The sequence below is a fragment of the Salvelinus sp. IW2-2015 genome, linkage group LG10 (genome assembly GCF_002910315.2).
Source record: "Salvelinus sp. IW2-2015 linkage group LG10, ASM291031v2, whole genome shotgun sequence".
Lineage (NCBI taxonomy): Eukaryota > Metazoa > Chordata > Actinopteri > Salmoniformes > Salmonidae > Salvelinus > Salvelinus sp. IW2-2015.
This window is the reverse complement of record NC_036850.1, coordinates 2867888-2939976: the sequence shown is the minus strand read 5'-3', so window position 1 is coordinate 2939976 and position 72089 is coordinate 2867888. Positions and strand designations below refer to the sequence as shown.

The following is a 72089-nucleotide window of genomic DNA, read 5'->3' as shown; positions in this document are numbered from 1 at the left end:
GAACAGCACACTCCGGTAAGACAAGCGGGGCTGGTCTGTGCATATTTGTAAACAACAGTTGGTGCACGAAATCTAAGGATGTCTCTAGATTTTGCTCGCCTGAAGTAGAGTAAATGTGATAAATTGCAGGCCACACTACTTGCCTAGAGAGTTTTCAGCTATACTTTTCGTGGCTGTTTATTTACCACCACAGACAGATGCTGGCACTAAGACCGCACTCAGTCAGCTGTATAAGGAAATAAGCAAACAGGAAACCACTCACTCAGAGGCGGCGCTCCTAGTGGCCGGAGACTTTAATACAGGGAAACTTAAATCAGTTCTACCAAATTTCTATCAACATGTTAAATGTGCAAGCAGAGGGAAAAAAATTCTAGATCACCTGTACTCCACACAGAGAGATGCATACAAAGCTCTCCCTCGCCCTCCATTTAGTAAATCCGACCACAACTCTATCCTCCTGATTCCTGCTTACAAGCAAAAATTAAAGCAGAAAGCACCAGTGACTCGGTCTATAAAAAAGTGGTCAGATGAAGCAGATGCTAAACTACAGGACTGTTTTGCTATCACAGACTGGAACATGTTCCGGGATTCTTCCGATGGCATTGAGGAGTACACCACATCAGCCACTGGCTTTATCAATAAGTGCATCGAGGACGTCGTCCCCACAGTGACTGTATGTGCATACCCCAACCAGAAGCCATGGATTACAGGCAACATTCGCACTGAGCAAAAGGGTAGAGCTGSCGCTATCAAGGTGCAGGACTCTAACCCGGAAGCTTACAAGAAATCCTGCTATGCCCTGCGATGAACCATCAAACAGGCAAAGCATATATACAGGGCTAAGATTGAATCATACTACACCGGCTCCGACGCTCATCTTATGTGGCATGGCTTGCAAACTATTACAGACTACAAAGGGAAGCACAGCTGCGAGCTGCCCAGTGACACGAGCCTACCAGACGAGCTAAATAGCTTCTATGCTCGCTTCGAGGCAAGCAACACTGAGGCATGCATGAGCGCATCAGCTGTTCCGGACGACTGTGTGATCACGCTCTCCGTAGCCAACGTGAGTAAGACCTTTAAACAGGTCAACATACGCAAGGCTGCGGGGCCAGACGGATTACCAGGACACGTACTCTGAGCATGCGCTGGCCAACTGGCAGGTGTCTTCACTGACATTTTCAACATGTCCCTGATTGAGTCTGTAATACCAACATGTTTCAAGCAGACCACCATTGTCCCTGTGCCCAAGAACACAAAGGCAACCTGCCTAAATGACTACAGACCCATAGCACTCACTCACGCCATAGCACGTAGCCATGAAGTGCTTTGAAAGGTTGGTAATGGCTCACATCAACACCATTGTCCAGGAAACCCTAGGAAACCCTAAACCCTAGACCCACTCCAATTTTCTAGGGAGTTTTTCCTAGCCACCGTGCTTCTACACCTGCATTGCTTGCTGTTTGGGATTTTAGGCTGGGTTTCTGTACAGCACTTCGAGATATTAGCTGATGTACGAAGGGCTATATAAAATAAACTTGATTGATTGATTGATTGAATTTGCTTACCGCCCAAACAGATCCACAGATGATGCAATCTCTATTGCACTCCACACTGCCCTTTCCCACCTTGACAAAAGGAACACTATGTGAGAATGCTATTCATTGACTACAGCTCAGCGTTCAACACCATAGTACCCTAAAAGCTCATCACTAAGCTAAGGATCCTGGGACTAAACACCTCCCTCTGCAACTGGATCCTGGACTTCCTGACGGGCCACCCCCAGGTGGTGAGGGTAGGTATCAACACATCTGCCATGCTGATCCTCAACACTGGAACTCCACAGGGGTGCGTGCTCAGTTCCCTCCTGTACTCCCTGTTCACCCACGACTGCATGGCCAGGCATGACTCCAACACCATCATTAAGTTTGCAGACGACACAAGTAGTAGGCCTGATCACCGACAACGACGAGACAGCCTATAGGGTGGAGGTCAGAGACCTGGCCGTGTGGTGCCAGAATAACAATCTATCCCTCAACGTAACCAAGACTAAGGAGATGATTGTGGACTACAGGGAAAGGAGGACCGAGTACACCCCCATTCTCATCGACGGGGCTGTAGTGGAGCAGGTTGAGAGCTTCAAGTTCCTTGGTGTCCACATCAACAACAAACTAGAATTGTCCAAACACACCTATTCCCCCTCAGGAAACTAAAAAGATTTGGCATGGGTCCTRAGATCCTCAAAAGGTTCTACAGCTGCAACATCGAGAGCATCCTGACTGGTTGCATCACTGCCTGGTACAGCAATTGCTCGGCCTCTGACCGCAAGGCACCACAGAGGGTAGTGCGTACGGCCCAGTACATCACTGGGGCTAAGCTGCCTGCCATCCAGGACCTCTACACCAGGCGGTGTCAGAAGAAGGCCCTAAAAATTGTTAAAGACCCCAGCCACCCCAGTCATAGACTGTTCTCTCTACTACCGCATGGCAAGAGGTACCGGAGTGCCAAGTCTAGAACCAAAAGGCTTCTCAACAGTTTTTACCCCCAAGCCATAAGACTCCTGAACAGGTAATCAAATGGCTACCTGGACTATTTGCATTGTGTGCCTCCCCCCAAACCCTCTTTTTACGCTGCTGCTACTCTCTGTTTATTATATATGCATAGTCACTTTAACTATACATTCATGTACATACTACCTCATTTGGGCCGACAAGACAGTGCTCCCGCACATTGGCTAAACGGGCTATCTGCATTGTTTCCCGCCACCCACCACCCGCCAACCCCTCTTTTATGCTACTGCTACTCTCTGTATATGCATAGTCACTTTAATCATATCTATGTACATATCATATCATATATCATATCTATGTACATACTACCTCAATCAGCCTGACTAACCGGTGTCTGTATGTAGCCTCGCCACTGTATATAGCCTGTCTTTTTACTGTTGTTTTATTTCTTTACTTACCTATTGTTCACCTAACACCTTTTTTGCACTATTGGTTAGAGCCTGTAAGTAAGCATTTCACTGTAAGGTCTACACCTGTTGTATTCGGTGCACGTGACAAACTTTGATTTGATTTGAACTGACGGTGCCCCCGATATGGTGGGGAAACATAAAGGTTTCGCAAAGCTGATTGAAGATAAGATTGGCCACCCCATGGTTAAATGTCACTATCATTTGCCAAGAGAATCTGTGTTCCAAGACCAAGCCAGACAACTTCGAGGAGAGCGACTTGGATCTGTCGGTTTCAGTGGATGGGTATCGATGACTTTGAAATGCAGCTGATCACCTCCATTATCCACGGTTGGGAGAGCCTGTCAGTGAAATTTGACAGTCTGAAGAAGGTTGCATGTGCAATGCTTCAGCATTTGGATCCACATATCTATGTGAACAGATCTTTTCACACATGAAGTCAATCCTGAGCCTCTCACGCAGCCGGTTGACAACAGACCACTCGGAGGCCTGTGAGCAGCTCAGTGTCCAAATATAGCCCAGATATTACGCGGCTCAGCAATGGAAAGCAGGGACACGGATCTCACTAAATCGGTAAGATGTGATTTTCAATACAAAATTATATAACCTTGTAATGTTCATGCCAGTACATTTCAGCAAGTACTAATGTGAACGTGTGTGTGTATATTTCTGTGTTGCAGGGGATTTGGAATAAGACCGAGGAGACAGGAGACGGAGATTCTCAGCAGCAGATACGGAGATATGGAATGGATAATTAAATAAGACTTTTTTTCTTACATTTAGTTATGTTTAGGGCTGTTGGTAGACCTAACAGTCGTCTCAGTCGTTTTTATTTTATTGAACCTTGTATTTTTCAATAAATAGTGTTATTTTTTGAATCACATGTTTAATCTATGTTCATGTTTGCATTAGATTGCTATAACAATACCTCCAGGACATAGATTTCCATTAGTTACATAACTTGACCTTCATCATATTATGTCATTCTTCCTTGTGGGAGAATCAATTAAGCTTACCTTAAATCCTTTACATTATCAGAGTACATTTTTTAAAGTAATACTATAGATTTGTGCAAGTTRCAAAGGGATCAGTCTCTTCATTTAAAAAATGAAACAATATTGACACCCAGTGGCTGTTGTTGAAAACAACCATCCAAAATGGAACATCTCTGTACTGTAGGCTACTTATTTGCTATTGTATTTGCCCTTGGCCTCTTTGGAAATGGATAGGACCCTTCATCTCAATTTCCGCCTAAAATTACATATTCAAATCTAACTGCCTGTAGCTAAGGACCTGAGGAGGACATGCATATTCTTGATACTATTTGAAAGGAAACACTTTGAAGTTTGTGGAGATGTGAAATTAATGTAGGAGAATATATAGATCTGGTAAAAGATAAACAAAAAAACATGGGGTTTCTATTTGAATTTTTCCATCATCTTTGAAATGCAAAAGGTCATACATTGAGATAGGAAGCTGGGGATAGATGTTGTTCACAACAGGGCAACAGTGTGTGTGCAAAGTTTCAGACTGATACATCCAAGAATGAGAGAGCTACATAATATTTAGTATGAAGTCACCCAGGTGTCCTTCACGATTTGCCCAAATGTACCCAAGTGGCTTCCAAGTGGCCGAATTGGTCAATTGATACATTTTCAAGAATATAACTATAGAGAACATATAAAAATGTTTACACACTCCCGGGAATGTCAGACATGATGGATCATCAGCTTCCCTTCATAAATGGTACTAATAGGAGCCCCGATCCAATGCTTCCCAACACAGAAGTGAACTATTTAAGATAAGGGCCAAGTTAGTGTAACAGTACTCTTCTTGCGTTGTGTACAATCAATCCTCGACACGAACTCCAAAGTGTAGCACCAGTCATGGAGATTTATTCAGATAGGAATAGCACAAAATTGCACGTCATGCAATGCACGGCTCACCATCCAACTCTGCACTCACGCACGCTGGTTTGGTGCTTGTTCACTGGGCCATGTAGTTACCAAAATAATACAATTACAATATACAATATAATATCTTTAACAATGTACCTGATAGGAACAGCACAAAATTGCACGTCATGCAATGCACGGCTCACCATTCAACTCTGCACTCACGCACTGTACAAAATATATGAACCCCCCCCCCACCAGACACAGTAAGTTGCTAGCTAGTACTGGCGGGAATTCTTTACAACCAAAATGCACAACCAATATTCTCCAAAAAACACTGCATCTTATGTGTGATGTTCGAATAAACATTTACAAACACATTTATATAAATTGTACACTTAAATCATCACTTGGGAGTATAAAAATCACTTTTGATGTACAGTGCTTTGCAACCAACAACTTACCGCTGGTTTGGTGCTTGTTCACTGGGACGATTCTAACTGAAACATCCTCCCTCGTAAGCAAGCTACGCAAACCAGCCAATAAGATGCCATGTTGAGTAGGTGACGGCAAGACAAAACTAAAACCAAAAACCCATTGGCTTAACAATAAAGTGGCAAGGGGAATCACCAATATAACCCTGTTACATTAGCAGCCAACATTTATCTAATTTCATAAGTGCACACACCACAAACAAAGTGAAGAAAAAAAATATTTACACACTATTTACAATTAGAGTTGATGCCAAGTCCCATAGCAAATCAAATCAAATGTATTTATATAGCCTTCTTACATCAGCTGATATCTCAAAGTGCTGTATAGAAACCCTGTTGATGGGAGATTTCTTGTGGCACGGAGTACATCAACGCCTCCCTGCTGTGCTCTTTTGGCCCTGAGGCACATTCAGGTCTGCAGTTATGCATTTTGGCCGGAATGGGGTGGGTGCGGATCCAGAGAAAGCAGCAGGGGTCAGACTCGAGGAACCAGTTCCTACGTGCGAATGAGTGGGGGATGGAGGACTTGAATGTGGTCTCGGGAGTTGGCTCCCAGAGGTCATCTGAGTGTCTACCACTATTGAAGATTTTTTTTAAATTGTTAGAATTCAAGTTAACTATTACTTGTTTTATTTAACCTTTATTTTAGCAGGGGGTGAGTCTTGCATCAATACCTTTACGAATGAACCATCCATCAACACATCAAATACACGACACATATCTATAAGCATATATATTATATAGAGTATGGGGAACACAATCACTATAATGAAATATGTGGACCAATAGGCAATAAGACACTCAAAACCACAGCATGTCATAGCCAACATAACATACACATAGGCTATGCTAATCAAATAAAAATATCTCAAATTAATATGCAACCATTTAAACAACTGCATTAGCATGAGAAGCAAAAACGTATTTTACTTACTGATCTTTAAGTGAATAGTTTCCTTCTTCTACGCTGGAATCAAAACTGTGCTCACTCAGAGTACTCATCCATTCGCTCTGTGTCACTCTCCCAGTCATTTTCTGCAATAATCTCATCCAAATTAAGTATACTTTCACTTCAATTTAGCTTTTCCACTCATGTTTTACTTTTTGGGTTTTGAGAAAAGTTTGTAGAAGAGAACGAACCGCTGCGTAACGTAAACTACCGTTTGTCCCGTTTTCTTTCCCCTTGAGAATGAACACGGTTGATCACAGCCATCCTTTCGCTCTTACATCTGGTGTACATGCATTTGGAAGGCAGTAAAACCCATGTGCGTATCATGTTTGTAGATTTCTCCTCGGCATTTAACACAATCAATTCATTTGTACTTGCGGACAGACTGAGAGGAGATTTGATGCTTATCACATGGGTCACCAACTTCCTAACTGATAGGTCTCAGCAGGTACAAGTTGGCAACACACTCTCTGAGGTGTGCACTACTTCAGTTGGAACCCCACAAGGTTCTTTCACCAGTACTATACATACTGTATACAGACAGCTGCCGGAGCCGGTTCCCAGGGCGCGAACTGATCAAATATGCTGACGATACTACTTTGGTCAGTCTTCTCGAAGGGGATGAGACGGAGCACGGACCAGCTCTAAATGATTTTACTGTCTGGTGTGAGTCATCCCATCTCATTTTAAATACATCAAAAACATAGGACATGGCGATTGACTTTGGAAGGAACACTACCATGCACACACCATCACTGATAAAAGGTGAGCCCATTGAAATAGTGGAGGAGTACAAATACCTTGGGCTAGTCATTGACAACAAGCTGTCCTGGGATCAGTGTACTGACGCTATTTTTAAGAAAGGCCAACAGAGACTGTATTGGTTCATGGTTCTCTTTTATAAATCATTAATTGAGAGCATTCTGTCCTACTGCTTGACCTGCTGGTTTGGGAATATCAAGGTTGCACAGAAAAATAGGTTGGGCAAGAAAGTCAGGCCTTGCGGAAAAATCCTTGGGCAGCAACAGCAAGAGCTGTCGTCTCTCTACCTGGGCAGAGCCCTCCACAAGGCAAATAAAATAGTGGTTGACTCTTCCCATCCACTCCACCCTGAATTCCAACTCCTGCCCTCTGKACGCAGGTACAGACTACCTAAGGTTAAAAAAAAATAATAGGGCCACGTACTCTTATTCCGAATGCAATTTTGCAACTTAACAAATGTTGGACTAATTGCACTTAGCACTTACATTATGAAATTGCACTTACCCTGCCTATTTGTTTGTAAATATCCTTTGCTATTTGTTTTGCATTTTTATATCAAATCAAATCAAATCGTATTTGTCACATACACATGGTTAGCAGATGTTAATGCGAGTGTAGCGAAATGCTTGTGCTTCTAGTTCCGACAATGCAGTAATAACCAACGAGTAATCTAACCTAACAATTCCACAACTACTACCTTATACACACACAAGTGTAAAGGGATAAAGAATATGTACATAAAGATATATGAATGAGTGATAGTACAGAACGGCATAGGCAAGATGCAGTAGATGGTATAGAGTACAGTATATACATATGAGATGAGTAATGTAGAGTGGCATAGTTTCAGTGGCATAGTTTAAAGTGGCTAGTGATACATGTATTACATAAGGATGGCAAGATGCAGTAGATGATATAGWGTACAGTATATACATATACATATGAGATGAGTAATGTAGGGTATGTAAACATTATATTAAGTGGCATTGTTTAAAGTGGCTAGTGATACATTTTTACATACATTTCCATCAATTCCCATTATTAAAGTTGCTGGAGTTGAGTCAGTATGTTGGCAGCAGCCACTAAATGATACTGGTGGCTGTTTAACAGTCTGATGGCCTTGAGATAGAAGCTGTTTTTCAGTCTCTCGGTCCCTGCTTTGATGCACCTGTACTGACCTCGCCTTCTGGATGATAGCGGGGTGAACAGGCAGTGGCTCGGGTGGTTGTTGTCCTTGATGATCTTTATGACCTTCCTGTGACATCAGGTGGTGTAGGTGTCCTGGAGGGCAGGTAGTTTGCCCCCGGTGATGCRTTGTGCAGACCTCACTACCCTCTGGAGAGCCTTACGGTTGTGGGCGGAGCAGTATATGTTATCTGTTTTATAACTGCTGCAAGATGAATTGCCTCTTCTGAATCAGCTCTAGCTTGATGGCTGTTTGCTGACGAAGGGCGTTCACATACTACTGTAAAGCCCAGCTCATTGGCTATGTAGCTAGTAATGTTTCAAAGTGATAGGTGGTCATTGGACCAAGGCGCTGTCAATCAAGTGAACACCGCTCGTCTCATTGGTGTGTAATGATGGCTGACCTTCATGGGCTAATTGATGTGTAATGTAGCCAATAAGTCATGTAGAATGATGAAACAAGTTTAGTTGCCTTCTAGAGTGTCTGAGGATTCCACAGAACCTGAAAGTTTTTCCGATTAGATTTCATAAATGGTTTTGACATTCATGAATGTAAGTACAGAGGTGAATGTATCAAACCAGTTGCCTTGACGAGTGTTTTGTTGTTGTGCACTATCCTCAAACAGTAGCATGGTATTAACTACTGTAAATTGGACACTGCAGTTAGATTAACAATCATTTAAGCTTTCTGGCGATATAAGACATGTCTATGGCTGTTGTTTACAACGCATTCTGGTAAAATATCTCATATTGAGCAACAACTGTCCCAGTAGAGTTAAGGCACCTTTGGCAGTGATTACAGCTGAGAGTCTTTCTAGGTAAGTAGGGGGATATCAACCATTCATGTGGATCAGCTGGAGGAGTAGGTTTCTTCCTAGGTTTTGGCCTTTCTAGGGAGTTTTTCCTAGCCACCGTGCTTCTACGCCTGCATTGCTTGCTGTTTGGGGTTTTATGCTGGGTTTCTGTACAGCACTTTGAGATATCAGCTGATGTAAGAAGGGCTATATAAATAAATTAGATTTTGATTTGATTTGTCCATGATATGAGAGACGTTAGCCAACATAGCTAACGGTGTTAGCTTTAGCCAAGTTCTTCTTCGCAAATTGATGAGCTAACACTAGCTATTTAACACTTCTAGAATATTGTAATATATTGTTAATTACTAGCTGGCTAGATAATGCACGTTTAATTCGCTTTCTTGCTGTATTTAAATGTCCAGTAGCCAACTGTCTGTGACATTGGCACAAGAACACGTTAATGGTTACAAAAGTATCCATTAGTCACAAGACAAGGGTTTAGCTGTCCTAAAGTTAAGTACATTACCAAGAAGAAATCCTAAAACATTATTTTCAAGAATCCCATTTCTTCTTAACTTTTTTCTTAGGAAGAAACATAGGAAAACAATTAAGAACATTTCCAATAACTTTATTGAGGAATAGCAACTTTGCTTAACTTTCTTCATAAGACTATAACTAAGAAGGTTTTTTGAATCTGGGCAACATTTGTCCATTGTTCTTTTCAGAATTCTTCAAGCTATGCCAAATTGGTTGTTGATCATTGCTAGGCAACCATTTCAGGTCTTGCCATAGATTTTCAAGTACATTTAAGTCAAAACTGTAACTCGGCCATTCAGGAACATTCACTGTCTTCTTGTTATTAAGCAACTCCAGTGTAGATTTGGCCTTGTATTTTAGGTTATTGTCCCACTGAAAGGTGAATTCATCTCGCAGTGTCTGGTGGAAAGCAGACTGAACCTGTGCTTCTCGGATTTTGCCTGTGCTTAACTCCATTCCGTTTATTTTTTATCCTGAAAAACTCCCAAGTCCTTAACGATTAGAAGCATACCCATAAGATGATGCAGCCACCATTATGTTTGAAAATATGGAGAGTGGTACTCAGTAATGTGTTGTATTGGATTTGCTTCAAACATAACACTTTGTATTCAGGAAAAAATATGTAATGCTTTGCCCAATTTTCTGCAGTATTACTTTAGTGCTGTTACGGCTGTCGTCTTCCTCCTCCTCCTCGGACGAGGAGAGGAGAGAAGGATCGGTGGACCAATACGCAGCGAGGTAATTAGACATAAATGATATTTATTGAAACACGAAGACGAAATACGAAAACACTTGGAAATTACAAAATAACAAACACGACGTAGACAGACCTGAACATGGAACTTACATAACTACACGCAGAACTCACGAACAGGAACAGACTACATCAAACGAACGAACAGCCAAGACAGTCCCGTGTGGTGCACATACACAGACACGAAAGACACAGGAGACAATCACCCACAAACAAACATTGAGAACAACCTACCTTAATATGACTCTCAGAGGAAATGCCAAACACCTGCCTCTAATTGAGAGCCATACCAGGCAACCCTTTAACCCAACATAGAAACACAACACATAGAAATGCCCACCCCGCTCACGCCCTGACCAATAAACACATACAAAACAAGAGAAAACAGGTCAGGAACGTGACATAACCCCCCCCTTAAGGTGCGAACGCCGGGCGCACCAGCACAAAGTCTAGGGGAGGGTCTGGGTGGGCATCTGACCACGGTGGTGGCTCAGGCTCAGGACGCTGTCCCCACACCACCATAGTCACTCCCCGCTTCTGTATCCCCCTCCCAATGACCACCCTCCAACTAACCCACCTAAATGAAGGGGCAGCACCGGGATAAGGCCAGCACCGGGATAAGGGCAGCACCGGGATAAGGGCAGCTCCGGTAAGGGCGGCAGCTCCGGGTGAGGGACTCTGGCAGGTCCTGGCTGAGGGACTCTGGCAGGTCCTGGCTGAGGGACTCTGGCAGGTCCTGGCTGAGGGACTCTGGCAGTCCTGGCTGAGGACTCTGCAGGTCCTGCTGAGGGACTCTGGAGTCCTGGCTGAGGGACTCTGGCAGGTCCTGGCGTGAGGGACTCTGGCAGGTCCTGGGCTGAGGACTCTGGCAGGTCCTGGCTGGACGGCTCTGGCAGGTCCTGGCTGGACGGCTCTGGGAGGTCCTGGCTGGACGGCTCTGGCAGGTCCTGGCTGGACGGCTCTGGCTGGTCCTGGCTGGACGGCTCTGGCTGGTCCTGGCTGGACGGCTCTGGCAGGTCCTGGCTGGACGGCTCTGGCAGGTCCTGGCTGGACGGCTCTGGCAGGTCCTGGCTGGACGGCTCTGGCTGGTCCTGGCTGGACGACGGCTCAGTCCAGATGAGCAGTTCATGCGGCGTTGGGCAGACTGGCAGTTCAGGCGCCGCTGGGCAGACGGGCAGTTCAGGCGCCGCTGGGCAGACGGGCAGTTCAGGCGCCGCTGGGCAGACGGGCACACCTGTAGGGAGGAGACGGAGAGACAGCCTGGTGCGTGGTATAGGCACTGGCTGCGCTGGAGAGGAGGAAAGCTCTGACAGCGCTGGACAGGTGGGAGCAGCTGGAGAGAGAACCCGGAGAGACAGCCTGGTGCGGGGGGCTGCCACCGGTGGACTGGTACTTGGAGGTGGCACCGGGTATACCGGACCGTGAAGGAGGACACGTGCTCTTGAGCACCAAGCCTCCCCAACCTTACCAGGTTGAATGGTCCCTGACTTGTTGGGGCTGGGGGGGAGGGAACCCCAGCCCCAACAAGGGCGTATTCAGTGCAGTGTGATGTTCCCAATGTCGCAGGTAGAAGTGTAGTATGTAGAGCTCAAATGACCCTCACAGTTCTACATGACAAACACATACCTAATCTATGCAACACATTTCTCTCTGAACATTCTGTAACGTTGCACCCTTTTGAACAGCCTCCAGTATAGGTGCCTATAATCTTGGCGACCCAGAACCGAAAATCTCACTGGGGGAAGAGGTAATGAGATACAAGTTGAGCGCCAGTGCTGTAACCTCTTTGGTGGCTCCAGTTAGCGGTTGGAGGACTTTGAACGATCACGTCTCCTCCAATGTGTTTTGAGGAGGAGCCGAGGAGGGGAATTGTGGAATAAAGGAAATACAATCTGGATTCACTACATCTGTGCCCCAGTGATTTCTCTAGAAGGCTGATGACTCAAACTCCCAGGTTGGCTAATATGCATAGTACCACCTTTAGCATCTAACTGGAGCTTCTGCAGTAGACTACTTACAGTGGCAAGAAAAAGTATGTGAACCCTTTGGAATTACCTGGATTTCTGCATACATTGGTCATAAAATGTTATCTTCATCGAAGTCACAACAATAGGAAAACACATTGCGCTTAAACTAATAACACACTAATTGTATTTTTCTTGTCTATATTGAATACATCATTAAACAGAGATCTCAGAAGACCTAAGATTAAGATTTGTATCCAGCTGTGCTCACGATAAATCCAAATTTAAAGAACGGGCTCTCATTTCGCTTGTCACACTGCCGCCATTCTCAGAGTAATGTCATCCCTCTCTGTGCCTCAAGGTGAATGATTGGGAGGGTAGTGAGTGTGCAATCACAGTGAAATGATATCACTTTAGTGTCAGAACACCAGATGGTCCATTTCAAAATGTCACTTATACAGGCCAATTTCTACGGCACGTCCCACAGACGTCAACTCAACGTCTTTTCCACGTTGGTTCAACGTTATTTCATTGAAATTACGTGGAAACAACGTTGATTCAACCAGTGTGTGCCTAGTGGAGTGTACTTTCAAAGAGGCACAGGTTCTATTTTATTTCTTGTTGGTAAAAAGACGTCAAACTTTTTGGAAGTGCTGTTATGTCAGGGTCAAAGGGAATGGCTTTCACTATGTTAAAAAAAAGAATATTCATGATATTGCATCACTGTAAACCTACAACCATGAGTTAGCGTTTCAAACATGTTAGAGTTATTTTGCTATATTCACTCCAACTATTTATATAAATATATTACAGCTTTAAAATGTTGCAAAGGTAAGCGTTAACTCATTCGGTTAAAGATTATTTAGTACTTAGAATTTGCTTTTTACAGTATTGTCTATGTCTAGCCATTGGTTTTTCAAACCTATTAGGATATGCAAATCTAGTAGGATATGGAGACTGGGGTAAATTGAGCCAAAAGGGTAAGTTAACACATCCTGAAATATATGTAGATATCTTTGTTAGAAAGAATACTATATTTCCCTTGACAGTGATGCTGAATGTAAAAAATGTCTCAACTTACCCTACTCTCCCCTAAAGGACATCACGCTGCTTGCTTATAGTACCACTTCCTCCCGATTCGACACATACTTGGCTCGAACCCAGGACATCTGCTTCACAAACACACATGACCATCCTCCCTCAAGCGTCTAACAGACGCTAGCTATTGAGAGGCGCAAACATGAACAAAATTTCCATCCGCTATACATATACGATTTCATCTGTGTTCATGCATCTCTGTGTGGCCATATAGCCTAATCCTTCAGAGTGAATCCACACTGGGGTTTCCTTTATTTGCCGTTGATTGCACTGGGACCCTAGTTGATCAAAAGTGTGGGAATGGCCCGCGCACAGCTGTGTCTACAAAGTCTGATCTGTTGAACGAGGAACTAAAATCCTCTTCGCTCAACCCAATGTTCAGAAATGAGAAAGAGCCCCTGTCCAAGACACTTATGTAGGATTAAGGGGAAAGCCTTTCTTTAGTGGGTAAATTAAGACTATTCAATGTATTCATTTACCAATAAAATAAATTACTTAAAGTTAATCACAAGGGACATTGATTTTGATTACTTTTTAAAAGTGACCTAGGCCACCAACTCTTTTTAAAATATTTTACATAGGCTGTTTATACAGACAGTCCAATTCTGATCACTTTTTCAGATCAGCTGTGAAAAATATCTGGATTTGATTGGTCAAAAGACAAATTAGTGAACAAAAATAAATCTGTATTGGGCCGCCAATGTGTAAACGCAGCCCCCATAGGCCTAGTTCACTTTTTTCTTAATTAGGAATTGTCGGGTTCACCTTGGGGTCATGATAGGAGCTATACCAAATATTTGATGTATTATAATAATTGATTATGCTTATGTTGTATTAATAGAAGGGGAGGGGTTATAAGACCCCTCCCTCTTTACATTTATAGGGTCCTAGACTACAGATTGACAATATATATATTCATTATAAAGGTTTAATATTGTTCCAGTCTTTTCTAATCTCTGCCTCTTATAAAGAAACTGTCTGAGAAATGTGTGACTGTGAGACAAAACTCTGCAGGGGAGTGTAAGAGATAAGAGACTAGTCAGACATTCCACTATAAATCAACTTGGGAAGTGGACATTTACTGCTGAGCTTTTAGTTAACACTAAAACTCTTGTTTATATAGCTGTGTAGGCATGGTTTTGGTCTCATGAGTAGAAGGTAATGATGTAGGCAGTGACATCACTAAGATATATGGCTGTAGGAATAATAAAACAACTCGGACCCTTTTCTATTTTGCAGAACTTACTCGGAAACATGCGTGCTATGTTCTTGTTGTCAACTTCTGTCTGCAATTGCATTAATAAAAGTTTTGAATGATTTAATTAAAGATATTGTCTGAATGGTAATTTCACCAATGAGCCAATGATTGACAAGGAACAAGGAACGAACCCCAACAGGATTCATCTATGATGAATGACATCACCCGTTAGCACATTGCTTCAACTGCAACTCATCTCCAAACGTTTGCTCAGCTAAAATGGGAAGGTGTTCCATGGAGGGCCTAGTGTCTGCTGGTTTTTGTTTTTTCCTTTCAGTTAAGACCTAGACAACCAGGTGTGGGGAGTTCCTTACTAATTAGTGACCTGACTTCATCAATCAAGTACAAGGGTGGAGCGAAAACCCACAGACACTCGGCCCTTCGTGGAATGAGTTTGACAGCTGTGCCTTAGTGGAATACAACAGGGTGCTCTTTAGTATGCCTCAATCTTCCGGTATCTAGATGGGCGTAATATGGCGCCGTGGTCGTTGAATTCCCTCGAGACTCCCGGCTCTTCCAGTTATCAACATGCTTTCACACCGCAAGCCTGATAAACTATGAGATACTGACAATGATGCCCTACAAACGATCTTGAATATTGGCTGAAGTATTGCAACATTTACCTGGTGTTAACTCTGCAGATAGCACTACTGGGTGATTTGAAAAGTCAGTCAATCGATCAATAATAACAATAATGTTTCTTTAATTTACAATCTGTAGAAACTATGAGAATAGAAAGGTTCAGAACTTTTGTGAAACATGGGACCATGGGATCTCAAGACATAAGTCAGGAAGCTTTAACTTCCTGACTGATGTCTTGAGATGTTGCTTCAATACATCTACATAATTTTCCTTCCTTTTTGTTTCATCAGACCAGAGGACATTTCTCCAAAAAGTACAATCTTTGTCACCATGTGCAGTTGCAAACCGTAGTCTGGCTTTTTTATGGCGGTTTTGGAGCAGTGGTTTCTTCCTTGCTGAGCGGCCTTTCAGGTTGTCGATATAGGACTCGTTTTTTTTGTACTGGTTTCCTCCAGCATCAACACAAGGTCCTTTGCTGTTGTTCTGGGATTGATTTGCACTTTTCGCACCAAAGTACGTTAATCTCTAGGAGACAGAACGCGTCTCCTTCTTGAGAGGTATGACGGCTGCGTGGTCCCATGGTGTTAATACTTGCATACTAACGTTTGTACAGATGAACGTGGTACCTTCAGGCGTTTGGAAATTGCTCCCAAGGATGAACCAGACTTGTGGTCTACAATTTTTTTTCTGAGGTCTTGGCTGATTTTTTATTTTCCTATGATGTCAAGCAAAGAGGCACTGAGTTTGAAGGTAGGCCTTGAAATACATCCACAGGTACACCTCCAATTGACTCGAATTATGTCAATTAGCCTATCAGTAGCTTCTAGAGCCATGACATTTTCTGGAATTTTCCAAGCTGTTTAAAGGCACAGTTTACATACACTAAGTCAACTTCTGACCCACTGGAATTGTGATAGTGAATTACAAATGAAATAATCTGTCTGTAAACAATTGTTGGAAAAATTACTTGTGTCATGCACAAAGTAGATGTCCTTAACCGACATGCTAAAACTATAGTTTGTTAACAAGAAATTTGTGGAGTGGTTGAAATTAATGACTCCAACCTAAGTGTATGTAAACTTCCGACTTCAACTGTATATTTACACACACAACCAGTCAAAAGTTTGGACACACCTACTCATTCAAGGGTTTTTCTTTATTTTTGCTATTTTCTACATTGTATTATAATAGTGAAGACATCAAAACTATGAAATAGCACAAACGGAATCATGTAGTAAACTACATTTTTTCAAACTACTCAAAATATATTTTATAGTTTGAGATTCTTCAAATAGCCACCCTTTCYTTGATGAGAGCTTTGTACAATTTTGGCATTCTCCCAACCAGCTTCATGAGGTGGTCATCTGAAATGCATTTAAATTAACAGGTGCGCCTTGTTAAAAGTTAATTTGTTACCTTATTTACTTAAGTATTCAGACCCTTTCTTATGAGACTCGAAATTGAGCACAGGTGCATCCTGTTTTCCAAACTTTCAAAGTTCTTTACATTTTCCGGATTGACTGCCCATGTCTTAAAGTAATGAAGGACTGTAGTTTCTCTCTGCTTATTTGAGCTGTTGCCATAATATGGACTTGGTATGTTACCAAATAGGGCTATCTTCTGTATACTACCCCTACCTTGTCAAAACTGATTCGCTCAAACGCATTAAGGAAATATATTTTTTTATTGTAAATGTGCTTAAAATGTATATACCAGTTTTAGCTTTGTCGTTATGGGGTGTGTAGATTGATGAATAAGGCTGTATCGTAACAAAATGTGGAAAAAGGGAACGTCAGAATACTTTGAATGCACTGTACCTACATGTACGCTACATCAGTGATGGAAACGTTCTTGTGGGTTGTCTGCACAAAGTAGTAAACCACACTATCACTCATAAGCAATTTGTAAGTATGCCCAGAACATCGCCCTGGGAACTAGGAGCATACAATATCTCAGTTTCAAGTTAAGAAGCCTGGTGTTGTATCAGTCAGTCACATACAGGAATCAACCATGCTTATATGACTTGTGTAGCAGTATAAAAGGACTGAAAGTGAACCTCCCCTTTGGAGTTTCATCTGGCTTGTATTTAATTTGAAAAAATCTCCRCAAGTTAATAAAGACTGCTTCATTTACTTTGAGTCCTTAGTTGTGAATTGCCACAACAGGTCACAAGACGTAGGCCTCCTTATTTTCCCTATAATTTAAGTAAACAGCCAGATGTAGCTTTCTCCTATAGAGCTACATTTTTATGGAATGGTCTGCCTAGCCACATGAGACGTAGACTCGATCTCGACCATTAAGTCTTTACTGAAGACTCATCTCCTCAGTCGGTCGGTCCTATGATAGAGCAGTCTGGCCCAGGSGTGCGAAGGCGAACGGCAAGGGACCGGAGTGATGAACCGCCCTTGCCGTCTGACTGGCCGGCTCCCCTCTCTCCACTGGGATTCTCTGCCTCAACCGTATTATGGGGGCTGAGTCACTGGCTAACTAGTATTCTTCCATGACGAACCTAGGAACGCATCATTTAAGTGACGGACGTGATCTTCCTGTCCAGTTTTGCACCCCTTCAAGCTCGTGCGGTGGAGATCTTTGTGGGCTACATTCCGACTTGTCTCAGGTTGGTCTGTTGCTATCACTCTAGTGGAGGGGGGGGCTGTGCTTTGGCAAAGTAGGTGGGGTAATATCCTTCCTGGTTGGCTCTGTCCGAGGGTATTGTCAAACGGGGCCAGAGTCCCCATCACCCGTTTTCGACCTGCTCTTGATTTGGATACGAGTTTGATGAAAATCAGACAGTGTGAATGTTAAACTAAATCAAGGAAGCGTCATTAAGTTTACTCTAAGTAAACTAGCAACCAAAACAGCATTCTACACATTTGCCTAATTAACAAAAAGTACCCTTTGACCACCGTCCCTACATTTATACAGCCACAATTTAAACCACCCATTTACACACCTAAATCGAGCAGAGATCACATCTATTTTCTCCAGTCCCCCCTCCAGCTATAATTAAAAGGCAGTGGACACTGACTGCCAAGCCCCACCCCCCAAAAAACTCCTTTTGTGCAATGATTCAAGGACACCAAAAACAGACTCAGAAAATAAAACAAAGGTTCAGTTGGAGACTTTACAGAAGAACATTTAATACCAAGAAACCTGGGGGAGGGGTGGGTAGCTCAGGAAAGAGGGACTCAAACACTACTGTTCATACTGATTTACATTGAGTGGGGACATGACCCATTAGTCAGGATCACATCCCAAATGGCACCCTATATAGTTAAATACTTAGAACAAGGGCGCATAGCGAGTTACTTTTACCAGAGTCCTATGCAGGAAATATGCAGCCCATGTCTGGCAACAAGCCCACCTTTTCTCTGATACAAGCAGTGCGGACAATGGTCCCATACACATGGTTTACACCCAGAACCACAGATCAAGTGGAGAAAGGCGGCGATTGGGGGAGAAGCATGGCGCTTGAGCCTCGTACAGCTTCAAAATATGGGGCTTTCAGGTTGGTAGTGGGGTGGGTATTTAACACCGCCTCCATAGTGGAGGTCCCTGGTTGAGGCACAATGGTGGCTTCGCTCACCGCCATACACCAACCACTGCCTGCCCATTTTTTTTTTGTAAAACCATCTTGTTCTGATAATAAAATCAAAGGATAAAAATAAATGAAAGTACATATAAATCTTTCAGGTCCATTTGTTTGTAGTTCATTTAGTTTCCTTCGCTTGTCACTCCTCCTCGCTCTCGTTCCCCGGTTCTATGTCGGAATCGCCATTCACTTTTGATTCCATCCTCATGCCTTCCTCCGCCTCGTCTTCCATAGTCTCATCCTCCTCCCAGTTCTGCAGACCAGAAACGCAGAATACAGTGAGATGCTTCACTCTTCATCATACGTCAACCTTCCAATAAACGCAATGGTCAGTGAGAATGTGATGGTTCAAGAGCAAAAGCGCACTTTACAATACCTCATTGTATAATCTGTATTGTATTCCTTTCCACCCAAACACAGCACTAGTCCTATGGACCCATAGGGGTGCAAATTCTATATTGTTTTTTTTATCAACTGTTCCCAACTTAATCAAAGGCTTGGTGGAGAGTTGACTCGAGTGTGTTAGCGCTAGGGTAAAAAAAGAGAAACATGCACCCATTTGGGTCCACAGAACAAGGATTGGGAAACCCCTTCATATTTACTTGATAAAGCATTTAACAATCCATCTGTATTCCATCCCACCCACAGCCCCTGTGTGTCATCTTAACCACCTACATCAGAATCCTCATCTGGAAGACCTTCGTCACCTGAAGCATTGTCTTCGTCAGAGGACTCTAAAAGTGGAGAAGACAAAACAAAGCTGTCAGTCAAAGCCACAGTCCAGACACTTTACAGAACCACTACACAGCTTTATTATATTGAACAAAAATATTAACATTTTCAAAGAAATTACTGAGTTACAGTTCAAAAGAAAAGCAGTCAAAATAAAAAAAACATTAGGCCCTAATCTATGGATCTCATGACTGGGCAGGGGTGCAGCCATGGGTGGGCATAAGCCCACCCACTTGGCAGCCAGGCCTAACCAATCAGAATGAGCTTTAAAAGTGGCCTTTAATTGTGCACAGCACAAAGTACACCGGTGTAATGTTCATGCTGTTTAATCAGCTTCTTGATTTGCCACACCTGTCAGGTGGAACAATTATCTTGGCAAAGGAGAAATGCTCACTAACAGGATGTAAACAAATTTGTGCACAAAATATGAGAAATAAACTTTGTGCTTATGGAAAACTGCTGGGATTTTTCTTTGCTCATAAAACATGGGACCACTTTACATGTTGCATTTCAATTTGTCAGTGTATATTAAATAGTCAGAACAGAGGAGACCGCCAAAGACCGAGAACACATACTGAAAGGGGGAAAATAAGAGTTACGTGAGGAGAATAAACTGTTGAACAAAGCCCTGTACTGAAGTGCACACATCCAATCTCGAATGCTGTTGGGGAAACATCCTTATTTGCATTTGAATTATTTGAATGAAAAAAGAAAAAAAATGCAGCTGTGACACTGGGGTCTTGACTGACTGCTTGATGTAATTCGTAGCGAAAGCAAATGCATACAGGAAGTCAGCTATATTGTGTAGAGTAGCAGTATTTATTTACACAGTTATCACCATTCATGGTAAAGAGAAATACAGAGGGGGGACGGTGTGTGTGGCGGCGAAGTTCAGGGTTTGTTTGGCAGCTAAGCAGAGCATTGTGTTTGAATACAAAACTGATTTATTATTTTCACTTCTACATAACCACAATTGGAGGTGCAGCTGCAAATACTGAACCCTCTGGAGAATACACTTCAACAGAAGGGCTACCGTGAGGCTGTAATCCTTTAGGGCGTCTCCAAAGTCATTCTGCATGATCAGATTTAGAATTTGATACGATTTTGATAGTCTGAGGTACATAAGGACCGTGTTTCATGTCTGAGGTACATGTGACCTCAAAAATATAAAAAGCACAGGAACGTCCACACAGGAACGTCCATACTGCATTAGGGCTGTCCAGACAAAATCTTGGTTTACCGAACCGTAATCTGTTATTTTGAAAGTGTATATTTTTTCAATATATATATCAGTATATATAAATCAACTACATGCGTCGAGCTTGTCTGATGCTTTAAGCTTACGGTTTGATGAAAAAAGACTAATGCCTCAAGAGGGCACCAGAGGTCTAGATAAACAGAAAATGTAAAAAAATAAAAATAAAGTAAACTTGATTGACTAATCTATTATTTATATATATATATAAATTTTATCGCTTTTCTGACCAAGCTAATAAAAGGCTAACTGTTCTAGCATTGACTGATCCACTCACAAACGCTTGGATTGCTTTCGCTGTAAAGCATATTTTCTAAATCTGACACGATAGGTGGATTAACAACAACCTAAGCTGTGTTTTGGTATATTTCACTTGTGATTCCATGATTCTAAATATTTTTAGGATTATTTTTGAATTTGGCGCTCTGCAATTCAGTGGTTGTTTAGGAAAATGATCCCGGTAACGGGATCCGTAGCGCCAAGAAGTTTTAAGAGACCCCGTAGCAATGACCGGAGAAAGTGAATTTTCAGACAGGAGAAAGTGAATTTTCTAATTAAGGTCACTGCTCGGGCTCCGAATGAGCTATCGGTCCGAAACTCGGGGTGACCTCAGCTAGGCCTGCAAATGTCAGAACTGGACCCGCAKCTAGAATGTAACTACGTGTTTTACGTTRGGGTTTAAACAGAAGGCGCTGTGAATTTTGGGCCTGCTCTGAAATGTGATACTTGACTTCTAAAAGAATTGGACAAAGTGGTTTTGATGTCAGTATGTGTCAGTTGTGTCCGAATGATATCTTATTGACTGATGGACGCTGGCAGTTTAATATATTGACATTTTCAATTTCCAATATAAAATGTACAGTGTCCATTTCCAATGTATTTAAATGAGGGATTTACCATCACCAAATGGACAGGCTGAAAATCAGCACCAACGAGCGATGAGAGGACCCACTATCACTACTCGGCCATCCTTAGTTCAATGAGCCAGTCAATTTTTCATTTCTGCAGTATATTAGAGCATGTCCAATTTGTGTTGGTAATTGCACATTTCCAATGTACTTAATGAGGGATTTTCCATCACCAAATGGACCGGCTGGAATCAACACAGTGATTGGACAGTGTCCAAGTACACATATGCTATATTGTCAGTGTGAACATGCTCTTCTGCAAGTTGACTGTGTCCATTGCATATCCATTAGGACAACCAATTATAAATTAGACATGCTGAATCAACATCTGGAAATTCTTACTTCCTATGATCAAACATGAAATAGACCTAGGTTGATTGAGGGCTTAACATAGTGAGATGATTTGGTCAGTATATGCGCCAGATGGACATGGTTCACCGACTTACCCAGAAAGACTCACAGCAGAAGCCAAAAGGTGCTTCGACAAACTACTGACTTGGGGGTGTGAATACTTACAGAAATGTCATAATTTCCATATTTCAATTAATACATTTGCAAAAATCCTGAAAACAGGCTCCCTTAATCATTATGGGGTATTTCCGTGTGCAGATAGTTGAGAAAATGATCAATTTTGAAGGCTAACAAAATGCGAATTAAGTCTTGGGGTATGAAAACTTTTTAAAGGCACTATTTATCATATACAAATTAGCTATGACATACATAGCCGTGTGCCTCAAAGTGACATGCTGTCTTTTATGAAATTCTAAACTTTACTATTGTAGATCGAGAACCTGAAGAATAAAAATAAAATCTATTGTAAGGCCCGTTCAGCAGGTATAGCCAAATGAGTTGAGTCTGGTAGCTTACTTTAATTCCGGTAAAACATCATTTAACAGCGCACAGCTCTCAATAACATAGGTTGTCTTTCACCAAAATATAGGAATATCACAAATCATTTAGCATTGGAATGCAAAATTACTTGTAGTTCTATGAGTTACATGCAGTTCCACACTGAAAGAGKACACAGTTTTCACAAAATAGGTATTTCTGGAGGATGCATCAGTTCTCACAAATTAGGTATTTCTGAAGGTAGAAAGGTGTAATACGAACAAAACACCTGTGATCCGGACACTCATAACGTTTGAGTCGGTTGGTGTTCCGTGAAACGATGCACTCGCATCTTAACCCTTTCATGCGTGAGTTCCAAATATCTCTAACGGTCGCCCCAGCGTGAGTTTTTTTATGCACGTGATATTAGAAAGTTCTCTCCATTCCAGAATGTGTTTGTTATGTAACAGTACATTTCATCMGCGCTGCGCTCAAACAAAAGCACGCAGCCTGTTKTTATTTGTCAATTTTATATTATTTTCTAACAAGTTTTTTATTTTCTAATAACAGTTTGAAATGAGGTGTGTTCCGCCTCATTCATTCACATAAAAGTAGTCATTTTTACTTTTGCGGACCAATTCATTTTTTTGACATTTCTGACCCGGACAAAATTCCCCAAACACTTCTCAATTGTTTGTGCAGGACATTTACTCATCTGCCGTCCTGCAKACACGTGTTCATATTATTCCACCTGTCGCCTGCATCGAAATCAACGTTGTTTTCGTTACCAATAATACCTTTGGAAATGTGTGCGTTTCTATCAAAGTGCCTTATTACGTTATAATAGTTTCTGCATGTCGTGTTATGTCGTTTCTACTGTAGCATCATGTTGTGTATATTCCTTATAACCGCGGACACGCGATGTAACGTTACTCATTTCATAACATTTATGGTGTTATACTCAATGCTTAGGTAGCTAGCTACATTCTCCTATTAGCTCTGGAAAACAATGCTAATTGCGTCAGGGAAGTATTAGCATGTGTTGTATTTTGAAGCTACCCTGGCCTTATGACTCCCAAGTGGCACAGCGTCTCAGTGCTAGAGGCGTCACTCCAGACACCCATCTTCAAATCAAGACTGCGTTTCTATCAAAGTGCGTGCCTAATTACGTTATTGTGTCATACCGTTTCTACTATAGCTCACTGTGTGAATGGAGCATAATATATTTGTATATATTCCTTATAACCGCGGACACGCGAGGTAACGTTACTCATGTTACTCAACTTTTATGGTGTTATATTCAATCGTGCTTATGTAGCTAGTTACATTATTCTATTAGTTCTGTAAAACAATGCTAAATGCGTCAGAAGTATTGGCATGTTGTATTTTGACGCTACCCTGGAAAAATTGAAAAATATCTTATACCACTTGGTCGTTTTCTGAGTGCATTCCACAAAGCTGTTTATCATCCACTGCCCCCATTTTGAGGTAATAGTCAAGCACGCAGTCTGGTTTCATGTTTCTCTGTCTGGTTTGTTTCTCTCTCCCGTCAGGTGGTCCACCTTCCCTGTGGCCGACATGGTTGCTGTATGGACAGTGGAGAGGACATGGACGTCTCGTTTGTCATGCCACTTTACTGCCAGCTGTTAACATTTCTTATTTTGTAAAACGGGTCATTTAGGATGGTAGTAGCGTTGATGAAATGCAGTCATAGCAGCAGAACTAGAAAGCAGTCTTTACTGTCACCAGGAATGTATACATTTCACTAATTGTGGTTGTCCCCCACTCCTGGCTCTCTCTTATCCTGTAGCTCCAAGGCATAGCGATTGGTCTCTACTATGTCTCCCACCAGCTCCTCTGTCAGAAACAACTTGAAGCACTCTGCCTCAGTTGGAATGGCAAGGGGCGTTGCACTCCAGACTGGGACTCATCACAAGCAAACACAGGGCCAGGAGGGGTGAAACAGCAGGGCCAGGAGGGGTGTAAATGACTGGTGGCCTTCCAGCTACACCACGAACTCTGTACTTCATCCCTGTTGTAATGCCTCCATAACCACCAGCATCTTCAAAGGGAACTGGGACTTTGTCAGTGGACAAGGGAAATTCAGATTCAGGGTTTCTCAATGGCTACAAGGTTGGAGGCACGCTCTCACTGTCACTGTCAGAATCTGATTCCTGACTTTCATACTCAGACTCATTGTCAGAATTTTAAAAATCTCCAGAATTTCCACATTTGTTTGTTGTCTCCTTTTGAAAGACATTGCTAATGCTTCAGCTCATCTCACTAGCTACATACATAAACAACAACACTGAATGGTTTAGAGTGAGAGGGTACGTGGTTGACTGCCGGCACGCGCCACTTGTATCAATAAATCACTATCAGAAAATGTTTTGTGGCGCAATTATTTGTGTATTTACGGTTTTATTCACATGTTTTCAAATCTAGGTGACAAATCATGCATTCCGATTCTTGCACAGATTGTAATGGGCACATATGGTGTGTAAAAATACTTTTTTGAAGGTTGTACTGATTATGATGAGCTAAGCTAATTCCAGCTGTGTAGTCATGTTTGTTGACATTCAATGCATTCTGGGTTCACGTAATCGTCTGTTTGACCAAAGATGTTATAACAAAATGAGGTGAGTAAGAGTTCACCTCGTTTTGAGGACTTCCGGAAATGAATGGTGGGATGTGAATGACGGTAGACGACACACCCCTTCACATGCGTACTATAAACAGACCAAACTCATCTCGTCTTCTCTTATTATCTTCGGTTTCTGCGAGGAAAAAAATGCATGGCTGCGCGCTGAAAACTAATCGTCGGATTACTTTCGATTTCTAAAAAGTGCTTTACCTAATTATTTCGATCAATGGTTGTCACCCGTGATGTGATTAATTATACATAGTAATTGCTATTAGCTAATTCATATTGTAGTTTATGTCAGCCGAGAGTTGAAAATATGACTGCTGTGTTGGGTCAATCTTTCCTCAGCGCTAGGACAAATGTAGCCTACATTTTTCCGGTTAGGATGATTGTGTTATGCTATATATTCTTCTGTGAATATCTGAACATTGAATCCAAAAATAAACTGCTCACATTCTGGACATAACTTTGTAAGGACTGTGTTTGTGTAAATAGTTTCTGAAAAAGTGTGGCCAGCTCAAACGCTGATTGTTGCGTCATTCGAAACTGGCCGTTCTAAACGAGCGTTCTAAATGAGTGTTCTAATCACACGGGTGTGATCGTACGCTTCAGGGACCACTGTAGAACGATCACACCCGTGTGATGGTACGTGTGAAAGGGTTAAACATTTGAAATCGGGAACTGATGCTTGTGTTAATCTTTACATCCCACAACAATATTATATTCACTTCTGTTACGTAGAACACCATCAATATGGAATCTTGTCAACATTAATTCAGCTTTGATACAACAAGCACCATTCGCCAGAGTAGCCTGTTCACTGAGTAGAGCAGAGTGTGCGTAAAGGAGAGAAACCACTACCTGTGCAGAAGATTAGGGACCTTCAGCTGTCGGGCAGAAGGGACCAGAAAAATCTGAACGCATTCGGCAGCCACTCAGTTAAAAAAATAAGCCTGCTTTCCAGACAAGAAACGCAAATATGAACATCCCCTACGACTGATTGCCCTGATAATCTAGAAAACGGCAACCTGTTGCAGCCACCCCCTCCAGGGTTTTCCTCACTGGCTCCACACTCCATTCCCAACACGCAGCAACAGGATTCAGAGCACAATTTGGAACAACCTCACTTTTCAACAAGCGCCACAGCCACCTTATCAACCCTACTTATGAACCCAAACCATACCATTGGCAGGAGTAATGGATCGCAGCACGTCTAATTAGGTCATGAAAATACATCCCATGCGGTTCAATAAACCATTTTATACAGCGCTATAATTAGAGACAGTGTCGAGTGTTCACTGAAAAGAATTGTGGGGGGCTTTGACTTGAACGCCAGTCAGTCACCCAGTATCAGGAGTAATCGTAGTTTGGTGTGCCCTGCTGTGTATTAGCAAGTCTGACTAAGGATATGCAAATGTCCTGGAATGCAAATCCTAACCAGCAATTTGAGTAGAGAATGAGCTAGGAATAACGATGCATCATGGTACTGTAAAAGAGACATCTTATTCAGATGAGATCCTATGCGTATATCTAATACAATGTCTCTACCATTGGTGTCAATCCATTACCGTAAACCTTCCATTAATAGCCGCAGCATTTATTTGCTTAAAACACTGGAAACAGGTGGTTAGAGACGGGCTTCTATTTGAGCCAGCATCTTTCCCTTAATGCATATGTCGTTTGCTTAATTGTAGCATTTTAATACAATGCACTGTTATCATTTACAAATCCTTACCTTGTTTCTTTCGTCTTAGTAAGAATCTATAAAAATATACTCTGAATTTTCTAGTTCTTACTTTTGCCACGAGAAGGAGTCTGTTCTCCCGAAGTTTACTGTTTGCCAGTTAGCTAGTAGTTCTTAGCTGTTCGCAGCCAATGGCTAGCAGTTTTACTAGCGATAAAAACAGACGATTGGCATAAATTGTTTGTCATTACTAAATTATTTAATGTAAACAAGTCATGGTAATTAATCGTAACCATGCAAACACATTTAGACCGGGCGTTTATTTGTTGAAATGTGTGCCGTTGCCCAGCTATTAAAAAAAAGGGACAGGCAGCCATTTGAGATTCTGCATTAAATATAAGTTTAAGGGTATATTAGTTGTGAGASAAATCTAATTGGACTAGAGCTCCTACAGATAAATGGTGCATTAATTTCTTCATTTGCACTAACATTAAATTGCTCTCCTGCGCTTTCAAATCAGTGTCAATTGAGTGAAGGATATAAAGGGAACACCACTTAAAAGAACTGAAATACACAGAGTGATAGTGAATGTATGGAGGGAAAAAGAAACAGAAAGTGGGCAGTGTGGCCATTACCCTCTTCATAGACAAGCTTGGCCGTGTGGTCCACGTCTTTGACTTCGTTGCCGCTGTCGCTTGTCGCCACCTGGTGGAGGGGAAAAAATTATTTAAAGGCAGCGGTTGCCACAAGTGGGGAAACACCTAGCAGCAACAGCGGCTCAGCCACAAACTGGTAGGCCACAAGTTCACCAGAACGGGACCGACGAGTACTTATGCGCGTAAAAATCTGTCCTCGGTTGCAACAATCACTACTTAGTAACAAACTGCCTCGAAGCAACGTAAGCACAAAAACGGTTCTTCGGGAGCTTCGTGAAATGGGTTTCATGGCTGAGCAGCCACACACAAGCCAGGAACACAATATACTAGACAGTTCTGTGCTTCCAACTTTGTAGCAAAAGTTTGGGGAAGGCCCTTTTTGGTTTCAGCATGACAACGCCCTCGTGCACAAAGCAAGGTCCATACATACATCGGTCGACGAGATCGGTGTGCCATTAGCCATGACCTCGACCCCATTCGAACACCTTTTGGAGAAATTGGAAGGCCAGCTGCGAACCAAGCCTAATCAGCCCACATCAGTACCCGACCTCACTAATGCGTGTGGCTTAATGGAAGCAGGTCCCCACAACAATGTCCAAACGGTGCATTCAGACCTCTTGACTTTCTACACATTTTGTTACATTACTGCATTGTAATAAAATTGATTCAATTGTTTTTTTCACCTCAATTCACACACAATACCCCATAAAAGCTAAAACAGGGTTTCAGAAATGTTTACAAATGTAGTAACTGAAATAGTTACATAAGTAGTCAGACCCTTTACTCAGTACTTTGTTGAAGCGCCATTGGCAGTGATTACAGCCTTGCGTCTTCTTGGGTATGACACTACAAACTCGGCACACCTGTATTTGGGGAGTTTATCCCATTTTTCTCTGCAGACCCTCTCAAGCTCGGTCTGGTTGGATGGGGAGCATTGCTGCACAGCTATTTGCAGGTCTTCCCAGATGTTTGATCGGGTCCAAGTCCAGGACACTGAGACTTCTCCGAAATGTGTGCTTAGGGTCGTTGTCCTGTTGGAAGATGAACCACCACGCTTCACMGTAGGGATGGTGCCAGGTTTCCTTCAGACGTGACGCTTGGCATTCATGCGAGTTCAATCTTGGTTTCATCAGACCAGAGAATCGTGTTTCTCATGGTCAGAGTCCTTTAGGTGCCAACCGGCAAACTCAGAGCAGGCTGTCGTGTGCTTTTTACTGAGTGGCTTCAGTCTGGCTACTACCATAAAGGACTGAATGTAGGAGTGCTGCAGAGATGTCGTCCTTCTGGAACGTTCTACCATCTCCACCTTTCCAAATCATGTCCAATCGATATGTACCACAGGTCGACTCCAATCAAGTTACTTAAACTTAATTGATGATCAATGGAAACTGGATGCACCTGAGCTCAATTTTGAGACTCCGAGCATATAAAATGTTCTTAGTCACATACACATGGTTAGTAGATGTTAATGCGAGTCTAGCGAAAGCTTGTGCTTCTAGTTCAGACAATGCAGTAATATCTAACAAGTAATCTAACAAATTCACAACCACTACCTAATACACAGAAATGTACAGGATGAATAAGAATATGTACATATAAATATATGGATGAGCAACGGCCGTGCGGCATAGGCAAGTAGATGGTATAGAGCAGCATATGCATATGGGATGAGAAATGTAGGATATGTAAACATTATTAAAGTGCCGTTTTTTAAAGTGACTAGTGATACCTTTATTTAAGTGGCCAGAGATTTGAGTCTGTTAGTGATGGCTGTTTAACAGTCTGATGGCCTAAAAGCAGTTTGTCTCTCGGTCCCAGCTTTGATGCACCTGTACTGACCATGCCTTCTGGATGATAGCGGGGTGAACAGGCAGTGGTTCGGGTGGTTGTTGTCCTTGATGATCCTTTAGGCCTTCCTGTGACATTGGGTGCTGTAGGTGTCCTGGAGGGCAGGTAGTTTGCCCCGGTGATGCATTGTGCAGACCGCACCACCCTCTGGAGAGCCTTGCGGTTGAGGGTGGTGCAGTTGCCGTACCAGGCGGTGATACAGCCCGACAGGATGCTCTTGATTGTGCATCTGTAAAAGTTTGTGAGTGCTTTTGGTGACAAGCCGAATTTCTTCAGCCTCCTGAGGTTGAAGAGGCACTGTTGCGCCTTCTTCACCACACTTTCTGTGCGACCATTTCAGTTTGTCAGTGATGTGTACGGCGAGGAACTTAAAACTTTCCACCTTCTCCACTGCTGTCTCGTCGATGTGGATAGGGGGGTGCTCCCTCTGCGTTTTCCTGAAGTCCACGATAATGTCCTTTGTTGTGTTGACGTTGAGTGAGGTTATTTTCCTGACARCACTCCGAGGTCCCTCACCTTCTCTGTAGGCTGTCTCGTCGTTCGTAATCAAGCCTACCACTGTAGTGTCGCCAAATGATTTGAGTTGGAAGCGTGCATGGCCACGCAGTCATGGGTGAACAGGGAGTACAGGGGAGGGCTGAGAACGCACCCTTGTGGTGCTCGTGTTGAGGATCAGCAGGGTGGATATGTTTCCTACCTTCACCACCTGGGGGCGGACSGTCAGAAAGCTCAGTTGCACAAGGCGGGTTTGAGACCCAGGGTCTTCATGACGACAGAAGTGAGTACAATGGGGTGATAATAATTTAGTTCAGTTACCTTAGCTTTCTTGGTAACAGGAACAATGGTGGCCATCTTGAAGCATGTGGGGACAACAGATTGATTGAATATGTCCGTAAACACACTAGCCAGCTGGTCTGCGCGTGCTCTGAGGACGCGGCTGRGGATGCCGTCTGTGCTGGCAGCCCTGCGAGGGTTAACACGTTTAAATGTTTTACTCACGTTGGCCACGTAGAAGCAGAGCCCAGTGGGCTTTGTCAGTGGCACTGTATTGTCCTCAAAGCGAGCAAAGAAGTTGTTTAAATATGTCTGGGAGCAAGACGATGTTGGCAACGGAGCTGGTTTTCTTTTTGTAATCCGTGATTGACTGTAGACCCCGCCACAAAATGGAGTCATGGTCAGATTTGCCGAAGGAAGGGCAGGGGGAGGGCTTTGTATGCATCGCGGAAGTTCAAGTAGCAATGATCCAGAATCCTAGCAGCCCGTGTCACGCATTCGATATGCTGATGGAAATTAGGATGTCTCGTTCTCAGGTTAGCTTTGTTAAAATCCCCGGCTGCAATAAATGCAGTTTCAGGAAACGGTTTCCAGTTTACATACAGTCCAGTGAAGTTCTTTCAGAAAATGTTTTATGGGTACATAATCACAAAAGGCCAAATATTGACATTGCCCAATCCTACTGGCACACCAGATCTGTCCAACAAACTTCAAAAAATATATATATTAAAAAAAAAAAATTCTGAGAACCAGGGTTTATAGGGACAAAAGGCACAAACACAGGGAAAGGCTCTCTTTTCACTGTTGCTGTACTATCAATATCGTGGCCATCAAAGGGTCAGTCACTTTTGATACAGGGTAGTAGTCGCTTCACTGTCTAATCATCCATCTCAAACAGTTTCACCAAACCTCTACTCGAATATCCCCAACCAGTTCCACTTATTTGGGTTATTCCAGCATTAACCCACCTGAATGAACTGGTCAATCAATCACAGCCCTTGAATAAGTGGGCCTAGTTTCAGAACCCATCTGTATGTAGAGTAATGGGAATGGCACTGAATCAAATAATACATTTGTGAAAGATTAACTATTTTGCTACAACTGCTGAGACGTACCTGTGTCATGAGCAGATAGAGCTTGCCGTGCAGCTTGGACAGCTTGTGGAACATCTTGACTCTACTCTCAATCATGTGGTACAGCACTCCCAGCTGAAACACCAGGTCTGGCAACTGGTACAGAGGATTGAAACACACATATATCAGTATTTATGAAAGCATTATTCCTTGGATTTGTTTAAATGAAGATTAAATGTTGGCCCGGTCATTCTGTCAATAACAATCTGAGTATAACTAATTTCTCAAGAGCAAGGAATTCAAAACTCAACTCCGATGATTTGAGGGCTACTGGTTATTWTTTTTTAAATGTAACCTTTAACTAGACAAGTCAGTTAAGAACAAATTCTTCTTTACATTGACGGCCTACCGGGGAACAGTGGGTTACCTGCCTTGTTCAAGGGCAGAAAGACAGATTTGTACCTTGTCAGCTCAGGTATTTGATCCAGCAACCTTTCTGTTACTGGCCCGACACTGTAACCACTAGGCTACCTGCAGAGTAACAGTATTGCTGCTATTCATTCTGCTGGTCAAGCCATGTTTTAGACCTGAAGCTTGAAGGCGCTACACAAAGACACCCATAGTTAAACTCACAGAGGCTAAGTAGGAGGTGTGCTGCATGAGAACAGCCTTGAGCCATTGCACCATCAGCACTGCCCTGTAGTGCAAAAGGGAAGAGGAGAGGAGTTAAGGGTGCAGTTTAGGCAACAAGATCAGGGGATTTAGAAATGACTGCCAATTGATTTGACTAAAACGGCCCAAAAGGTAATATTGATGTTAAGCTAAAGACACTGAACAAAATGGGTATTACAGATTAATTCCTGACTCAAAAAAATACATTTTTCAGCACAAAATTGATACTCAATTTTTGCATCAATGTAGAGAAATATTAAAATTCATCATGTGAATGCTGATATTGAAATCGGACCATATCTGATTCGAAGGTGTTCACTTACATGCATGGATGCCCTTGCATTCTCTTGGTGATCTCCTCCACCAATGGCAAGAAGGCAGGGAGGGGTAACCGTGCAACTGTTTTCTTTATCAAGTTGTCCTTCCGGGTCTGAAAAATTTTCTGTGGGGCGGAGGAGAGACCAATGTCAGAAGAGACAGACACCAATAGTTAAGTGCTATTAAGAATGTAAATTCTAAATTGATGTCAATTACAATAAGGAGTCAGAGATGTCTTGGATCTTACTGTCCAATAAACTATTAAGATTTAAGGAATTGTTTTAAGGTCAAACAAAGGATCATGTTACTTGATAATGAATTTTAAAACATACATACAATACACTTGATTAAAAAAAATGTATTTGTCCTTACTGCCAAAAGCATTGAGTAACAGATTCACTACATGGAACAGACAAAACATCACCCCCCCMAAAAAAAATCTAGCCAATATCTGAGAGATAAGGTCAGGACACATTGGAATTGGACATGTATTTTACCACTTATTTTGGTCACTAAACAGTCTCCATATACTGTATACTCCCATTAATGTTTGACTGGTACCGGGGGGCCTTCATACCAGTCTTGTGGGAGTCCTAGAGTGGTCTGTAATACCCAACCCCTCCGGTCTCAGCTTCGTCTTTATGCTGCATTAATTTGGGCGTCGGGGTGCTAGGGTCAGTCTGTTATATCTGGAGTATTTCTCCTGTCTTATCCAGTGTGAATTTAAGTATGCTCTCTAAATCTTTTTCTGAGGACCTAGGACTATGCCTCAGGACAACCTGGCCTGATGACTCCTTGCTGTCCGGGGTCCACCTAGCCGTGCTGCTGCTCCAGTTTCAACTGTTCTGCCTGCGGCTATGGAACCCTGACCTGTTCACCGGACGTGCTACATGTCCCAGACCTGCTGTTTTCAACAGAGACAGTAGAAGCGGTAGAGATACTCTCAATGATCGACTATGAAAAACCAACACATTTACTCCTGAGGTGCTGACCTGTTGCACCCACTCCACTGATTATTATTAGACCCTGCTGGTCATCTATGAACATCTTGGCCATGTTCTGTTATAATCTCCACCAGGCACAGCCAGAAAAGGACTGGCCACCCCTCAAGGTTTACCCTTTCTAGGGAGTTTTACCTAGACACCGTGCTTCTACACCTGCATTTCTTGCTGTTTGGGGTTATAGGCTGAGTTTCTGTACAGCCCTTTGACATCAGCTGATGTAAGAACGGCTTTATAAATAAATTTATAAAGGCCAAAAGTTTAAAACACTCATTCAAGGGTTCTTTAATTTTACTATTTTCTACATCCGTTCGGAAGCTACAGACTCAGATCATTAGCTTAAACTGACAGATTTGTATGGGATTATTGTATTATGCTAATTAGACTTCCACATGGGTGCAGACAAACCAAAAGAGAACTTATGGCAGTGTGTATAGCTAGTGACTTACGGTAGCCCATATACAGTTGAAGTCGGAAGTTTACATACACTTAGGTTGGAGTCATTAAAACTTTCAACAATTCCACAAATTTCTAGTTAACAAACTATAGTTTTGGCAAGTCGGTTAGAACATCTACTTGTGCATGGCGCAAGTCATTTTTCCAACGATTTTTTCACTTATAATTCCCTGTATCACAATTCCAGTGCGTCAGAAGTTTACATACACTAAGTTGACTGTGCCTTTAAACAGCTTGGAAAATCCCAGAAAATGTCATCATGGCTTAGAAGCTTCTGATAGGCTAATTGACATCATTTGAGTCAATTGTACCTGTGGATGTATTTCAAGGCCTACCTTCAAACTCAGTGCCTCTTAGCTTGACATCGAGGGAAAATCAAAAGAAATCAGCCAAAACTTCAGAAACAAAATTGTAGACCTCCACAAGTCTGATTGATCCTTAGGGAGCAATTTCCAAATTCCTGAAGGTAACACGTTCATCTGTACAAACAATAGTAAAAAAGTATAAATACCATGGGACCACGCAGCCGTCATACCCTTCAGGAAAAGAGTGTTCTGTCTCCTAGAACTTATTGGTGCGAAAAGTACAAATCAATCCCAGAACAGCAAAAACATTGTGAAGACGGAGGAAACGGGTATAAAAAAATCTTTATCCATAGTAAAACGAGTCCTATATCGACATAACCTGAAAGGCCGCTCAGCAAGGAAGAAGCCACTGCTCCAAAACCGCCATAAAAAAGCCAGACTACGGTTTGCAACTGCACATGGGACAAAGATTGTACTTTTTGGAGAAATGTCCTCTGGTCTGATGAAACAAAAATAGAACTGTTTGACCATAATGATCACCGTTATGTTAGGAGAAAAAAGGGGAGGCTTGCAAGCTGAAGAACACTATCCCAATCGTGAAGCACGTGGGTGCAGCATCATGTTGTGGTGGTGCTTTGCTGCAGGAGGGACTGGTGCACGTCACAAAATAGATGGCATCAAGAGGAGGAAAATCTGGTGGATATACTGAAGCAACATCTCAAGACATCAGTCAGGAAGTTAAAGCTTGGTCGCAAATAGGTCTTCCAAATGAACAATGATCCCAAGCATACTTCCAAAGTTGTGGCAAAATGGCTTAAGGACAACAAAGTCAAGGTATTGGAGTGGCCATCACCAAGTCCTGACCTCAATCCTACAGAAAATTGTGGGATGAACTGAAAAAGCGTGTGCGAGCAAGGCCTACAAACCTGACTCAGCTCTGTCAGGAGGAATGGGCCAAAATTCACCCAGCTTATTGTGGGAAGCTTGTGGAAGGCTACCGGAAATGTTGACCCAAGTTAAATAATTTAAAGGCAATGCTACCAAATACTAATTGAGTGTACGTAAACTTCTGACCAACTGGGAATGTGATGAAATAAATAAAAGCTGAAATAAGTCACTACTATTATTCTGACAATTCACATTAAAATAAAGTAGTGATCCTAACTGACCTGTTACTAAGATTAAAAGTCAGGAATTGGAAAAACTGAGTTGAAATGTATTTGCGCTAAGGTGTATGTAAACTTCCGACTTCAACTGTATACACAAAAAAAAGGGTACACTCACATTGAGGATGTTGGCGTCCTTGCTCTCCAGGCCCTGCACCAGCAGCACCGCATAGTTGTCCGTCTGCAGAGAAGGGGCCCCCTTGACACCCTTCTCAGGTGACATCTTAATCTTGCCCAGTCGCTCCTCTATTGACATCTGAAGAAAAGGATGAGTGGCAGTGAGAGTAAACGTAGTTAAATGAGGGTGGCAACACGGCAGCAGTCTGCAGCTAACAGATATGAGGGAAGAGCAATATAGTATTGTTTTTGCTGTGCTACAATGTATTCAGTCATCCATTGACTGGGTAAGTCACAGGACAGTGTTCACCCTTAAGCGAGTGAACAGACACTTTCGCATGGTGACTGATTGCATTTACTACTGACAGAGTGACAATTCTACCATGCCTGATGAAACAAACAGGTCCTCAGTAGTGCAGTTGGTAGAGCATGGTGCTTGCAACGCCAGTATAGCTGGTTAAATTGACGGGATCACCCGTGCGTAAAATGTACGTACGCATTACTAAGTCCCTTTGGATAAAAAAATAGAAAGTCTTAAGGAATATATTAGGGATGCAACTACTCACCGGTCGCCAATTCAAATGATTAAATATACACAAACCAATCGAAATGTAGAATGCGGTGGTCAGAAAAATAGATTCATAATGCATCTGTTGACAGCCATTGTGCTACAAGTAAAATTTTGCCTGCCAAACAACCACAGGGAATATCAGTAGCCCAGCTTCGCACACTGCCTAACAACGTAGGATGCCTGTTCCTGAGCTTACACATCTGCGGGGCACATTCCGCATTCAAATGCTAAAATGGCTTGAATGACATCCTAAGTTATTGTTTACTAGGTTATTGTTGTCTATGCGCTGTTTAAAAAAGGTATTTTACCATAAGCTACCTTACACAACTCCTCTGGTTATAGACAGTGTTTGAAGGTAGACTCACACCACAGTTTGAGGAGTTTTGAAGTTGGCCGCTAGTGGGAACTTGCACATGATTGTTAATAAATCAATTTATTCTAAACCAAAGTTATGACATAATAATTTGGTTGAAATATTAAAAACAGCTGATTTTTTATATCCAAAAATGAAATTGGGCTTAAACTTCTTGTCAATAGGGCGTCGGTGCTATTTGTGATGGTAGCTGCAATGTGATTTATACCTCAAATATGCACATTTTTCGAACAAAACATAAATKTATTGTATAACATGTTATAAGACTGTCATCTGATGAAGTTGTTTCTTGGTTAGTGACTAATTATATCTCTATTTGGTCGGTTTTGTGATAGCTACCTATGCGGTAGAAACATGGTGAAAATATGCGGTTGAGTCTTTGGCTATTGTGGTTAGCTAATATAAATACATAGTGTTTTCGCTGTAAAACATTTAAAAAATCGGAAATGATGGCTGGATTCACAAGATGTTTATCTTTCATTTGCTGTATTGGACTTGTGATTTCATGAAAATTATATTATATCCCTGTTCCGTTAGGCTAGGCTATGCTAGTCAGCTTTTTTGATGAGGAGGATCCCGGATCCGGGATGGGTATCACTGAAAGGTTAATGTGTACGTGGCCTTAACAGGTACTCTTACCCTACCTGCTGAACAGGGCTTACAATAGATTTGATTTCTCAGGTTCACCATCAGCAATAGCTTTGGTTTTGCTTTAAACAAAGAGTATAGGGTCCTTCTTAGATACAGGGTTAAGTTGATAATTTCATTAGGAGGATAGCATTCACTTCAGAAGGCACACCGCATAGCCAAAGCAGGAGAACAGAAGCTCACTAAACTTCCAAACCATTTGATTTTGAGATGCGGGTGAAATTCAAAGTTGTGCTATATATTCCATGACTATGTCATAACTCATTTGTAAATGATAAATATTGATACATTACATGCTCAAACATTCAAAATGACAATTAGTGGGTGRTGCCTATTTCAGAACCAAAGAGGCTGAAAATTACATTGGCATTGTCCATTTTGGACTTCAGTGAGTTGTTTTTTTAGCTGTTCGGGCACAATTTGTTCTGGAGGCAAACTGAAGTCAGTAGGTTAAAAAGCTAGATTAAGTCGGTGATTCGTAAACATCAGGGATTCTTAATGAAGTTGTCATTCAACAAGACTCGTTTCAACGCAAATTTTCACATTGAAAAATACTGCAAACATTTTTAGTTAAATGTAAAATTGCGCGACTATGATCTCCTTGGTAAAAATGTCAATGAATGAGAATTCTTGAGTGAATTCTATTTTGAGGAGGTGTATACTGGCAACGGCGTCTCAAATGGACAAACCATACTGTCACCGCTATTTTTCTAGTTTTCCCAAGCGCAGTTCTTAACGGAGTATGCGATCACACTCGTTTGGTTAGGAGCCAGCCCAACTGAAGTATGCAGATGCTTTAACAAGGAACTGCTGTCGTGTGCAGATTTATCCTCGGTGATCATTAGCACAAATCACAATTCCGCAGGTGTTTGCATCTTTCGATTTTCTGAAAGTGGGGGTACATTTGGCCCATAGACTTGCAAAGATACGCGATGGAGCTACCGCCCTGCTTCCGCTTCTCGTTCTAGTACCTTCAGACACCTTCCCCCGGAACTTTATTGAGCATCTGACACAATTACACAAGATTTAAGTTCTGGGTTTTAGAGATGACTTCAAATATTAATCTTTAGTCAAAGTTTTTATGGCTATCGCCAACAGAGTTGAGGGGCAAGTTGGATCCATGTATTTTTGAGCAAGAAACACTCCGTGTTAAACCTTGAAAGGCCTAGTTGGTCTTGGTTGAGGTTTATGCAAGACAATATACCTCTTTGGCATCTGTGCCCTTTCTCTTCACGGATCCCAGGGCTCCTTTGACCGGTGCTTGGTGACCGGGAAGTCCAGGGACTAGAACTTTGCTCTTGGCGTTACCTACTGGGGTTTTCACCTGCAACAAGAGAGTATGTGACTGTTTTTCCATTTTTAACCAAACAAACCACTCAACTTCAATGACCCATTCCCCAATCAACATGTACATTATTGGAAAATAACAAAGCAAGCTTTCAGGGATGTGTTTAAACTCATGCTGATATTTTCACTAAGTTAATTGAGCAATGCAACAGTAATGTGTCATACCACTGGTTCAGTTGCTCAGAACAGTAAATTAAACTAAATGGCCGCCGCTGGGAATTACCTTGGAGACGGTGGTTTCCATGGTGAGGGAGAGGGTGGTGTGGACATCACGGGTCAGGCAAACATGTCTCTCTGCCGTATTCACCTCCTTAAGGAGGAGAGAAGGGAGGGGACAGTCAGTTACAGTAAAAATAATTGAAATATAAAGCACTATACATTTTTATAATTATCTCAGCTGTGTTACAACGTATTCACTCCTCCGTTGACTGGGTGAGGCACAGGACAGCACTAGCCGCAAGGAAGGAGTGAAACGATACTCGGTCAGTAGTATGAAGAAGTAAGACAGAATGTCTGTGCGTAATGGCAGGAAGGGACAGGGGGATACCTAGTCAGTTGAACAACTGAACACATTCTATTGAAATGTGTCGTCTGCATTTAACCCCACAGGAAGCATTCTGCAGAATATTCCGCCAGGTCTACGTACTCAGACTTCGCCTCTAACCTAAAAATGTGTGGCGAAGTGTACAAACCAAATCAAAAACATTCCTAAAGTGTTACCTGTATATTGAAAAGCCAATATGACGCTCAAGTCAGGGACATTGCTAGAGTTTTGTCATCAGCCTAGATTTAAAATAACCATTTATTAGCTAGAATGTTCAACTGTGAAAGTCATTGAAAGGTTAGAATAATTGCGCACTGGAGTAAACACATGTATTGAATTGAACTCACCACTCTCTCCATGACAGGCTGCAAGTGGTTGCCGTAGGCCAGCAGCAGGCTGTGGTTGTCTGTGGTGAGGGCCGCGGCCAACAGGGGAACGGGGACGGGGCTGTCCTCCACCCCAGTCATCTGCACTGTACACAACGGGGACAGGGGCTTCTTACAGGGCCTACAGAGGAAACAATTATTTTCATTAATGAACATGATAGGTATCAAAGAAGTGTACCATGTAATGTGTACCAATACTATAATTACAGAACTAGAACAATGTATCAGTTGTCAGTACTATATAATAATTTATGAATACTGCACAGAAAATGTTAAATTAAGCTTGATCAATTAAAAACACCCGCTGTGTGAATACTGTGGGCTCCCGAGTGGCACAGCGGTCTAAGGCACTGCATCTCAGTGATAGAGGCGTCACTACAGACACCCTGGTTCGAATCCAGGCTGCATCACAACAGGCCGTGATTGTGAATAGGGCGGCACACAATTGGCCCAGCGTCGTCGAGGTTTGGCTGTCATTGTAAATAAGAATGTTCTTAACTGACTTACCTAGTTAAATAAAGGTTCAATAAAAATAAGGTGTATTTAAGTAATGGTTTGGTTGCCACGATGGTATTCAAGAGTGATAGATTGTTCCCTTCACCCTACAACACTACTAAAATTGCCAATTGTCATAAGTCTGTGCCCATAGCATGAACCAGCCTTTTTCCTCACTGAATAGAGATGACTGGGATGAATATGGACTCGTTCACTCTTCCCCTGCCAGATATAAGACTCAGTGCCATAAGAAAGACAGTGCCTTGCCCAGTGACAGGGTAATATGTGCCAGTAAATCAACTTGAACACGAGGATGAGGGTTTTTAGACTCACCCGTTCAAAAGATGCTCAAAGAGATGAAGCTGGCCGTCTTTACATACCACCGCTAGCCTCACCGCCTAAGAGAAGGAGAAATTGGATTAGGCATGTGTCTTAGCGGTCCAATCCCAAATCAGCCCCCACACCATTGTCTTAGACAACCTGCACACCCAGTTAAGGAATGTCTTGAACCAAGGGAGGCACAAGAGCGCTTGGTCAACCACCACCTCCCCTCTAACAAATGATAGGTTCATTTGTCCCCTTAGGTCTCATCTTAGTCATTTGGCCAGATCACACCGTGCTGACGGTGGGAGAGATTTGCACAGCGAGATAAAACGAGAGCCCTCCACAGCCAGTGCTCCTAAGCGCGATACTGTTTATCACTGGGAATGTTTGGCCAACTTCAGCTGGCACTTGTTTAGGCAAAACTGKCACCCTACTCCAAATAACCTCCAGTGAAGCACAGTCTCACCTCGTCCTTGCTGCTGGAGGTGAGGAGGTCTATGTGGTGAGGCTCGTCCGTCAGGTTGAAGGACACCACCGAGTTCTTGTCCTTGCCGTCCTCCCGGACTTGCCTGAGGGGTGGATAGACGGACATGAATATGTAGCATATACACAGCACACGAGTCAGCCCAAAGACAAACCAGTTGGCTTTGCTTTGTTCATTTAACCTTGAGTTACTGATAGCAAGTGAACACTAGAAATCAAAACGTTTGTTCTTTATTCAATCAGGCTGTCAAGACAAAAGACAGGTCTGTTTATTTTTTTGTAAGGGAGTATTTTGTAAGAAACTTTGACATGACACTTCATATCACATGCAACACATTAAAACAACCCCTGTGTATTGTGGGTCTATTGAGAGAAGCGCTGTGGCGTTCCGTACTCACCACACGCTGAGGAGTCTGTCGTGGGCCGCGCCGGAGAGGAAGTAGAGGCCGTCACTATCCGGGGGACGCGTGGTGGCGAAGCGCAGGGTAGTCACAGCTGTGGAGTGACCTGTGAACTTCTGATGGAGGGAGAAAACAGGTGGGAGGTGTAAGTTGAGAAAACATCTTGATCCAAAGACAGGGGAGTCTGAGGTAATCGCTGAACTGGCTCATGTTCATTAGGGCACAATGAAAAAGGCTGACGAAGAGGTGGTCCTCTTATTGGCATTGTCCAGGTACTACACCTGAGCTGCTTACTTTTTTTCTTCCATTTGGTGACAACTGAACACGACCCAATTACTCATGCGTATGGATCTCAGTTTGAATTTGACTGTTACAAGTGTGTAAATGCACCTGCTACATGGAAATATAAGTGTAAGGACCTTAGGCCTGTCAGCTACCCTGCATAATAGCGTGACAAATTCATGTGTATGTCAGCCACGGAACTGCTGCGTATGTGGTCTGGGCAGGACCCACTTACTAAAAGCTAAATTTATGCTTGATCATAAAATGTGGTACGAGGCTTTGTATGGAGGGTGTGAGGTCAAATCAAGCTCCAAACCCCATGGCTGAGCGCCTCAAATGTTATAACAATGCAGAGGGCTCCATATTGACATGATTGGTTGACAGTAGGTGTGGACGGGAGGTCCTGTACAAACACGCTTCCTTGACAAGTAGTAGTAGTATGAACGCCCTGACTTCTGCAGAGGCCGTATGACCGTAAATGATGCACGGCCAATGCAGACTTCAGATTGACCAAGCAGTGCCTTTTACCCGGTACACCTCCTTGGTCTCGAGGTCCCACATCTTGATGGTTTGTCCCGCTGAGAGCAGCAGCTTTCCATCCGGACTCACACACAGACTGGTCACTGAGGCACGATCAGCTTTCCACTTACTGTGGAGAAGAAAAAATTATGGGCCTTCTGTAAAATATAGGAAGAAATCCAAAATTCCAACCCTTTCACTCATCTCCAAACATTTTCTTAAACATTCTTACATATCCGATGACTGAAACTTAGTTCAATCTCAGATCGATTGTCTGGGGCCAAGTTGACCTCCCCTTTCACGCAAGAACGTCATCACCATTTTGCTTTTCGGGAAAGAGGATCATATGTACATTTAACAGAGTTAATCCAATTCCAGTCTCCTTGCTTAAGGGGTCTGGGGTCCTCCCCAGGATCTGAGAAGCTCAGTTCTGGTGACTTTTTAGAGGGACATTCATTCTACTCCCAACTGAATGAAAATAAAACACTGACACCATGTAAAATACAATTTCCACCTCCAAAAATGAGACCAATAACAATGGCTTCTAACATATTGGACCATGCATATAGCCTATGAAGTCTATATCAGGGGTATTTAACGCTTACCCTACAAGGCCCAGAACCTTCTGGTTTTCGGTTCTACCTGATAATTAATTGCACCCACCCGGTATCCAAGGTCTAAAATCAGTCCCTGATTACAGAGTTGGGATGAAAAAAAGCAGTGGAACTTTTTTCAGGGTCCAGAGTTAAATATGAGGGTCTATAGCAGGGCTCTCCAACCCTGTTACTGGAGAGCTACCCTTCTGTAGGTTCACTCCAACCATAGTTGTAACTAACCTGATTCATCTTATCAAACAGCTAATTAATAGAACCATGTGACTAGATTAGGGTTGGAATGAAAACCTACAGGATGGTAGTGCTCCAGGAACAGTGTTGGAGACCACTGGTCTATATTAATAAATGTTCTATAAGCAATAAGAATCAGCTGTAACTCAACTGATGGAGCATAGTAGCTATAAAATATACTGCATTTTCCCATTGACACAACATCCTGATTGTTATTACTATACAGGAATAATTACACACTTTATTTTAATCTAATACACGTTTCCCTCCCTATGGCTCTTGATACTTGAATGGGCCTCGAGAATAATATTTCTCACAGAACACACAATAAGGCAAATAGTTAAATAAGTTAACTATTCTACTATGGGATTGATGGATTTTGTTGTAAAACTTCTTTGGGATAGGGGGCAGCATTTTCACGTTTGGATGAAAAGCGTTCCCAGAGTAAACTGCATGCTACTCAGGCCCAGCTGCTAATATATGCATATTATTAGATATGAATAGAAAACACTCTGAAGTTTCTAAAACTGTTTGAATGATGTCTGTGAGTATAACATAACTCATATGGCAGGCGAAAACCTGAGAAATCCAACCAGGAAGTGGGAAATCTGAGGTAGTTGTAGTTTAACTCATCGCCTATCGAATATACAGTGTCTATGGGGTCATATTGCACTTCCTAAGGCTTCCACTAGATGTCAGTCTTTAGAACATTGTTTGATGCTTCACAGTAAAGGGGGGGAATGGGAGTTTGATGCTTCACAGTAAAGGGGGGAATGGGAGCTGAATGAGTCAGAGGTCTGCCAGAGTGGCATGAGCTGACAACGCGCGTTCACGTGAGCGCGACCTGCGTTCCATTGCAATTCTAAAGACAAAGGAATTCTCCGGTTAGAACATTGAAGATTTGTTAAAAAACATCCTAAAGATTGATTCTATACATCGTTTGATATGTTTCTACGGACTAACGGAACTTTTTGACTTATCGTCTGGACCTAGTGATCGCACGTCATGAATTTGGATTTGTGAACTCAAAGAGCGAACAACAAGGATGTATTTGGACATAAACTATGGACTTTATCGAACTAGACTTTATCGAACTAAACTATTTGTGGAACTGGGATTCCTGGGAGTGCATTCTGATGAAGATCATCAAAGGTAAGTGAATATTTATAATGCTATTTCTGACTTCTGTTGATTCCGCAACATGGCGGGTATATGTTTGGCTTGTTTTGGGCTCTGAGCGCCGTACTCAGATTGCACGGTTTGCTTTTTTCCGTAAAGCTTTTTTGAAATCTGACAAAGCGGTTGCATTAAGGAGTAGTATATCTATAATTCTGTGCATAATACTTGTATCTTTTATCAAAGTTTATTATGAGTATTTCTGTAAATTGATGTTTTGGAGGCAAAGCCAAGTGTAAACTGAGGTTTTTGGATATAAATATGAACTTGATCGAACAAAACATACTTGTATTGTGTAACATGTTGTCCCGGGTGTGTCATCTGATGAAGAATATCAAAGGTTAGTGATTAATTTTCTCTCTATTTCTGCTTTTTGTGACTCCTCTTTGGTTGGAAAACGGCTGTATGCTTTCTGTGACTAGTTGCTGACATAACATGATATGTTGTGCTTTCGCCGAAAGGCCTTTTTATCCCACTAATAATATGCATATATTAGCAACTGGGACTGAGTAGCAGGCAGTTTACTCTAGGCACGCTTTTCATCCAAACATGAAAATGCTGCCCCCTATCCATATTAAGTTAACATTACATGGCAAAAAAGGCAACACTGAAAAGTTGCATCTTGAGTGATTAAGTATATGCTTTGAATTACTTTGCCAGTTGTTAGAGTAGGCTACACACCGAGTTGAGCGCCGTGATGGTGGGCATTTTAATCCCCTTCATCTGAACATTGGCGTGTCCGCAACAATTGTGCATGTCAGTTCAGCGCACACAATACACAAAAAAAGAGAATGCATTTATTTGGGAATATATTAAGAATCGACATGCTTCTGTTTTAGGATGCATGTAATTCCAACCCCCCTCCCCAGAGATTTGTATTGCAGATATACACTGACCTCTATACTTTCCACCAAATTCCATCTGACAAGTGTGTGAGCATGAGTAGGACCCCATCTGCCAAAAGCCACTATATAGCAATGAGTGGCCTAATTGGTCAACAATACTTATTCCTGACAATACTGCTGAGACCGTGTAAGCTTATGCACGCCAAGACTTCAATCAACAACCAGTGAATTTAAGATTTAACCGGGTCAAAAAGCTTGTGTGGTAGGACCACCGCTTTCTATCGAAATTATCCTGAGCCTATGAGCCGTTATGCCAAGGCTCATGTAAGTCTGGCTACCTACTTAAATGTAAATTAGGTAGAAGCGCCATCAGACTTGAAATGCACATTGGATTGTGAATGTAACACATTCCTACAGCGAGAGAAATCCGCGGTGCAAAACCGACCTTTCATCACCACAGAAGGTGTTACTGCTGAGCCATGGAGGACTGTCGCAGAGAAGACGCTTTCTGGTTTAAACCACAGTTTTAAAGGAACATTTGATTCCCCCACCACCGGTACCCACCAGCGCGCCTTGCCCGTTTGTAGGTCCCACTCTACGATGTGTGTGTCGTCTGAGCCACTGTACAGCAGGCAGTCCTCAGGGTGCCACTGCACACAGTTCACCCCGCCACTGTGACCTCCGTCCTGGGAAAGAGCAGAGGTCAACTATGATCTTTGATACTGTGATAGAACATTGAGAAATTATTCATAGGGTTTACAATTGGAATAAAAACAGTATCAGATGTTTCACTAATTTCATGGTATCCGATATGCACGATTGAGGGTAAAACGTTATTGTGAAATGACATGTTACGGCAGCATATTATAGTACATAGAATAAAGTACTGGGCTTGGGTAGCATACCATATATCCGGGTATTTAGAAAAAGCCACAGAATGGTTTAAGTTAAATAAATGTGAATATTTGTAGCTACTTTTTAAGTAAATACCTGCAGTGCAATACGTTATGAGATAACATAATGTTCTTCATTTCACCTGTCACATTATGAAGATTACGGTAATCCAGTCAAGTGGTGTTTGTTTACAATCACACAACTACGAGTCGGGAGCCTTGTGAGTCGCTCACTGTTGTACAGCACCAGGTGATCTAATTACAACATGGAATTCCCAACTAAATGTTTGCAAGCTACATATATCTTACAACTACTAAGTTAAGTGTCTAAATGTGCTAAATGCTCTGCAGTTGTGCACCTGGTTAGCAAATTTTGTAGATAGTTACCTAGCTATGGGGTTAGCTTCTTCCAAAATCAAGCATTCGCTAGGTAACAACGCTAGGTACCTTGCTGGATTAAGAGCCTTACCCGCTAATATTTGTTTTGTGCATTCAGGAAACTAGCATTGTTGTGAATTTTATAGTTTAGGCCAGAAACCGTACAAAATGTTAGCAATGCGTTCATTGGCATTTATTTAACATTCTCTATGGGATTTTAGCATTGCTAACATGTCGGATTACAGAGTATAAGTATGGGTTGAAAACAGCACCCCTTGTGTTCAGTGGCGGTGTTACCAAATATCCCAGTATGGAACAAGGTCGATATGGTCAGTATGAAGTTTTGACAATCTGGTCATCGCCCAAACCTAAAAAGTACCACTTCCGACCATTTTGTTCTATTACGCAAGCAACATTTTTTATTTTACTAATCAATATGGTCTAATATAAGTTCTCAATTGTATGATTTTTGGTACTGACCAAATGGTCAGAGACGGTGGCACCACATCCCACTCCTTACCAGTGTACAGTGCAGTGCTCCCTTCACTGTGCTGTAGATGATAACGCTGCCCGCAGCCGTGCCCAGAGCCAACAGGTCCACCTGATTCTCCACCTGTCCTGCGTCCGATTTCCTCTTCTTCCGTTGAGGGCCCTCCTGTAATACAAATACTCATTAGTCAATATTAACTATTAAATTCACATTTTTAACTGACTGATAAAACTAAGGACACCGTTCATTTTCCTTGGTGCAACACTTGAGCTGTTTTGCTGGTCATGTAACCAGAGGGATATAGATTGTTGAGTGACTTTGGGTAGAAGCTACTCCAGTATCTGCATTAGAAATGTTGATGATGAGTATGCGAGAAGCTCTGGTTCTAACTCCCATTAAACAAAATAAATGTGTTACATCAACCTAAATTTACCCCTGTTACTACCCGTATGTACTTCCAAAAAATGTCTAAATATAAATGTACAAGCAACTAATAAAATAAAAAGCATTCGGTGCTTCCAATGTATTGAGCCATTGTAGACTTCTGACCAACCTCCCACTCAACATCAACAAAACAAAGGAGATGATCGTGGACTTCAGGAAACAGCAGAGGAAAAGGTGGAAAGTTGTAAGTTCCTCGGCATACACATCACGGACAAACTGAAATGGTCCACCAACAGACAGACATTCTCATAAAGGCGCAATATCGCCTCATCAACCTCGGGAAACTGAAGGAATTTGGCTTGTCACCCAAAACGAGGCAGCAGGTAGCCTAATGGTTAGAGTGTTGGGCCAGTAACCGAAAGGTTGCKAGATCAAATCCCCAAGCTGACGACGTAAAAATCTCTAGTTCTGCCCCTGAACAAGGCAGTTAACCAACTGTTCATTGGCCATCATTGTAAATAACAATGTGTTCTTAACTGACTTGCCTAGTTAAATATAAGGTTGAATAAAAATAAAAAAACATTTAAAAACCCTGACAAACTTCCTGCCTTGCTGTATCACAGCCTGGTATGGCAACTGCACCGCCCTCAACCGCAAAGCTCTCCAGCGGGTGGTGCGGTCTGCACAACACATCACCGGGGTCAAACTACCTGCCCTCCATGACACCTACAGCACCCGATGTCACAGGAAGGCCAAAAAGATAAAGGACATCAACCACCCGAGCCACTGCCATCCAGATGGCCAGGTCAGTACAGGTGCATCAAAGCTGGGACAGAGACTGAAAAACAGCTTCTATAGCAAGGCCATCAGACTGCTAAACAGCAATCACTAACTCAGAGGATGCTGCCTACATTGAGACCCAATCACAGGACACTTTAATAAATGGATCACAAGTCACTTTAAACAATGCCACATTAACAATGTTTACATATCTTACATGTATATACTGTATTTTATACCATCTACTGCACCTTGCCTATGCCGCTCGGCCATCGCTCATCCATATACTTATAGGTACATATTCTCATTCACCCCTTTATATTTGTCTGTATTAGATAGTTGTTAGGGAATGTTAGATATGTACATGCATTTCGCTACACTCGCATTAACATCTGCTAACATCTGCTAACAACAATAAAATTTGATTTGACCCGTGCATGGTGACTGATTTACATTGTGGGTGCCGAAACGTCCTTTATCGGTTGCTTGTAAATGTGTATCTAGACTTTTTTTTTTTTTAAGTACATGTCAGTTGTAACAGGAGTAAATGTTGATAGTTGCTCGAGRAAATTCCATATTTTGGTGAGTATCAAACTTATTTTGACATTGAAGGCTTGCAGAGCTGTCAAATGGAAGTTTGAGTCGGGGCTTCATGGGTGTTAGGAGCCATGAAATACTCAGTCGACATCGCTTACAGGTAACCCTTGCATTGACAGGAAGTCGAAATCATAGTAACTAGACCACAACAAAGGCAACTGCAAAATCACTAAGTTGTCAAAAYTCTTTCTTATTGTGACACTTCAAACCATGTCACTTGAGTAGCCATCCCCCTACTTAGTACACGTTTAAAGTAAAAAGGGTGTTTTCTAGATTCATATTAAAGGGAGTAAGGTTACATAGATTTGTGAAAAGTGTCCCTTGTCAGAACTCTTCGATTTAAAGTTATTTCCGTAGCAGGTACGGCAAGCTTTTTCGATAACCCTACCCCCTCCCTTTCCTAACTTCAACCGGTTTCCTAACCTGTTACGTTATTTATCCTAACCTACTACGAAAAAGTCACTTCGGTATCGAAGTGGCGTGAAGTGTTTCCCATCTTACACGTATAGGAAACGTTAGCTAGTTAAAGGTGGTAAACGTGGTCGAGACAAAAGCATTACGGTGGTCAAATTCAATGATATAAAAAAACAAGACTAAGCAAACAACTCCACAGTCGTGTATTGTTGTTATACGTTAGAGGGGTACGAAAAATAACGTTACAAAATTGGATTTGGAAATCAAAATCTGCGTCACATGGTGAATAGATAGCTAACGTTAGCTAGCTGTTCTAATCTAGCTAACTAACCCTTTACGGTTCTCTAATTACATTTGTTTTAGTATTTGAAAATGCAACTGTTCTTACTATATGTATTTGTTTKATTTATTAGTCGTTCTTAGTCTGAATCAAGACACATTCAAGGAACTCGTGGCAATTTGGGGCTACCACCATGTGCAACAAACATGTGCGTCCTGCAGGACAGGAGGTAGCTAACGTTAGTTTCAACAAGCTAAACGTGGCAAATACAATACCACACTTAACAGAATTGTAAACAACTGAAGGTTTAATTCCATCACAAGTAGATATAATGACGTAATCCTMAATGCATTTATTTGATTAAGTTATCAGAGTTGTTTTATTAGCAGGAACGCCTGGGCCTATGCCTCCCCCGACACATACCTTGGCCTTTCGGCATGGTCCCCAAGATATGCAGGTACAAGTTGCACTCAAGTGTGCTGAAGGCACGTATTCTTGATTAAGTGTTTTAATATCTGTGTTCCAAATACGAAGTCTGCCATCCTGAGCGCATAAAGCAAGGTATTGACGTGACTTTGGAGAAAAAACACACGGTAGCCCCAACGAAAAACTACCTCCATCAGCGGCCATTATTGAACCAATGTCTGCGTGGATTGCCAAGAACCACGTGTTTATTGCCCACAGAGCAGGCGCGTTGGTGCATCAGTTTGAGACTTTTCATTGGTTACTGTGAGATTTCTGGGGCGTGGTTAGAATTAAAATTGTGAAAAATGGCCGGAGATATGTATTTAATGACGAAGAAAGAGTACAAGCTGTGTTCGAATACCCACAATAACATACTGTATACGACATACTTAATGAGTTCATTTTAGTATACTGTAAAATAACGTTATCCTTTCAGTTGAGCATACTAGCGCTATGCCTTTCTACCGGAAATTGATGCTGTTGCTATGCAACCTCTTGCTAGCTTGTTAGCATAACAAATTAGTAGTTAGACATTTTATATGTGTTTGTAAATTCAATCTGGAGTGCCAGAGTTCGCTCTTGGCGTTCGTAAAGATTGTCCATTCATAAATTCAGAGCGTTTTCCCCTTGGAGCGTTCAGACTGGCGGAGGAGTAGGATTGATCCGAGCATTCTGACCATCACAACAAGCTAAATGGTTAGCTACTTCGACACAAATGATAGAACATCWCAATGACAACTTTACTGGCCCTATCAGAGCTGTACAGGCTGTTTTCATGTTATCCAGAGCGTTGGTGATTAACTGTGCTGCTGGCAAAAAAAATATTCGTTTTCCCCCCCTAAGTTTACTGACACCGGACATATTCAACTGGTGTTGAGCATTCCTAAAATCGTCAGTTATGCTGCGCTCTGGCACACAGCGGTGTATGTCCATTGAGAACGCACTATACCTCTTAGCTATATACCACTTAGCTATGACTTGAATAATCAAGTTAATAAACGTTGGGTAGTTAGTTAGATATCATATAGTTTATATACTGGCAAGTTCGATATATTAGTAACCAACTGGCGTTACGTAACGTTAGCTAGCTAACATACCTGTACCTAGTACTGCTGTAATGATAATCTATGTGGTGTGTAAGGTTAGCGAAATCAAAAAATTGTCAGCCAACATTACGTGTAGCTTAAGTTATTAAAAAAAGTAGTACTTTATTACATTGCTCAACATGTCATAATTAGTTAAAGCAATGAATTTGTATCCGATCTCGTCGGTCACACTTCAACTCCATATTTTCCACCATTTTCTTCAAATCTGAAAACGATGAAGCCACGCCCATTTTCTGAAGGATTGCATTTTGGGCCCAAAAATAATGGAAATAGTGTCCACTGCTTAGTATACTTCGTCAGCATTCCAAACACTTAAKACACCCTATCCCCTCAGCCCTTAAATTAAGTGGACACTTCTGATGACGTACCATGACGTCTGACGAGTATACACAAATGTAAATTTACAAACAAAAAAACACATTTTCTTACCCTACAAAAAGAAATTGAACTGTATTTTAAGACAGTTAAATACTCTACTAACAAAAAAGCTGTTAGAATTGTAAGTGTATGTATGTCCCTTAAGGTCCTTGTGTAATTGTAATGTGATATTGTACCCCCTAGCTCGATTGTCCATTGTATATAATCTATATATACTTGTGTTCCCTCATGTACTTTCTGTATTGATTTGTTGTTAATAAAAAAATTAAAAAGAAAAAACKGAAGAAAAAAAAGTATGGAACGCCGTTTGGGTCTTTGCATGTCAAAAAATATACAAATAAGCTTGTTGACCAATCAGGACCTGAATATGACTGCACGTCACATACATTTAACGCGTTCATAAATGTTTTACGTAGTTATTACTCATTGATTATACTTTCACTCATATTTCATGTCACAACGATTCATGATACGTATGCTATAATGCTGGTAAACGCGCACCTACAGTGCTGGTCATAAAAAAAAGCTAGCTAGCTCACGATGCAAACAATGTTCTTCCCCCAAAACATAGCAAAAATACAATCTGTTTCAGTAGCTATAGTTAGCAAGCTAACTATCTAGCTTGGTGTCATCATCTAAAATAACCCGAATTTTCTTATTTGATTACTGGTGTTCAGACCCATCTATGTGAAGCTAGCCACAATAATGATTAGCCACAACAGTGGACTTTGCGGTTAGCCTTCAAAATAAGTGTCATTGACAGTGATGCAAATTAATACAAATAGTAGAATTATGACATTGAATAGATCATGCTAAACGAGGTTGAAATGTTATATAAAATCAACAAAAAATGTTGTTAATTTGACAAAAATTTGTTGAAATCACACTGGATGTATTAGACTTTAGAATTGCATGAGAGGCATACTTATTTCACTGTTAGCATTTTTATTAATTAAAAAAATAAATAATAATATATATATAACCTTTATTTAACTAGGCAAGTCCGTTAAGAACAAATTCTTATTTACAATGACGACCTATGAACAGTGGGTTAACTGCCTTGTTMAGGGGCAGAACAACAGATTTTATACCTTGGCATCTCAGGGATTCGATCTAGCAAACATTCGGTTACTGGCCCAACGCTGTAACCACTAGCCTAACCTATGGATTGTGGATCAATGACATGGGGTATCAGTCTACTCAGTGACACCCAGAGAACATTAGTGTTGTAGCTCTTATTGTGGGACTCTAAAAGAACTGTGAATTGAGCCACATTTATTGTCAACCAATGTGTATTGAACACTATTCCAGAGGAAAAACAATACTGSGTGGATGTTTTGGAGTCTGATAACTCTGAGGACTTTGGGAAAAAATATCTTGGGTATTGAGTAGACTGATAACGCATTTCATTGATCCCCAATCCTTAGGTAAAGCTGTACAGTCCAATATGAATGTCAATACACACAATAGGCTGACTCGGGAGGTGCTTTCACACAGTCACAGTACCGCGATAAGAGCTACACCGCTAATATTTGCTTAAACTCTTCACAGTTGGGTTCTGTGGGTGTCACCGAGTAGACTGATACTCCATTTCATTGCTTCACATTCTAACCTTGTTTGACATTATCTAGTCTAAATATGGCATGATTCCACCAATTGTAACCTTCTGCATCACTTTCAAATAGGTACTTTTATTTTGAAGGCAAACAGCAAATTCCAATATTGTGCCCATTCGTTAGTGTGGCTAGCTTCATAACACATAACCCGGTCCGGTCGAGCCTCATGAAGCTAGCTGGCTGCTTATAACGTTAGCATTGGGCAACAGGGTTTAGTAGCTGGCTAGCTATTTATTTTCATGAACTGAAGTTTTACATTTTAATAGGCTAACAACAAGTGGCTACCTAGCTAATACCAGAAGTTGCAGTCCAACACAACATTCTATAATTAAACTGTGTTATTTGACGTGTCAAATTAAAAGCTTATTTAACGTGTCAAATAGTGTTATTCGATGTGTATCTTTTTTGACACGCAACGACCCGAACAGCGTTCCATAGACAAGGGGCGAGGGAGGAATGTGKGTGCTCAAGATGGCGGCATGAGAGGGCGTAACATTTCAAACTGAGGAACAATTTGACAGGCTGACTACACCACTCGTGTCACGTGCGCAAGGGTTGCAAAATAACTGTAGACATACATGTTATTCAATTATTGCGCCAACGAGCGTCTGCGTTGCCAAGGGCTAAAATAGAAGTCAGTTCTATTTCTGACGCAGATCGTGCTGCAAGTCCTGCCTCTCCCATCTCCTCATTGGTTTATAGAAGCAGGTACCCACGTGCCATCTCCTCATTGGTTATACCCACGTGCCATCTCCTCATTGGTTAAACCCACGTGGGTGACTGAAAGACGAACAAGGTCAGTGCCGGTAATGCACCTAATTTATATAAGTTGCCAATCGCAATATAAAGTCAAGAGAAGAAAAAGCCTGGAAGGAGGAGAGATGACTAGAAACGATTTGGTTGACCGTTTTATGTGTGGATTAATTGCCGGAGTAGAGGACCTTGTGCATTTCAGGTAAAATAACAACAATGTTTATATCCCAGTACAAATTAGCTAGCAACAGCAAGCTAGCTAAATAGGACAAATTAGCTAGCAAGTGCAAGCTACCTAGCTAAATTGCCATAAATGTTTCATGCTTTTTGACCTGTCCCCAAATTGGTTCAGAGTTTGTTTTGCTATTTTAATCTGCGTATCGTGATCGCGTTTGGTGTGGGGGAACAAAATAAATTTATGCACGATGGCCGGTTTGTGTTCCGTGTTAGGGTTTTCTCACAAAGTTAATAATTTTAGGCAGCGGTTGCAACATAAAAAAAAGATATCTAGCCATACAATGTAGCTATTGTGAATCATTTTGTAATTAATCAAGCCATTGAAATATTTTTTGGGACAATTTCCAACGAACATTAAATGATCAATTGAGTCCTTTAATTCTTGCTATGTTCCAAGAATCAATAGAAAAAGAGGAGTTACTGGCTTCCTTAAAGCAAGGTGTAATTACTTTGATAATGATAGTCTTTATATAGACAACTGGAGACCCATTAGCCTGTTGAATAATGATGGGAAATGATTTGCCCTTGTATTTGCTAAGAGGTTCAAACAAGGCTTACATATTATAATTGATGAAGAACAATCTGGTTTTATGCATGGTCGACACATTTGTAATAACATCAAGTTGATTATTTGATATGATTGACTATACTGACCTCATCCTTGACAGTTTTCTTATGTTTGTTGATTTTTATAAAGCTTTTGACACTAGAACATGAGTTTCTGTTCAAAGCAATATATTTTTTTCAGTTTGGTATTTTTTTTTTTAAAGCAGTACAAACTTTATATAGTGGTTGTACTAGCTCTGTGAAATTAGATKATGGGACATCCCAAAGATTTGATATTGGGCATGGCATTAGGCAGGGCTGCCCAATTAGTCCATTGTTATTGGTTACTAAAATTATGGCTCGTCATATCAAGAAAGGGAATTTTCAAGGTGTTTCAGCACTTGGCAAGGGATTTAAGCTATGTTAACTGGCTGATGATATACCACCATATTTTTGAGAGAAAGGAATGAGGTTTCTCAAGCAGTTTCCTGTATTGAAGACCTTTCCTTAGTTTCAGGTTTGAAAATTTATATCAATAAGTCAGTCTTATTTCCACTCAAGGATTGTGTTTTACAGGAAGTATATGGTATCCCAATTCAAGATAAGGTAACTTATCTTGGAATTGTTATATGCAAGGATGAAAAACAAAGGAGTGAATTAAACTTTAACCCCATTATTGAGAAAACAAAGAAGAAATTKAACCTCTGGTTACTGAGAGATATTTAATTATATGGTCGGGTTTAATTGTCCAAAGCAGAAGAGTTATCCAGATCGGTTTGTGTGTCGTTATCACTTGACTTACCCCTAAAATTGTAAAGGACTTTGATAAGATTCTTTACAATTTTATTTGGAGGAACAAGCCTCTATCTACGGAAAGATATTCTCAGTAATACCCAAGAACAAGGACGTCTTGACATTTTAGATCTTAATACTCTAAATAATACTTTAAATAAATTGGATTCTGTAGTATAATAAGAACCAGAAGAGTATTTGGAATGTCTTCCCTAAGTATTTATTTGACTTTGTTGGTGGTTTAGAATTTCTTCGATGTCATTTTGATGTTGATAAAATCCTAGTAAAATTGGCCAAATTCCATAAGCATGCACTTTTAGCTTGAATGTCAGCGTATAAACATAATCTTTCCCCTCACAGATACTTTCTATGGAACAACAAAGATATACAATTTAAAAATAAGTCTATTTTTTTTCGGAACTGGTTTGAGAATACAATTATTTTGGTTGGTCAGTTACTGAATGAGGATGGATATCTACTCTCATATGGGGAATTTCTTGATGAGTTTCGAATTCCATTAACCCCGAAAGAATACGCAATTGTTTTGATGCGATTTCAAGSGGGGTTGTATTTTTTTTTTTATTCCTCTGTGGTAACATAGATTTCCATGAAAATATATTCATTGTCAAATATTAACATCCTCAAAGATAAATGTAGTAATACATAGATTAGTAATATTGTTTGTGATACTACATTTCCCTCAGCAATATTTTTTGGGTCCAATATCTATGGTGATATACAATGGGGAAAGCATGGAAAATTGCTAAGACATATTGTATCAGTAACAAGGTAAAGGAAGTGTCATTTAAAATGTTACATAGAATTTATCCTGTGAAACCTGTTTTGGAAAGATTCAACTTGGCTTTCGAAGACCTTAGAAAGGCAGGGTAGGATAGATATACTGTAGGTCTGTAGCAATTTGGGTCTAGAGTGTCTCCCCCTTTGAAGAGGGGGATGACCGCGGCAGCTTTCCAATCTTTGGGAATCTCAGACGATACGAAAGAGAGGTTGAACAGGCTAGTGATAGGGTTTGCAACAATTTCGGCAGATCATTTTAAAAAGAGAGGGTCCAGATTGTCTAGCCCGGCTGATTTGTAGGGGTTCAGATTTTGCAGCTCTTTCAGAACATCAGCTATCTGGATTTGGGTGAAGGAGAAATCGGGGAGGCTTGGGCGAGTGTCTGTGGGGAGTGCAGGGCAGTTGACCGGGGTAGGGGTAGCCAGGTGGAAAGCATGGCCAGCTGTAGAAAAATGCTTATTGAAATTCTCAATTATAGTGGATTTATCAGTGGTGACAGTGTTTCCTAGCCTCAGTGCAGTGGGCAGCTGGGAGGAGGTGCTCTTATTCTCCATGGACTTTCCAGTGTCCCAGAACTTTGAGTTTGTGCTACAGGATGCCAATTTATGCTTGAAAAAGCTAGCCTTAGCTTAACTAACTGCCTGTGCTATTATAAACGGGTTACCAACGTAATTAGAGCAGTAAAAATAAATGTTTTGTCATACCCGGGGTATATGGTCTGATATACCACAGCTGTCAGCCAATCAGCATTCAGGGCTAGAACCACCCAGTTTATAATTATTAATATACTCCTACTGTATGATAGCTAGCAAATTAATTAGCTAAATAACAGCCTGCCTAGCTGGAACTTCTGAAGGACACTTTTTTATTTCTACAATTTCCAAAAGCTAACCAAACAAAAACATAATTACTTTAATGAGACGTGTTTGTGCATTTGTAGCACGATTTCTAACTGAATTACATTCGWWTTWMMTWMMACTTGTATGTTGACTCCATATTGACGTTTAGGTTTTACTTTTTGACAGACTTTTCTTCGCGGATGTACAATCATCGCAAATTGAATTATGGGGCGTTCCAGGCCCTGAAGTGAACATAATTGTACACTTGCAAACTCCATTGAAAAAGAGGGCTGAGGGGCTTACTTTGCAAACTTCCCTTGCTTGGCTAATCATTTGGACCGATGACGAATATTGCCGCAGGGATTCCCCCAAGGGCTGAGGGTTYAGGGCCTTCTACCTTGAGTTTAAAACACAGCCTTCGTATTTCAGCGAATGTAGTACGACATCCGGGAACTTTTGGCATACTAACTTTGTCCATACTACAGTGTGACCAAAACGCTTATGACATACTCAATTTACATCACAAATAGTGCACTTAGTATGAGTATTGGAACATTGCTACGGTGTTTTTCCTAAAAAATTAAAWACTCTTTCACACGATACGAAGTGATTTTCGTAGTAGGTTCGAGCGTTTTCAATAACCCTAATCCTTTTCCGACAAAAAAGTCACTTCGGTATCTTAGTGGCATGAAAAAAGTGTTTTTCATTCTATAAATAAAATGCCATATAAAAATAAATGGGGTGCRTTCACTTCTCTTGAACGTGTGCTATGTTGCGGGACGGTTTGCACTGAACGACACGTTTGCCCAAAACGGTCTTGTAAATTCTTGAACAGACTTTGAGAAGCATCCAGCCACAGAGTTTCAAAACAATCAATAATGTACTGTCTTTGATCGAGCTGCAGATTATGCGCTCTGACACACCTGGTCTTTGAACCTCAAAGCGCAGGTGCTCGCGTCTCAGATGGTGCGGAGAGAAATAGTAATGGCGTCTCTTTGTAGACTCAGCCATGGTTCATTGGACAAAGCCTATGAGGAAAATAAATGGCGTTTTTGGATAAATGCCTAAAATAATGTCTGTGGTAAACACAGGCTTAGTAGATTTGATCGTTTTGTTCTATGAGATAATCATCATCAGCTAACGTCACTTATTTCGAATTTTGAGGAATAAGTAATAATAAAATACACAAATCACACAAAGGCATCATAATTCGTAAAGGTCATATTAGCTGACAGCTATTATTTAATATAACAAAACATATAATATCTCCTAAACCAACTTCTTAGGGCTGAAATCCCGTTAAAGGGATCGATATGACAACAGCCAGTGAAAGTGCAGGGTGCCAAATTCAAAACAACAGAATCTCATAATTAAAATTCCTCAGACATACAAGTATTTTACACCATTTTAAAGATACACTTCTTGYTAATCCCACCACAGTGTCCGATTTCAAATAGGCTTTTCGGCGAAAGCACCACAAACKATTATGTTAGGTCAGCACCTATTCACAGAAAAACACAGCCATTTTTACAGCCAAAGAGAGTAGTCACAAAAATCTGAAATAGAGATAGAATCACTAACCTTTGATGATCTTCATCAGATGACACTCACAGGACTTCATGTTACACAATACATGTATGTTTTGTTCGGTAAAGTTCATGTAAAAAAATCTCAGTTTACATTAGCGCGTTATGTTCAGTAATGTTTTGCCTCCAAAACATCCGGTGATTTTGCAGAGAGCCACATCAATTTCCAGAAATACTCATAATAAACGTTGATCAAAGATACAAGTGTTAAACATGGAATTTTAGATCCACTTCTCCTTAATGCAACCGCTGTGTCAGATTTCAAAAAAGGTTTACGGAAAAAACAAGCCATGCAATAATCTGAGTACTTCGCTCAGAGCCCAATCAAGACAAAAAGATATCCGCCATATTGTGCAGTCAACAGAAGTCAGAAATAACATTATAAACATTCACTTACCTTTGATGATCTTCATCAGAATGTACTCCCAGGAATCCCAGTTCCACAATAAATGTTTGTTTTGTTCGATAATGTCCATAATTTATGTCCAAATAGCAACTTTTGTTAGTGCGTTTCGTAAACAAATCCAAAGTCACAAAGCGCGTTCACTAGGAGCAGACGAAATGTCAAAAAGTTCCATTACAGTCCGTAGAAACATGTCAAACGATGTATAGAATCAATCTTTAGGATGTTTTTAACATAAATCTTCAATAATGTTCCAACCGGATAATTCCTTTGTCTTCAGAAAAGCAAATGGAACAGAGCTCGCTCTCACGTGAACGAGCGTCACGAGCTCAACGCATTCTGCCAGACCTCTGACTCATTCCCCTCTCATTCGGCCCCACTTCACAGTAGAAGCATCAAACAAGGTTCTATAGACTGTTGACATCTAGTGGAAGCCTTGGGAAGTGCAACATGACCCATATCCCACTGTATATTCAATAGGGAATGAGTTGAAAAACGTCCAACCTCAGATTTTCCACTTCCTGGTTGGATTTTTTTCTCATGTTTTTGCCTGCCATATGAGTTYTGTTATACTCACAGACATCATTCAAACAGTTCTAGAACCTTCAGAGTGTTTTCTATCCAAATATACTGATAATATGCATATATTAGCAACTGGGACTGAGTAGCAGGCCGTTTACTCTGGGCACCTTTGGGCACCTTATTCATCCAAGCTACTCAATACTGCCCCCAGACATAAGAAGTTTTAACCTCAAACCTTATTTTATGCGTTTTTTCCAAAACCCTCATCTTTCCCCATACATTTTTCCCATAGGGATGTCTGAACAAACCACAGGTAAGTTATATCCGGGTTTTAGGACTACAAACTGGCAAGCTCTATTTGTGCATGTGCAACAGTGGAGGCTCCTCAGAGGAGGAAGGGGAGGACCATCCACCCTGTTATGCTTCATTCCACCCTGTTAGGTCAGTGTTTTAAAATCAGAATTTAACAAACCATCAAATGTTAATTATATCTTTGTCGTAACTTGTAGACATAGAAGGGGTCAACTACATATGCAAAAATGTTGACCAAATTCTGTTGTTATTCACTCTTATTAGCAAATGTGGTGCAAATGAAGCACTGTTCCGGGACATTTTATCTATTTGAAAATCTAAATCTAGATATATACATGCATTGTTAACACTTTCAGACAGTCATGCGTATGTCCTAATAAATATAGGCAGATTGTTCACACATGGGCCATGGAATATTTGTCTCTAACAGGGTGGAAATATCCCATGGCCCATGTGTGAACAAATTGCCTATATTTTTATTAGGATTTAAGTGCTTAAGCTTGACCAATATGTCCTTTTTCTGATAGAATACAAAACAAATCAAAAATATATACTTTYTTCAAAAGTTATGAGGTCCAAAAAGCACTACATTGTAGGAATGGCTCAGCTAGCTATTTGGTTGTATTTTTTTTAAACTTTCACTTTCACTTAGCTAGCTGAATGCAGCTAGCTAGTTTAGCCTACTCAAACACCTGGCTCAAACAGAGTGATGTTATGTTAGCTAGCTGGCTATGGCTATCCAACACTGGAACTCTTCCAAGTAAATTTAAGCTTTTGGTTTTATTAATATATTGCCACCGGGGTTGCCGGTGTAACTGCTAAACTGATTTCTGACTGTACTGCATGATTGTAGTGGGTCCAGTAACTATGTGGACTATGAGGTGACAACAATGAAGAGAATGTGCGTAACGTTTAGCAGTCATGATATGGTTTGGCTTGGAAAGTTTTTTTTGCTTGGTCACAGACAGCTGAAGTGTTGTGCACTGAGGTCCACAGGCGAAGGGAAAAGGTGAGAGGAGGAGAGCGTGTAGATAGTTGTGAGAAGGAAAGATATATAGAAGGAAAAAAGTGATCATGCTGTTTTTATATGGCTGCTATGAAAGTGAACTGTTTTTGCGTATGATCAGGAGTGTTCCACCGATTCTGATGAAAAAATGTTTCTTAAATGGAAGCAAACGTAACGAAACGGGGATAAATATACCTGAATTTGTCCAATGGAAACTCTCATTTGCAAGTGTTGGACTAATGACTGTAGATGTTTGTTGATCTCGTGTATTGTGTGAGTCAGTAGCTTTTTTCCAGGGCATCAGTGTGCTATGCTCTTGTCCAGGGCTTTATGTTAACCACTGTTGCTTGTGCAGCTAGCTAGTACACACTAACTAGCTAGTACACACTAGCTCTAGTACATGCCAGTGGAGGCTGGTGGGAGGAGCTATAGGAGGACGGGCTCATTGTAATGGCTGGAATGTAATAAATGGAGCCACCTTTGGCAGTGATTAAAGCTTTGAGTCTTCTTGCGTATGACGCTACAAGCTTGGCACACCTGTATTTGGGGAGTATCTCYCATTCTGCACTGCAGATCCTCTCAAGCTCTGAAAGATTGGATGGGGAGCGTTGCTGCACTGCTATTGTCAGGTCTCTCCAGAGATGTTCAATCTGGTTCAAGTCCGGGCTCTGGCTGAGTCACTTAAGGACATTCAGAGACTTGTCCCGAAGCCACTTCTGCATTGTCTTGGCTGTGTGCTTAGGGTCGTTGTCCTGTTGGAAGGTGAACCTTTGCCCTAGTCTGAGGTCCTGAGCGCTCTGGAGCAGGTTTTCGTCAAAGATATCTCTTTACTTTGCTCCGTTCATCTTTTCCTCGATCCTGACTAGTCTCCCAGTCCCTGCCGCTGAAAAACATCCCCAATGAACGATGCTGCCACCACCATGCTTCACCGTAGGGATGGTGCCAAGTTTCCTCCAGACATGACGCTGGTCATTTATGCCAAAGAGTTCAATCTTGGTTTCCTCAGACAAGAAAATATTGTTTCTAATGGTCTGAGAGTCCTTTAGGTGCCTTTTGGCAAACTCCAAGCAAGTTGTCATGTGCCTTTGACTGAGGAGTGGCTTCCGTCTGGCCACTCTACTATAAAGGCCTGCTTGGTGGAGTGCTGCAGAGATGGTTGTCCTTCTGGGAGGTTCTCCCATCTCCACAGAGGAACTCTGGAGCTCTGTCAGAGTGACCATCGGGTTCTTGGTCACCTCCCTGACCAAGAACCTTCTCCCTCCTCAGTATTGCCGAGTGGCCAGCTCTTGGAAGAGTCTCGGTGGTTCCAAACTTATTCCATTTAAGAATGATGGAGGCCACTGTTTTCTTGGGGACCTTCAATGCTGCAGAACATTTTTGTACCCTTCCCCAGATCTGTGCTTTGACACAATCCTGTCTCAGAGCTCTACGGACAATTTTGTCTATCTCATTGCTTTGMTTTTGCTCTGACATGCCCTGTCAGCTGTGGGACCTTATATAGATAGGTGTGTGCCTTTCCAAATCATGTCCAATCAATTTAATTTACCACAGGTGGACTCCCAATTAAGTTGTAGAAACATGTCAAGGATAATCAATGTAAGCAGGATGCACCTGAGCTGAATTTCGAGTCTCATAACAATGGGTCTGAAAACTTATGTAAATAAGGTATTTCTGTTTTTAATTTTAATACATTTGCAAACATTTCTCAAAACCTGTGTGTAGATTGATGAGGATTTTTAGAAATGTTATACATTTTAGAATAAGGCTGTAAGGTAACAAAATGTGTACAAAGGGAAGGGGTCTAAATACTTTCCGAATGCACCTTACATTAGAAGTGTCCATCCAAGAAGGCTCGAGGTCATTGGACAAAGATAAAATGACATCAAATCACGTTATATATACCATAGCTTTGATTGGACTGATCATGTCAACATCATACTTTGAAAATCTTAGCTAGCAAGCTAGACAAGCAGTCAGCATCATGAATCACACTGACAATCTTCTGGCAAATTATTTTCAATCCATGTCATTTGAAGAGAAATTATAGATAAAACKTATTGGTGGTCATCAGCCATTGTACATAAACATTACATAACAAATTGGAAATCGCAAATTCAATGAGTGGTTTGGAAGGAATCAGTGGTTAAATGCAAACGTTGCAAAGCAATCACTATTTTCCTTCCCCTGGCTGCTATTCGGTGGAGAGGTGTGTGGTCCAAGTCTGGGTTTAAGGGTCTCTTTTTCAAGCATAAAGGGGTAAACGTTCACACGCAACACCATGGGCCAGAAAAGGATGAATAGATTGGCAATTATGTCAATCCAGCATGACTTCTGCCGCGTTCAAAACAACTGGATACTCASAACTGGAAAATGTCAGACTTCAGTGAGTTCAAGATAACTGGGAACTCTGAAAAAAAACGAGCTCAGACTGGGAAAATACGTTTTGAAAGGTCATCCAACTCGGAATTCCAAGTCGGGAACTCTGGCCTCTTTCTAGAGCTCCGACCTGAAGATCACTGACATCATGATTCGACCTTGTTTTTTTCAGAGTTCCCAGTTGTCTTGAAAGCAACATAAATCCAGAGAATGCCAGACTTTAATGACAAAGTTTCAAGACAAAATTTGCCCACAAGAAGGACCACCCCGCCACCTTCCTGTTCAAGTGAGCACAGCACAACGGTGAGTGCAAAAATGTATTGTATGCTGCTGCATAAATAATGTAAAATGCCAGGGAGATATGTATACTGTAGCTAAGAAAGTAATACTAAGTGTACAGTCATGGCCAAAAGTTTTTAGAATGAAACAAATATTAATTAATCTTCTGCCTCAGTGTCTTTAGATATTTTTGTCAGATGTTACTATGGAATACTGAAGTATAGTTACAAGCAACTCATAAGTGTCAAAGGCTTTTATTGACAATTCCATGAAGTTGATGCAAAGAGTCAATATTTACAGTGTTGACCCTTCTTTTTCAAGACCWCTGCAATCYGCMCTGGCATGCTGTCAATTAACTTCTGGGCCACATCCTGACTGATGGCAGCCCATTCTTGCATAATCAATGTTTGGAGTTTGTCAGAATTTATGGGGTTTTGTTTGTCCACCCGCCTCTTGAGGATTGACCACAAGTTCTCAATGGGATTAAGGTCTGGGGAGTTTCCTGGCCATGGTCCCAAAATATCAATGTTTTGTTCCCCGAGCCACTTAGTTATCAATTTTGCCTTATGGCAAGGTGCTCCATCATGCTGGAAAAGGCATTGTTCGTCACCAAACTGTTCCTGGATGGTTAGGAGAAGTTGCTCTCGGAGGATGTGTTGRTACCATTCTTTATTCATGGCTGTGTTCTTAGGCACAATTGTGAGTGAGCCCACTCCCTTGGCTGAGAAGCAACCCCGCACATGAACGGTCTCAGGATGCTTTACTGTTGGCATGACACAGAACTGACTGATGGTAGCGCTCACCTTGTCTTCTCCGGACAAGCTTTTTCCGGATGCCCCAAATAATCGGAAAGGGGATTCATCAGAGAAAATGACTTTACCACAGTCCTCAGCAGTCCAATCCCTGTAGCTTTTGCAGAATATCAGTCTGTCCCTGATGTTTTTCCTGGAGAGAAGTGGCTTCTTTTCTGCCCTTCTTGACACCAGGCCATCCTCCAAAAGTCTTTGCCTCACTGTGCGTGCAGATGCACTCACACCTGCCTGCTGCCATTCCTGAGCAAGCTCTGTACTGGTGATGCCCCGATCAGGCAGCTGAATCAACTTTAGGAGACGGTCCTGGCGCTTGCTGGACTTTCTTGGGCACCCTGAAGCCTTTGTCACAACAATTGAACCGCTCTCCTTGAARTTCTTGATGATCCGATAAATGGTTGATTTAGGTGCAATCTTACTGGCAGCAATATCCTTGCCTGTGAAGCCCTTTTTGTGCAAAGCAATGATGACGGAACGTGTTTCCTTGCAGGTAACCATGGTTGACAGAGGAAGAACAATGATTCCAAGCACCACCCTCCTTTTGAAGCTTCCAGTTTGTTATTCGAACTCAATCAGCATGACAGAGTGATCTCCAGCCTTGTCCTCGTCAACACTCATACCTGTGTTAATGAGAGAATCACTGACATGATGTCAGCTGGTCCTTTTGTGGCAGGGCTGAAATGCAGTGGAAATGTTTTTTGGGGATTCAGTTAATTTGCATGGCAAAGAGGGACTTTGCAATTAATTGCAATTCATCTGATCACTCTTCATAACATTCTGGAGTATATGCAGATTGCCATCATACAAACTGAGGCAGCAGACTTTGTGAAAATGAATATTTGTGTCATTCTCAAAACGTTTGGCCACGACATTATGTTGTGTAGTAAATTGTTAGTAACCCATGTGCCTCACCCTAATAATTTAGTCCCTTTCCCCCTCATAACTTAGCCTACTGTTCTGACTTGGTGGTGCACATGTAGCCTTTATCGTGTTTTAGAGAAATGTCATCATTGAATATTGTAAGAGCGTTCATTGTTTGCTTACAGTATACCCCCCTTTATTTATCCTATGGTTCTGACTTGGTGTACAGGGAGAATACWGTAAGAACGGCCCATGTTCTCAATTTTGTCGCTGTACATTTCAAAAGTGCTGAACAAATAGTTATATTGATTACGTCCATTTTAGCTCGCTCATTAATGTCTTAATCGAAAATACAGATTGCCTCTTATCCGCTCATTGTGCCTGTACATCTATATTGTCAGTAGAAACCACATTTGTTTAATAAAGCAAGTCAGCCATATCAGCTATGTTTTTTTAAAGGCAGTAAATGAGGCTGAATTAACTGTTTCGCTGCCAGACAAGGTTCCGCTGATTGCCAGATGTAGCGGTGGTAAGGATTCACTCCGTGGTGCTGAAAAGAAAGCTATGCTGTTGGGACAGCTTTCTGTAGGGCCTAACAGTTTGTGGACACCGGTTGTCACCGTTATAGTGCAATGAATGTATTGTTTAGTGTTGTGTAGTGACTTTGCTGGCATGCATAAAAAAAAGATTTACATTCTAAAATCGCCACGGTGTGGTATATTGGCCACATACCATACCCCCTGTGCCTTCTTGCTTAATCACATTGCTTAATCATAGCAGTCAAACAAGTTAAATCGATATCCATTGATGGAAAATGATCTGGTGAGTTTAATAAGGGTTAATTATCTTTTGTCTTGTAACATATTCATATTCATTTATTACATCATGTCATAGCTTGCAATAATTATTGGCTCAAAAATTGGCTCAAAAAACGTTATGGAAAAATGGTTTATTGTATAAATGTGGCAATTCCTCTCTTGCTGTGACATTTTTGGGGGACAAGTTTTCAGGCCTTTTGGGCTGGTTTTGAGTTGTAATTGGGCAAGAAATATGAGCTTGACCTGGAAACCCTGCTCCCAGAGGAGGTCTAAGAGAGAGAGGGAGGAAGACGGTGAGCTTGAGGCAGTTAAAAATGGCGGGAAAAAGGGAGATGGTTTGTTGAAGAAGAATRGTAGAAAGTGTAAGCAGAGTGAGCTGAAAACAGGAGGATAAATGGATGTGAATGAGGGTGACTTATTGGAGGTGGTAGGTGTGGTGAAGTTCTCAGAGCCCGAGGCTTGCACCGAGGGTCAGAATAAAGATGAGTCTGTGACAGAAGGAGTGAAGTTTTTGGAAGAAGTGGACGCTTGCCTTTTGGCTGATCAATTTGTGGTTTCAGCGTGGGTGAAAATAGAGTTGGGTACTGTGGAATCGGTGAGGGTAACCAGAAGTGGTCTTGTGATAATTGTTTGTGTTTCTGCTGGTCAGAGGGAGAAGGCGCTCGGTGTTAAACRAATGGGGGCAAGAAATGTGAATTGTTTTGCTCTCAAGAATAGGGCACCATTGAAAGGAGTGATTACTGGGGTAGCAGTAAATGTAAAAGTTGACCAACTGAAGGGGAAGATTCCCGGTGTTTGTGATGCTCGTGGTTTGGTGCGACGCAGGCAGGGTGGTGAGAGTGGTGAAACAGTCTGTTCTTTTGAGTTTTGATGTTGAGTCTTTGCCTGACAGTGATGTACGGATATTTAAGTTATCCTGTACAAGCTTTTGTGCCAAATACATTACGTTGTTACAGGTGTCAAGCTTATGGGCATGTGGCAGCAGTGTCTATGAGGGAGGTTCCTAGGTGTGAGAAGTGTGCAGATGGGCATGAGATAAAGGAATGTGTAGTATTGGGGAAAGTAGTGGTATGTGTTAATTGTAGGGGTGCCGATGGGGCCTGGAGATCAGAAATGTCCCTTGCGAGAGAGGCAGKTTGAGGTTTCCAGGGTTAGAGTAATGCAGAAGTTGTCCTATGCTGAGGCAGTGAAGAAAGTAGAGGAAGATGGGTCAAGGGGGAGTGATCTTGAGAGGAGTTATGTGAGTAGTAGATCTGTACGAGTACAGAGGGATAGGCCAACAAGTGATATGTTTCAGTAAGATTGGATTTTTAGCATTTATAGCAATGGTTATCAACTGTACTGCAGGGATGGAACGTAAGTCCGGGAAATTGAGGATGTGGTGGCAGCTGCAGAGAGGTATTTTGGTGTGCGAGACTTGACATCAGGAGAGTTACAGGGTGTGTGAGGTGGTGGTGTCCCATCCTTTCAGGTTGTTGGCCTGAGGTAGGACTAAATAGATTTAAATAGTGTAGTAGGGTGGTGTTATTTTTACAAAAATAAAAAATGTTGTGAGTGTAGTGTTAGAATAGATGGTAGGATTTATTTATTTTTTCAAGCAAAGAATAATGGAGTTGTACTCCAGTCTAGTAGTTGGCGGTAATGCAACATATTGGATGCCAACCGCTTTTAAACCTAATCGAAGAAGAAGAACCCTGTTGCCAGTTTTTCAACCAGTCGTTCAGTAGAGCACCGGAACGAAGCCCAGGTGTCTGATTCCGTATGAAAAGTAAACAGTCTATGTCTTTGATACATTGACGTGGCTCTGGCTATTAGTTGAATAATTAAACGAGTTCAACTAGACAAATTCATGTCTCAAAGAAATGTATAGATCTATATGTGGCAGTATTATAGCTGCCTACTACCGTGCAAAGAGCACGTTATGCGTGGATGCCATAGCAATTGTTTCTCTTTTGCATGTCGGCATGACATTACCTTTTTATTTCTCCTTTGCATGGTGGCATGACATTACCTTTTTCTTTCTCTTTTGCATGGTGGCATGATCTTTTTAGTGTAAACATTAGCAACTGAGTACATCACTTTTTGGAGAGTACATGTGCATTTATCGCCAGGAAATAATTATTTAATCAGCACCATCTACTGGTAAAAAGAAAGTACGGCAGCCGTGGTCTGTCGCTTTGCATTGACGTAGAACACAAGCGTTTTCCAGCATGGCGACATCCATAGTGTAAAGCAACGGGCAAGGACCTAAACGGTAAATTAATGACATTTAAAAAAAAWTAGGTGATCTATATACATCGTCTTCTGTACGCTATCTGCCATTGCCTCCTGAAATGTAAACGCGCCGTCAATTTTGTAAATTATTTTTGATGTAAATGTATAGTATACTGTATATATATAATTACTCTCGTCTCTGCCTTCTCTTATTTGTTTAGGACCGGACTTTTCAAATGTGGGTTGTTATTCTCCATCAAAGTTCGTTGTGAAATCGAGTCACTGTCAGCATCATATGTCACTTGTCAAGTGTCACTTAGTGATTTGAAAAAGCATTGAACACTGAATGCAACATGCTGGTGTCATGAAAACACTATCTACATGGTAACAATTCAGCACACACAGTTTTACTCCACTTCGCACTGATGTTTGTTSGATTTCAGTTAGGTGGGTCTCTCCTCACACAAAGACTGGTACGGATATGTGTCACCTGCATTGGCCAGCAGGGATACAGGCAGCTCCATCCCAAAAGTAGACTCCCTACATGTACACTATACACAAGGAGCTTTGGGACTGATCCTAAGGGGGAGAACGGGAGCAAAACAACAGACAACCTCGACCCCTCACCCCAGACTCTAACCCCTATGCACACCCAGGGAAGAGGTTTGTTTGGTAAAAGGCGGCCCCTCTCACCCTTGGAGAGGATTAGCCGCCTTTTGCCTCAGGACTCCCTAGCCCCAGAATTGTTGGCACTGAGAGAGGAGGAGAACCAGGAAGTGGAACAGGGGGAACCTGATGGGGTTGGGTTTCAAAAAGACCAAAACACTTCAGCAGCCTCGGTGACTGAGACTAAGACCCACAGCTCACAAGGAGAAGTAGAAAATACAGAGTCACAGGTGCACATAGGACATGACACAGTTAGACCGAGAGAAGAAAAAGAGGAGGGTACTGTCATTGATAACACAGTACTAGAGCCAAATGGTTGCCCGATTCTCAGAGAGGTAACAAATTCTTCACAAGTGGAGGGATACGTGACTCCAATGACTCCCACCCTTCTTCCCGGGGAGCATTTACTAACTTTTGGGGAACTACTGTTGGCCGAGTACCGGAAAAAGGGCCGTGTGGAGTTTACGAAGATGTTTCAGCTGCAGGATGGGCAACGTCTCCAGAGCAGTTGGGGCACCATCGGACACAGTGACATCGTCGGCCGCCACGCAGGAGACTTCATTCGGACCATCCACGGGACACCCATCCTTATACGGCGGCCCAACCTGGAGGAATACGTGCTTTATATGAAGAGGGGGCCGGCAATCGCCTATCCAAAGGTATTGTATGTAGCAGATGCTCCTGTCTGGCACTGGAAGAKGCAGAACTTTTCCCCCCCAGAATACGTCATGCTACTGAGCAGTATCATTGTTGCTTATGGAGAGTGCATGCAGTGCTATCATCCGCCCAATGGTATAGTCTTGACCTTGTTGGCTTGGCTTGTGGAATCAAACATTACATGATTTGATATCAGAGATTATACTTTGTTAACTGCATAATACAGCTGCACAATACATACTCAGCTACAACAGGTCATTGTAGGAAAGACTTATATCCTATGAGTTTTTCTGTCTCTTTCACTTTCACACTCTTTTTCCTTCCTCTCCAGGATGCCAGTATGATGCTGATGATGATGGACGTCACAGAGGGAGACTGTGTGTTGGAGTCAGGCTCCGGGTCAGGGGCCATGTCGCTTTTCCTGTCCCGAGCTGGTTTGTATATTTATTTTATCACCTGTTTGTTATGATGAGTGAAAGTGGACAAATGCTTGTGTGGCTGGTTGTCATACAATAGAGGGGAAAGTTAAACTGCATCCATATTCTAAGCCTTCACTAGGATGAATGTGAAAGCCTTATTCTCAACCTGAATAGTCCAACATTGGCAATTTGGGGTGTCCCTGATACCCCTCATTCTTGTCTTGGTCCTGTGTGACTCAGTCGGGAAGAGCATAGCATTTGCAACGCCAGGGGTTGTGGGTTTGATTCCCGCTGGGGCCAAACAAACAGTCATGTGTGTGTATACATTTTTGTAAGTCACCTGGATGCACTCCAGGTATGCACTTTGTTGCATACACGTGTTTAGCAGATGTTATTGCGGGTTTAGCGAAATGCTTGGGTTCCTAGCTCCAACAGTGCAGTAATTATCCTACAATATACACACAAATCTAAAAGTAAAAGAATGGAATACATTTTTCTTAAGGTGAGCAATGTCAGAGAGTGTGTGTGTGTGTGTACACACACACACACACACACACACACACACACACACACACACACACACACACAGTTGAAGTTTACATACACCTTAGCCAAATACATTTAAACTCAGTTTTTCACAATTCCTGACATTTAATCCTAGTAAAAATTTCATGTCTTAGGCCAGTTAGGATCACCACTTTAGTTTAAGAATGTGAAATGTCAGAATAATAGTTGAGAGAGTGATTTATTTCAGCTTTTATTTCTTTCATCACATTCCCAGTGATTGGAATGTATTTGGTAGCATTAAATTGTTTAACTTGGGTCAAAGTTTCAGGTAGCCTTCCACAAGCTTCCCACAATAAGTTGGGTGAATTTTGGCCCATTCCTCCTGACAGAGCTGGTGTAACTGAGTCAGGTTTGTAGGACTTCTTGCTCACACACGCTTTTTCACAAATTGCCCACAAATTTTCTATAGAATTGAGGTCAGGGCTCTGTGATGGCCACTCCAATACCTTGACTTTGTTGTCCTTAAGCCATTTTGCCACAACTTTGGAAGTATGCTTGGGGTCATTGTCCATTTGGAAGACCCATTTGCGACCCAGCTTTAGCTTCCTGACTGATGTCTTGAGATGTTGCTTCAATATATCAACACAATTTTCCTGCCTCATGATGTCTATTTTGTGAAGTGCACCAGTCCCTCCTGCAAAAAAGCAACCCCACAGCATGATGCTGCCACCCCCGTGCTTCACATTTGGGATGGTGTTCTTCGGCTTGCAAGCCTCCCCCTTTTTCCTCCGAACATAAYGATGGTCATTATGGCCAAACAGTTCTATTTTTGTTTCATCAKACCAGAGGACATTTCTCCAAAAAGTACGATCTTTGTCCCCATGTSYAGTTGCAAACCGTACTCTGGCTTTTTTATGGCGGTTTTGGAGCAGTKGCTTCTTCCTTGCTGAGCGGCCTTTCAGGTTATGTCGATATAGGASTCGTTTTACTGTGGATATAGATACYTTTGTACCYGTTTCCTCCAGCATCTTSACAAGGTCYTTTGCTGWTGTTCTGGGATTGATTTGCACTTTTCRCACCAAAGTACGTWMATCTCTAGGAGACAGAAAGTGTCTCCTTCCTGAGCGGTATGACGGCTGCGTGGTCCCATGGTGTTTATACTTGCGTACTATTGTTTGTACAGAGGAGCGTGGTACCTTCAGGCGTTTGGAAATTGCTCCCAAGGATGAACCAGACTTGGGAAGGTCTACATATCTTTTTCTGAGGTCTTGGCTGATTTCTTTTGATTTTCCTGTGATGTCAAGCAAAGAGGCACTGAGTTTGAAGGTAGGCCTTAATACATCCCCAGGTACACCTCCAATTGACTCAAATGATGTCAATTAGCCTATCAGAAGCTTCTAAAGCCATGACATCATTTTCTGGAATTTTCCAAGCTGTTTAAAGGCACAGTCAACTTAGTGTATGTAAACTTCTGACCCACTGAAAATGTGATACAGTGAATTGTAAGTGAAATAATCTGTCTGTAAACAATTGTTGGAAWAATTACTTGTCATGCACAAAGTAGATGTCCTACCCGACTTGCCAAAGCTATAGTTTGTTAACAAGTAATTTGTGGAGTGATTGAAAAACAATGTTTTGATGACTCCAACCTAAGTGTATGTAAACTTCCGACTACAATTGTGTGTGTATATATATATATATATGGACACACCTACTCATTCAAGGGTTTTTCTTTCTTCTACAATGTAGAAAATAGTAAAACAAATTATGAAATAACACATATGGAATCATGTAGTAACCAAAAAAGCTTCACCTGCAATGCTTTTCCAACAGTCTTGAAGGAATTCCCACATGCTGAGCACTTGTTGGATGCTTTTCCTTCACTCTGCAGTCCAACTCATCCCCAACCATCTCAATTGGGTTGAGGTTGGGTGATTGTGGAAGCCAGGTCATTTGATGCAGCACCATCACTCTCCTCCTTGGTTATATAGCCCTTACACAGCCTGGAGGTGTGTTTTGAGTCATTGTCCTGTAGAAAAACAAATGATAGTCTCACTAATCGCAAACCAGGTGGGAGTGCGTATCACTGCAGAATGCTGTGGTAGCCATGTTGGTTAAGTGTGCCTTGAATTCTAAATAAATGGCTGACATTGTCACCAGCAAAGCACCTCCACACCATCACACCTCCTCCATGCTTCATGGTGGGAACCACACATGCAGAGATCATCCGTTCACCTACTCTGCATCTCACCAAAAGTCTCACGTTTGAACTCACCAGACCAAAAGGACAGACTTCCACCGGTCTAATGTCCATTGGTCATGTTTCTTGGCCCAAGCAAGTCTCTACTTCTTATTGGTGTCCTTTAGTAGTGGTTTCTTTGCAGCTAT

The 72089-nt window shown here is 41.7% G+C and overlaps 2 protein-coding genes across 5 annotated transcripts in view; one reads left to right on the top strand and one right to left on the bottom strand.

Moving 5' to 3' along the window:
- Window positions 1–18372: 18372 nt before the first annotated feature.
- wdr43 (WD repeat domain 43) lies at window positions 18373–49405 on the bottom strand. 2 transcript variants are annotated; one of them, XM_023995130.2, is made up of 17 exons: window positions 49160–49405; window positions 46312–46446; window positions 45085–45206; window positions 41664–41784; window positions 40851–40969; window positions 40436–40538; window positions 39979–40043; window positions 39112–39271; window positions 38444–38530; window positions 38078–38197; window positions 35283–35420; window positions 32242–32360; window positions 31880–31943; window positions 31289–31402; window positions 27531–27600; window positions 19520–19578; window positions 18373–19097 (listed from the first exon to the last, which is right to left on the bottom strand). In XM_023995130.2, exons 1-17 carry the CDS (start codon window positions 49364–49366, stop codon window positions 18984–18986), a joined length of 1917 nt encoding a protein of 638 aa, XP_023850898.1. In that variant the 5' UTR covers window positions 49367–49405; the 3' UTR covers window positions 18373–18983. The 2 variants fall into 2 exon arrangements, with proteins under 2 accessions (XP_023850898.1, XP_023850899.1); XM_023995131.2 differs by lacking the exon at window positions 27531–27600.
- Window positions 49406–66937: 17532 nt separating this feature from the next.
- The window catches only part of trmt61b (tRNA methyltransferase 61B), a 15191-nt gene continuing 10039 nt past the window's right edge, over window positions 66938–72089 (top strand). For 2 of the 3 annotated variants that reach the window (XR_002877963.3, XM_023995126.2), the window contains exons 1-3: window positions 66938–67492; window positions 67674–68777; window positions 69107–69209. Coding sequence is in view for 2 of the 3 variants with exons in the window: in XM_023995126.2 (XP_023850894.1) it covers window positions 67878–68777; window positions 69107–69209 (1003 nt within the window). In the remaining variant the exon portion in view is untranslated. The remainder of the gene's footprint in view (window positions 67493–67673; window positions 68778–69106; window positions 69210–72089) is intronic. The other variant, XM_070445314.1, reaches the window with a different exon arrangement.

Bases quoted from the DNA above. Each gene is read 5' to 3' on its own strand.
- wdr43 (XM_023995130.2), bottom strand. From the start codon at position 49,366: ATGGCCGCTGATGGAGGTAGTTTTTCGTTGGGGCTACCGTGTGTTTTT. The intron at 40,044-40,435 runs GTGAGACTGTGC...TCCTTCTCTTAG, and splicing joins CCTCCAGCAGCAAGGACGAG to GCGGTGAGGCTAGCGGTGGT. The intron at 31,944-32,241 runs GTAAGTGAACAC...TTTGCACTACAG, and splicing joins ATGCAAGGGCATCCATGCAT to GGCAGTGCTGATGGTGCAAT.